The sequence below is a fragment of the Triturus cristatus genome, chromosome 4_1 (assembly GCF_964204655.1).
Source record: "Triturus cristatus chromosome 4_1, aTriCri1.1, whole genome shotgun sequence".
Classification (NCBI taxonomy): Eukaryota; Metazoa; Chordata; class Amphibia; order Caudata; family Salamandridae; genus Triturus; species Triturus cristatus.
Window position 1 is genome coordinate 155,819,798 of NC_140585.1, and position 72,089 is coordinate 155,891,886.

The window sequence follows — 72,089 nt, forward strand, 5'->3', positions numbered from 1 at the left end:
TTTCCGCCAACAGATGCTTCAGAATTTCTGACGCATTTTTCAACCCTTACGCCATAGTGCGCCGTATTGTAAATACGGCACATCTATGGTGGCGCAAGGGTTTCTAAGGGTGGCGCAGGGAGAGTGACGCATCTCTACAGATGCGTCACTTTCTTGTAAATCTGCCCTTCTGTTTTTAGTTTGAGACAGCTGTCCTTCATCCAGTTTGTGATCTTCCTCATGCCTCTTTGGAAATTGATTTTAGTGGTGGAGTGTCAGGGTCTCTATTATTAATTGACAGAATTGCACAGAAGCAGAATAACGTAGTTCCCAATGCCCTGCAAGGAACACCTCTGCTAGGTTGTGTTAATATCCCTTATACAGGTGTGTACCAAGGGGGGAAACGGGATCGGGAGAATAAAAAGACAGCCAATCAATAGTGGTTCCAGATCAAGAAGGTCCCTTCTTTCTTGTGCTATCTTCAGTTTTTAAACATATGTTCTTACCTTCCTTTTGGTGTGTTAGGACATACAAATACAACAACAGGTTTTTACTCTTAACATCCCACCCTCTATCAGTGTTAATACGAGTGAATGTTTACTCAACTTTGGCTAACTCATACCCAAACAAGTCTTGGCTAATGTTCCTCTTCTATTGTTCTTGTAGAGTGTGTGTATTCTCTCTTCACATTATAACTGTCATAATATTTTTCAAGCATTAACTCTTATGTTTTTCTTTTCAAAGGAAGTACTTGCGTGACTGGAAAAGATCAGATGACTGGATCGGCTATTTCTTCAAGAAGAGTCTGTTCAACTCACAAGTAAGTCGCTTATACTATTCTTTTGCAATTTTTTTTAAATTTCCTTCTTAGTACTGATGACTAATTTCAGATTTTAACAATGACTACTGATATTAATAATAACCTTTCGTATTAGAAGAATTCTCTCTTAAGAATTTATTGACATACATAGAAACTCGCACCAGCAAATATTATTCAATGACTAATTTGGTTTTAGAAATTGTTTAAAAACCTCTTAAAAACCGGCCCAAACATGAATACGCGTTCAGCTGGTAATAACCTTTCACACACCTCTTTTGCCTGTGAGTGTTATGCCCTAAGGAAATACTACAAGCATACACTGGTTCTTAACCTTGGGAATAGCTGACTTTCTCAGAGAGCGAGATGCTTTTCCTTTATGCCTGAAAAAATGCGCAGAGCAACTGATCTTAACAAGAATTCCTTCCCTAATCTGAAGGTAACTGAACAACAACACATGACGCCACTAACCTCTTCTAAACTACCACAACGGAGAACAGCAGATAAGCTTACGCCTCAGGATTTCTGTTAGATGAAGTGTGAGTTTGTGAGTCAGCTCTAATCGTGATTGGAATGAAAACAACTGGTATGCTGCAGAAGGAGGTGAGCTGGCAGACATCTTGAAATTCCAGTGCTGCCAGCTCAACCTCCAGTCATTTCTTTTGATAGAGTTCAAGCGTTTCCTGTAAGGTTTACTATTTAGAATGCTGGCTATTATTGGGTGATTGGTAGGAATCCTCCTAGGAATCCTGACAGTACCCCCTTTCAAGGAGGTTTCTTCCAATCATGGCTTGGTTTGAAATTTTGTATGAAAAGCCATGACCAGACATGGAGCATGAACATCAGTATGTTTCATCTAGTCCAAAACCCTTCCAGTCTATTAGGTAGTAAAGTTAACTCTTTTGGAATCCAGAATTCTTTTAACTTCGTATTCGATTCCGCCTTCCATTTCCAATGGCTCTGGGGGAGCAGCGAGTCTCAATCCTGACTGAACCTTCTTCAAAAAGGAAACATGAAAATCTGGCTGAATTTTAGTGTTCTCAGGCAGTGTAAAATTATATGTTACTGGATTTATTTATTTATTTATTTATTTATTTTCTGACATTTGTTGAGCGCGAACTAATACCCGTAGGCGTCTCGGCGCTAGACTAGGCGGCTGACTCTCTCCAGCAGTGGAGGGGTCAAAGGACTTTACTGGTTGAACAGCCAGGTTTTCAGATTTTTACGAAACTGGAAGAGAGAAGGGATAGTCCTAATTTGTTGTGACAGCGTGTTCCAGATCTTGGGTGCCGCAACTGAGAAGCGGCGATCACCCCAGGAGACTGTTTTAGAGCGTGGGACCACCAGGTGGTTGAGGGCCATAGATCTAAGCTGTCTGGTTGGTCGGTATTGTACAAGCTGGTCCTTAAGGGGGCGTGGACCTTGATCATGGAGTGCCTTATAAACTAAGCAGAGGGATTTGAACTTAATCCTGTTTTTGATCGTAAGCCAATGATATGTCCTAATGGTATCAGAAATGGGAGCAAACTTAGGTGTTCTGGACAGAAGACGGGCTGCCGCATTCTGCATTGTTTGTAATTTTGTTGTGACTCTGGTTTGGGCGTTTAAGAAGAGTGCATTACAATAATCTAATGATGAGAGGACCAGGGAGCTGACCAGTGTTTTGGCAGCAGCCTCTGGGAGGAATGGGATAATTTTCCTTATCATTTTCAGTTTGTAATGTGCTGTGGCTGCTACTTTATTGGCGTGTGCCATAAAGTTAAGGTGGTCATCGAAAATGACTCCCAGATTCCTGACCTTGGGGGTTGGGCTAGGTGGAGTGCCGAAAGCTGGGGGCCATCAAGGAGTTGGCCAAGTTGGAGAGAGGGATCCAAAGATGACCACCTCCGTTTTGTCGGAGTTAAGCTTCAGGCAGTTACCTGCCATCCACTCTCCGATCATGCACATAGCATTTTGAAAGCGCTCTGCCACTTCCATCCCTTCACCCTTGATGGCCAGCACCAGTTGCGTGTCATCTGCATATGAGGTTAGGCTCATCCCGAATGCTTTGATTATACCTGCAAGGTCCGACACATAGATGTTAAATAGTGTCGGACTCAGGGATGAGCCTTGAGGAACCCCACATGGGAGTGACAGCTTGGCTGATTGATATGACCCCAGTGTGACCACCTGTGTTCTATCGGCCAGGAAGGAAGAGAGCAGCTCTCTCGCCGTATGATGAATACCCATCCTCCCGACACGGTCAACTAAGATCTTATGGTCGACCGTGTCGAATGCGGCCGAGAGGTCCAGCAATACAAGTAATGCTGTCCCGCCCTGGTCACGGATGATTCTGATGTCATCAGCTGCCTTGATGAGGGCGGTTTCCGTACCATGGTATTTACGGAAGCCGTATTGTGTATCATCCAAGAGCTTATGTTGCCCTAAATGCTCTGAAAGCTGCTGGTTCATCACTTTTTCTGCCACTTTAGCTAGGAAAGGGAGGCTAGCTATGGGCCTATAGTTCTTGAGCTCCTCCTTGTCTAAGCCAGGTTTCTTTAGCAGGGGTTTTACCAGCGTGTTTTTGAGACAATTAGGGTAGCTCCCGGAGGTCAATATAGTATTGCAGACATGTGTAATGACCGGAGCAATGGTGTCTATGGCCACGGAGAAAACTTAGGAAGGGCAAGGGTCCAGGGCCGACCCCGATTTAATAATGATTGTTGTTTGATCATTGGAGAGAGAGCTGAAACTGGTAAAGATATTACTTGCGGGGGTGTGAGCGAAGGAGGCTTTACTGATTTTGATTTTGGAGGTGAAGGCTTTGTATATATCGTTGACCTTAGAGAAGAAGAATTCAGATAGCGCGTCACAGAGTGGTTGTGACGGAGGAGGATTTAAGTCTGGTGCATTACCGGTCAGGATTTTAGTTATGTGGTATAGTTGTCTGCTGGAATTTTGAGCATTTTCGATTTGTTCTGAAAAAAATATTTTTTTGGCTGCAAGAATCATTGATTTATAGATGGCCAATGATTCTTTGTATATGGTTTTACTTTTGGCGTCATAACTTCTGCGCCATTGCCTTTCCCTATTCCTGCTTATTTGTTTTTGAGCTCTGAATTCTTCGCTGTACCATGGAGCGGTCGGTGTACTTCTATTCGTAGAATAGCGCTTGGTGGGTACCAAGAGGTTTGTGGCATCGCCAAGCCAATCGTGAAATTGACAGGTGGCAATAGTGGGATCGTCAGATAGAATTGGGCAAGTTTTGTCCAATAGTGTTTTAAGTTCATTTTGATCTAGACTCTTCCATACTTTGAAGGGGCATGGCTTAATGGGAGTAGCCTTCTTCCTGAGTGGTTCCTTAATTGTCAGACCGGTAAATATGGCAAAATGATCCGTCCAGGGCATAGGCAAGATGTTTAATATGTGCAGGCCTTCTACGTTGGAAAAAATACCATCCAGCGTGTGTCCTGCCTTATGGGTGGTAGCGGTGACCAGTTGTCTAAGGCCCATTATTTCTAGGTTTGAGATGAGGGCAGCGGTGTCCTTGTCATCCTCTTGTTCTAGGTGAAAGTTCACGTCACCCATCAGTGTGGTAGACTCTTCGGTGGCTATTGATTCAGTAATTACACTGAGGTTGGAAAGAAAGGCAGCTTTAGTCCCAGGGGGACGATATAAAAGCACTCCCTTAAAGTTAAAGAGGGCTGTGAACTTTATATTAAAGTGCATAGCTTCACATGAGATGGAAGGGACGGGTGCTGTTCGGACCTCGAACCGATCTCTGATTATAATTGCTAAACCTCCTCCCTTTTTGCCCACCCTATCCTGTCGATATGCTTTGTAGCCGGGAGGAACAGCCACTACAAGATCGGGGGACGAAGAATCATCCGTCCACGTTTCCGTAATGTACAGGACATCTAAGTTATTGTCAGTTATGAGGTCTGCTATTTCCTGGCTATATTTGCCCAAAGAGCACGCATTAATGAGGGCCATAAGGATGACCACTTCGTTAGTTTCACATCGCAAAGTAAAAAGCGCCTTAGAGTTGTTGATATGAATCAAGGTGTTGCAATGGGGGCAAATCAGGTTAGCAGCCATCGTTGTCTGTAGACAATCGTGTTTGGTACATTGAGCGGAGTGGGTTGGTCGGAGCCTCATCAGGGCCGAGCGAGAATATACTCGATTGGGATGTAAAGAGGCCGGACCAGGGGGCATGGCCCAGGGCACGGGCCAGGCGCGGACGGGCGCAGACGTGCTTGACTTTGGCGCGCCGCCGGCACGCCCGCTGCGCGGACGGATGTCCATACCCTTTTATCCGTATGAGGAGGGTGTGAGGCGTTGAGCAGCTGCAGCGCTACCCTTCCCTCACCCAAGATGGCCGAACCCTTTCTCCACAGCGCGAGGATACAACAGTACGCGCTGGGCTGAGTTCGAGAATGAATACAGGTAGGATTAATGCAGGACTGCAGCGACCGTGTAGTTTTAAAAATAGACAAAGTGATTTAAAATAGCATACAACAGAAAGCCCCCAGCTTCCGCCTCAGGGGAGAGACAAATGCGAAGTCAGCGCGCAGCGCTACTCGCCTGATTAGGTACTCTGGGAGGGCGGGAGGCGTCGAGCAGCTGCAGCGCTACCCCTCCCTCACCCAAGATGGCTGAACCCTTTCTCCACAGCGCGAGGATACAACAGTACGCGCTGGGCTGAGGTCGAGAATGAATACAGGTAGGATTAATGCAGGACTGCAGCGACCGTGTAGTTTTAAAAATAGACAAAGTGATTTAAAATAGCATACAACAGAAAGCCCCCGGCTTCCGCCTCAGTGGAGAGACAAATGCGAAGTCAGCGCGCAGAGCTACTCGCCTGATTAAGTACTCTGGGAGGGCGGGAGGCGTCGAGCAGCTGCAGCGCTACCCCTCCCTCACCCAAGATGGCCGAACCCTTTCTCCACAGCGCGAGGATACAACAGTATGCGCTGGGCTGAGGTCGAGAATGAATACAGATAGGATTAATGCAGGACTGCAGCGACCGTGTAGTTTTAAAAATATACAAAGTGATTTAAAATAGCATACAACAGAAAGCCCCCGGCTTCCGCCTCAGGGGAGAGACAAATGCGAAGGCAGCGCGCAGCGCTACTCGCCTGATTAAGTACTCTGGGAGGGTGGGAGGCGTCGAGCAGCTGCAGCGCTACCCCTCCCTCACCCAAGTTGGCCGAACCCTTTCTCCACAGCGCGAGGATACAACAGTACGCAACAAATCGTTGTTGAAATTTGTGACCACCTTTTAATCTTAAATTTGTTTTTTGAGCTGAGACAAACTTTGGGGGTGGACTTCAGTCTGTCTGTCATCATTTCGTGTTTTGGACCGCCCGCCTTCAGGCCGGCAGTCCCACAGTATGCATTGCCTATGTTTTGTATTGTGGCGGGTGCTGTGGTCTGCAGCACCCGCCACAGTATAAAACAAAGACATGTCACATATCTTGTTATATGGTGCTGGGTTATCTAGGGAGACACCATAGGTGCCCTCAGGGCACTTGTCCCAGCCCCAGGGGTAAAGGGGGGCCAGCTATGGACCCCAAATCTGCTTCTGCAAACTGTTTCATGGTGGGTTCACCGCCCCGGAACAACAGACGGAAAGGGATATCATAATCCCTACGGCGGTGCCGCAATGAAGGGACTAGCTGTCATTTGTTCTTCAAAGGTCTCCTTGGAGATTGATCCCACAATCTTTTCTTGAGGAATTATTATCTGATCTTCAATTGTCCTTTTCTGATTGTCAGTATTTAGTCTTGACAAAGCATCTGCATTTCCATTTTTTGTTTACGGCCTTTAAGTGATGATGAAACCATAATCGGTGATGTACAAGAACAATCTGAGCTGTCGGGGTGTCAGGGTTAGGGTCGATCTTCGAAATTTTAAATTCCTATGATCTGCGAACATCATCACGGTATGTCTAGCACCCATTGAGTAATGCCTCCACCCCTTAAAAGCATACTTTATGGCCTAGAGATCTTTTTCGGTAATGGTATAGTTTACCTCCGCCGGATTTAATTTTAGGGAACGACAAGCCACTGGCTGCATTTGTCCGGTCTCAATGTGTTCTTTGCAAGAGGATGCCTCCGATGGCCAAATCTGAAGCATCCGTTTTAAGATAGAAAGGCTTAGTGGGATCTTTGTGAAGTAGAGCCGGATCCATAATGAAACTTTTCTTCAGGGAGTTAAAGGCTTTTTCTGCTTCTTTCAACCATTTGAAAGGTATTCCTTTTTTTTAACAGCTGATTCAGGTGCACGATTGTTTTTAGAAAACTCATGTATAAATCTCCTATAGAAATTAGCAAATCCGATGAAACTCTGGACATCTTTTACTGTTGTTGGCGATTTCAATTCTGTGACAGCCTTTACCCTTTGCTCATCCATTGTTATGCCAGAAGGAGAAAATACGAATCCAAGGAATTCCACAGTTGTGACATTGAATAAGCATTTCTACAATTTTGCATATAATGTGTTCTGTCACAATCATTTTCGAACTGCCCTGACTTGCTTCTGATTTTCCTCCTCGGTGTCTGAATAAATCAAAATATCATTAATGTACACAATCGCACATCTCTCTATAAAATCACTCAGCACAACATTTATGAAATGCTGGAACGCATGGGCATTGCATAATACATATGGAATTAGTTGGTATTCAAACAAACCATACTTTGTCCTAAATGCCGTTTTTCATTTGTCTCTTTCCCACAGTCTAATCAAATGGTAGGCACCCCTAAGATCCAGTTTGGTGTAGCAGTGTTTGAAGGTGATTCTATTGATTGCTCCATAATCAGTACAATATCTCAACTCCCCTCCATTCTTTGGTATGAAGAAAAGTGATGAAGTGATGGGGGAGTGAGATGGCCTGATAAAACCGTTATCCAAGTATTTCTTGAAGTAGACTTTCAAATGTTGGTTCTCCTTTCCGTCAATGTGTAGATTCGTTTGCAGGGTAACTTTGCTCCTTGCTTAAGTTCGATCTTGCAGTCGTATGGTCTATGAGGGGTAGGTTTCTCCTCTTCAACTTCATTAAATAGATCGGGCGTAGTCCTTATATTCCTCTGAAATTTAATTTTTTTGTATCACAAGAACTGAGACTCCATTTTTGCATAGCTGGGTTGCTGCATTTAGGTCTCGATGTGATTCTCCTTCCCCAAAACAATTTCCCCTGCAATACTCTGAATTAATTTTGATAGTTGTTGCACTCCAATTTATTGAAGGATTGTGTTCTGTTAACCAGAGAAGTCCTAAAAATGAGCTGGAATTCTGGGGCATAAATTAGATTAAATTGCAAGACTTACCAATGCCCTTCCGAGGTTATTATTTGCAATGGTTCTGTATGACTTATTATTGGCCCGATGAAAGATTATTTTCATCCATAGCTCTGACAGCTTCACTTTTTAAATTTCTAGTGGCAATTAATCCAATGAGATTTGCAAACTACAAATCGCAAAAGTTTCCAGTGGCCTCAGAGTCAATCTTCACCAAAATTTCCTTAAGAACAATATTTTGAAATTTGAAGGTCATTGACAGGATCACATGGGGTGTAGATACCAATAGAGTGTTAGCCACTAGATGATTTGTAGGAGTTGTTTCCTTATTCACACTCACCAGTCCAACTCCAATTACTGGTGGTGCTGCATGTTTTCTTTTACTTGCATTTTGTTTTTTTTGGTAATACCGCAACAAATTGTCCCCAATATAGAAACAATGTGGTCTGCCGTCTTTTCTTCTTTGGATAATGGACTAATGGTGCCTGTTTGCATTGGCTATACACCAGACAGAACTTCTGTGGGTCTTGCAACTTTTGATTTTATTCTATCAAATCGAAGCACATCTGATCGAAATTCTTTTTTCTGCTCTCCTCTCCTTTCGCTCTGATGGAAATCTATTTCTAAGACTAAGTCTACTAACGCTGAAATTTCTGTTGGTCGATTAGGAATTTGTGCCAATGCATCCTTCAATTCCTCCTTTAGACCCTGATAAAAGACTGCTGCTCTTTTATTCTCTGGCCATTCTGTTTCCACCACCAGTTTGGTAAACTAGGCCAGATAAGTAACTAGCTCTCCATTTCCTTGTTTCAACTCTGACAATTTGTTATCTGTTGCTTGCAATGCCTTCCTTCTGTCTAATATTCAAAGGAATTCCTTCTTGAATTCCTCAAAGTTTTATAATATTGGACCGTACTTTGTCACTAGAGACATGGACCATGATGTCTCATCTCCACTGAGATAGGACAGATGAAGGCAACACAAGAATGTGCATCGAGGAAAATTATTGGATGGCACATAAAATGAAGGAAACATTGGGTAAAGAAAATTTGGATATTCTGAAGATCTCCACTAAAATGCTCTGGATGGGCTAAGGGAATTACTGGAGATAATGTGAGAAAGACTTGAGTAGGAGCAAAGGACATTGAGCTAGTAGTGGATCTATGGTTTTGTGATGTTGGAATTTTTAAACTAGCTCCTGAAACAATGTCACCTATTCTATTGGCTAAACCTGAAGTTTCTCTTCTAGAGGTGATTATCTCTAATCTAAAGGTTTTATTTTCTCCTCTTACTGCCTCTAGATCCTCCTGAATACTCCCCAAAATGACTCCTACATTTATTTAATCTATTCCTTCGGCCACTCTGCTTGGGTGCATTTAACCAAGTGGGCACTTCACTCTGTCAGGGTCTCTAATATTAATTGACAGAATTTCACAGACGCAGAATAACGTAGTACCCAATGCCCCTCAAAGAACACCTCTGCTAGGTTGTGTTAATGTTCCTTATACAGGTGTGTACCAAGGGAGGAATAGGGGATTGAGATAAAAATTATAGACAGCCAATCAAAAGTTTTTTCAGTTCAAGAAGGTCCCTTCTTTCTTCTGCTGTTTTCAGTTTTTAAATATATGTTCTGACCTTTCGTTTGGCGTGTTAGGAAGTGCAAATACAACAACCGGTTTTTACTCTTAACATCCTACCCTTTATTAATGTTAATGCGAGTGTATGTTTACTCAACATTCCTTTTGCTAACTCTTACCCAAACAATTCTTGGCTAATGCTCCTCTTCTATTGTTCTTGTAGCGTGTGTGTATTCTCTCTTCTAATTATAAATGTCATGTTATTCTTCATGCATTAACTCTTATGCTTTTCCTTCCAAAGGAAGTACTTGCGTGACTGGAAACGATCAGATGACTGGATCGACTATTTCTTCAAGAAGAGTCCGTTCCGTTCATAGGTAAGTCACTTATACTATTCTTTTTGATTCTTTTATCATTTCTTTCTTAGTATTGATGACTAATTTCAGGTTTTAACAATGACTACGTATATTAATAATAGCCTTTGCTATTAGAAGAATTCTCTCTTAATAATTTATTGAATTAGGTAGAAACTTGCACTAGTGAATATTATTCAATGACTAATTTCATTTTTGAAATTGTTTAAAAATCTTGACCTCTCAAATATCAGTCCGAACATGACTACGCATTCGGCTGGTAATAATCATTTACAGATCCCTTTTGCTTGTGAGTGTCAAGCCCCGAGGAGACACTGCAAGCATACGCTGGCTCTTAACCTTGGGAATAGTCGGCTTGCTCAGAGAGCGTGCCACTTTTCCTGTATTTCTGAAAACATGCGCAGAGCAACTGACCTTAACAGGAATTGCTTCCTTAGACAAATGACTGAAGGAAACTAAACAATGACGCCCAACACCACTATCCTCTTCTAAACTAGTGCGATGGAGAACAGGATATAAGCTCCCGCCTCAGGATTTCTGTCAGATGAAGTGCATGTTTGTGAGTCATTGCACTCTTCATAGTCCAATCATGATTGGAATGAAAACAACTACTAGGCTGCAGTAGGTGGTGAGCTGGCAGACATCTTGAAATTCCAGTGCTGCCAGCTTGACCCCCAGTCTTTTAAGTGTTTCCTGTAAGGTTTACTAATTAGGATGCTGGCTATTATTGGGTGAGTGGTAGTAATTATCCTAGTGATCCTGACATGGAGGGATCTTCTGAGAGTGAGAGGATGACTTGGGTGTTGTCGGCATAGGAGATGATGTGGATTCAGTTTGTTCCAACGGTGCCAGTGAGGGGGTCATGTAGGCAGTGAAGAGGATAGGGCTGAGGGACGATTCTTGGGGTACTCCACAAATGGTCTTCTTGGGCCCTGAAGTCAATGGTGGGAGGCAGATCCTCTGGGTTCTGCTCGTGAGGTACAAGGCTATCCATCTGAGGGCATCTCTCCGGATGCCTATATAGTGAACTCTGTTGATCAGAATGTGATGGGCGAAGGTGTTGAAAGTGGCAAACAGGTCTAGGAGGATGAGGGCTGCCGTCTTTCCGCGATCCAGGAGGGCTCTGATGTCGTCGGTTCCTGTGATCAGGGCTGTCTCAGTGCTGTGGTTGGCATATAATCCGGATTGGGATGGTTCCAGGAGGTTGTGGTATTCTAGGTGTTTGGTGAGTTGTTGGTTGGTCGCTTTCTCAAGGACTTTTTCTGGGTAGGGGAGCACAGAGATGGGGTCGTAGTTCTTAGCTTCAGCTGATGGAGGGGTCTCACTTTGGCATGTTTCTAGGTTTCTGGGCAGGTTGCCATTGTGATTGGTATGTTCAGGACTTTCCTGAGCTGGTCACAGATTATCTTGCTTCCAAGGTTGAAAACGTGGTGGGGGCAGGGGTCCGTGGGTGCTCCCAAGTGTACGGTTTCATGATGGAAATGATGTCTTGCATGATGAGGGGGTTCCAGTGCGTGAGCAGTTGTTCGGGGATTGAGTTTAAGTTTGTAAACTGGCTGAGGCTGTCAGCAGGGGAGGGTTTGGGGTAAAAACATTCATAGATGGTGGAGATCTTGTTGTGGAAAAAGTCTGCAAGGTTGTCACATAGTTCTTGGGAGAGAGTAATGCCATTCCCGGTGGATGTGGGGTCTGAGTTCTCCTTCATGAGGGTGAAGAGTTCCTTGCTGTGGTTTGTGCTAGCTTCAATGCGGGCTGCCAGTGTGTTCTGTTTTGTTGCCTTCAGAAGATATTGGTATTGGTTAGGAGCAGTCTTGAAGGTTGTGTGCTATTTCATTCGCTTCTTGAAGCACCACTATTTTTCTGGTTGCCTCCAGTTGCATTTGGTGAAGTGTAGTTTATTGGTGTACCAGCTTTCTCTTTTTGTTGGCCCTTTGGCTGTTTTGGCTGGTGCGATGGTGTCATTTTTTGCTGCTTGTTCTGGGTCATGTGTAGAGTCTGGAAGATGAGCATGGAAAGCTTGTTCCAGAGGTCTTCTGATACCATTTTCTGGTCTCTGAGTGCAGATCTGGGGGTGCGGAGTCGAGTCGTTGGGGCCAGGTGAGAAGAGTAGCGTGGCTGTATCTGATTAGGTAAAGATGAGGTTGAGAGTGTCCTGCAATGTGGGTGGTATTTGAGACAATCTGCATGAGGCTGATGTTGTTCATGCTCTCCTGGGGCATGGTCGGTGGTGTTGGCATCGCTGGGGTCGTCAGGTGGAAATTGAGGTCCGCAAAGAAGATATAGTGGTCTAAGTTGACTGAGAGTGGGATGTCATTGCAGAAGCTGGGGTTCTGGTGGTCTGTAGGCAAGGGTGCCTCTGATGTCGGATGAGGCTTTATCCATCTGGGTGGAGTTGGAAGTTGAGCTATTCCATTATCGGGTTTGGGTCATCCGGGGATGTTGTGCAGTGGATGGAGTCTTTATAGATAATTGCCATTCCACCATCATGTTTATTGGTTCTATCTCGGTGTGTTATCATGTAGCCTGTGGAGATGGCTGTGGCAATATCTGGTGCAGAGGCGGGGTTTAGCCAAGTTTATGTGAGGAAGATGATGTCTGGGGTGAGGGATGCAATTGTGTCCCATATCTCTGTGGAGTGTTTCCCGAGTGACCTTGTGTTTAGTGGGATGTATTGGATCGAGGTGGTCTTGGTTGATGTGACAGATGGGGCCGTATTTGCAGTGCCTCTGGTGTTGTAAACAGCTTCATAGTTGAAGGTGAAGCAGCAGTGTTGGCAGGAGAATGGTCATTTGGTGGTGATTAAAAGCAGTCTCATAATATAGCAAGTCAAAGAAGACTTCAATATCTAAAAAATAAAAAAAGACCCCACAATTCACAAAGTTCTCATGGCATAGTAAAGAACAACATGTCCTATGCATAAAATAATACAAGCAGAAAATATAAATTGCAAAATAGCATTAGCAGGTGATCATCACAAGACCAAAGAATGGTTGTTCCAGTATATATGGCCTGCATGTTGGAAAGCAAAAATGATGGTGAACAATCTCTGCTTTACCCCTAGTTAAAAGGTTCTGTTCATATACCCCTGTAACCAAAGTAGAACTATGGTACTAGCCTTGGCAGATACGTTTTTATTGCACAATTGCTTAAAATCATTGCAATTGGTTACATAAAGGAAAAGTTGAAAATCACGTATGTGTCATTTTATAAAAACATATATCACTGTATAATCCTATTTCTCATAAAATCAACAGTATTAAAATCAAAGACTGAGCTTAAATGAAGGCGTCTGTTCTTATGTTTAAGGTATTTAAGATTCTCAGGAGTTATTAAAAGTCATCATAGTTGTAGCCGCTGTCATAAATTTCATAAACCGATTGGCCAATTGTACTGAGTCACCTCTCATGCACTCTCCTAATGCCTCTTGGTATGTCCCTACATTTAAAATGCGCCAGATGGGGCGGAGCCAAAAGTTTCTTAAAGCGATCAATTCCTTACAGATGCACAAGACATGGATTAATGTTTCCTCACCTTTTCCGCAGAGGCAGCACCGTTTATCCTTTTCTTCCTTATACCTCTGTCCATACTTATATGCCACTGATGGAACTAATACAAAACATAGCCTCATTAACTGGCACTTCATTATTGGCTTTAGGGGGGACGAGAGGTATTGTGGCAGACCCCCACAGTCATTGAGTTTTGATGCCCAAATGCCATGACTTACATTTTTCACTGCTAATGCATCGCGTTCCGCCAATATTAGTTTTGCTTGATTAGTTAATAATTTCGCTGTCACTGCAGTTGGAAGAGAGCCTGGAGAGGGGCAGGGTGGGGTGGGACTGGGTATGGTTCTGGGTGGGTTGGTTTGTGGGGGTTAAAATAAAAATGTCAAAAGGAGTAAATAATGGAGTAAATAGTGAAATAATGTTTGATTTGAGTTTCAGTGCTTATAAAAATAATATTGCTATCATTTATAGTTTGGGGCTCTATCAAAGTATGCTAGAAACAACTATATGTTTGTTTAAGGCAATACCTGCACTGCTAGTATTGCTGCCAAATGTAGCTTTAAGGTTTATAAACCTATGCCCGCAAAAATTCCTCGTTTGCTTCAATGCCAAAGACAATTTGCAGAGTAGCTCTATGTGGGCCTCAGTATTCTCTACGACTTATAGATGGGGCTAATTAAAATAATATGTTGGAATGTGGCTGGACTGAACTCAGCGAACAAACGCCAGATGGTACGGGCAGAACTACAGAATTATAGACCCCATATTATTGCTCTTACTGAAACACATCTGGCACATAAGGATAGACACCTGTTAAAGCAACTAGGCTATGAGACAGTGGTTTGTACATTGCAGATGGTGTCCATTAGAGGAGTTGCTTTGCTAGTCGATAATAAGCTTGATTATACTCTGCTTAGAACTTCTTATGATATTAGAGGCAGATGGATAATTGCACAGTTGCTCATCCAGGGTCGTAAGTTCGTTGTATGTGTAGTCTATGGTCCAAACCTGGATGATCCATCTATTTTTGATTCACTATCTTTGGATCTTTTTGAGTGGCAGGGGGATTTAATGATTATGGGAGATTTTAATTGTACTATGAACTCACACATAGATTCGACTAATCAAGTAGCCTCAACTAGAAGGAGGAAGGTTAGGGCTGCTATTAAGGAAATGGTTTGATTGCATGATTTGAAAGATATATGGCGCCTATTGCATCCTTTAATACCTGGGAATACCTACTATAGCATGCCTCACCGACAATATTCAAGAATTGATATGATCTTTGTTAGTAACTCTATCCTCAATATAGCCAAATGTGAAATCTGCCCCAAGATAGTCTCAGATCATAATCCCCTGACAATGACACTCACATTCAGCCTATGTAATAAACAAATACGTCAATTTACTTTCCATCGCTATCTGTTGATGGATATAGAATATCAATCCTTCATTAAGGAGAGTATTAAAAACATTGTTAACTTATTATGAAGGTTCTGCTTCCCTTTTCTCTATCTGGGATTCACTTAAAGCTTTTATAAGAGGAACTACACAACAGTATGTCTGGAGACAAAATCTCATTAAACATCAGACAATTGAGGACACTAGAGCGGAAGTCCGACAATTAGAAATAGCACACTCAGATGAAATCAGACGAGGGAATACTCAAAAGACTTTAGCTCCTACATATTCTCAAACGTATCTATCCCTAATTGAGAAACTTGCTGTATTAGGACGGTCTTTTAAAGATAAAACTGCGGCCTACTATAATAAAAACAAAGCTCTCCAATATGAGTATGGCGAGCAAGTAGGTAAAGTGCTTGCACACCAACTTTCTGATAAAAGGGCGGGGTGAGGAATAAAAAGTATAAGAGCAGCTGGTGGATTACTTTATACATATCCAGAAGAGATATTAGAGCAATTCTCATATTTTTATCAGGCACTCTATAGCAACCCTAATATGTTCGACATAAGGAAATTTACCAACTATATTGATAAATGTAATTTCCATGAAACTATCCAAAAACTAGAAATAGACCAGGTACAAGATCTTAACCTAGATCTTACAGTCGAGGAAATAAATATGAAGTTCCATCGGGTAAAGCAGCAGGAGAAGATAAAATTCCGCTGGAATTCTATAAAATATTTAAGACCAGCTTAGCTCTAATTATGTCCCAGCTTATGAATCATGTTGGTGTAAAGGGGATGGTGCCGCACTCGTGGGATATGACAAATATTGTCTTCTTTTTTAAAAAGAGTAAGCCGAGGCAAGAATGTGGGTCATATCGACCGATTTCATGAATTAACGCAGATGCAAATATTTTCACAAAAACACTGGCTATGCGTCTTGCACCTAATATGGCACAATTAGTCTCTGATCAACAACATGAATTCATACCGGGTAGGGACACAACCTCACATGTGAATATAGCTCTAATTGTCTTCGATGCTGCCTCCAAATTTAATAAGGACTTAGGAATGATTATGCTTGACGCTGAGAAAGCATTCGATTGTGTAACCTGGGATTGTCTTTGGGCTACATTCTCAGCATACAGCATTCACGGTCGCTTTTATGATTGGATTTGTGCTCTGTACAAAAGCCCAGCAGCTAAACTAATCTATTTAAATTTTCAGTCTGCCCCTTTTTCCATACAAAGGGGTACTCGGCAAGGATGCCCTCTATCCCCTTTATTATTTGCCCTATACATAGAGCCATTTATCAGATCTTTAATTAATAACTTGCAAATTCTTCCAGCTTTATTAGGTTCTGAGGAATTAAGAGTAACGGCTTATGCTGACGACATTGCCGTTTTCTCTGCGGATCCAGCTAGGGCTATAGAGGCTATCCAAATTGAAGCTAGTACATTTGGGTATTTCTCTGGGTATGAATTAAATGTTAATAAGTCCCAGATTTTTTTCTAATTTTCAGGCAAACAGGGTAATCACTGGTATTGTTACAACAGCAACTTATTTAGGAGTACACATTTCCGCAGACCTGGGACAGGTCATAAAACTAAATTATGAGTCTTTATTTAAAGATATGCAGACACATGCATCAAAGGAAAAACCGGTGGCAAACGGGCAGATTCTCACAATCTGCCCCTTTGCGACCGGTATTTTTGCATTTGGGATGCATCATCCCAAATGCAAAAATCGCAATTTAAGGAATCTTTAAATTGCGATTACTTAAATTGCGATTGTATTTAAGGAAACCCAAATTGAGATTCTTTAAATGCACTGCATTAAAGTAAAAAAATTAGCAATTTTGCTAATAGGGGGAGCAAATTACCATGAAGGTGAACTGCATGGTAATTTGCAAAAACTTTGAAAAATGCACTTTTTTGCATTTTTCTAAGTTTCATGTTGCGCACACACATGCCCTTAGGGCATGTGTGTGTGCAACATATGTGCACAGATCAATTTCAGGGGTGCAAAAGGGTGTCATTTTGACACCCTTGCACCCTTGAAATTGCATGAGCAATTTGCGAGTACCTAGTGGTACTCGCAAATTGCTCATGCAATCTCCAAATCATTCCTATGGACCTAATAAATGGGACGGCATTTCTTAATTGCGACTCGCAATTTGCGAGTCGCAATTAAGGAATGTGTAGGAATCGCTATTTTTATAGCGATTCCTACATGCATAGGCTTTTGCAATTCCTTAATTGCGATTCCTTAAAAATCGCAATTAAGGAATAGCAAAAGCCTACGTTGATGTATGTGCCAGATGGTTACTAAAATGAAGGAATGACATAAACATCCTATTAGTATAATAGGACGTTGCAATATTGTTAAGATAATTATTTTACCTAAATTTCTTTGGCGGGATATGGCGGCTAGATGCAGTCTACCTTTGACGCATTCTTGCATGCCATTATGGAGCAACCCCTTGTTCCCGGAAATCTTTCATGACATGCAAGCTAAATCTTGGAACATACATGGTGTTAACCAACTCAAACATCTATATAACGTTACTGGCTTCCTCACGTTCTCTGACCTTCAGAAGTCATATAGCATTCCCAAAAATATGTTTTATAAATATTTACAGTTTAGAGACTGCTTATGGGGGAGCAGAGATATTAGACATCCTATAGATTCGGATATACTGAACTATTTACACTCAAAGGGAAAATTGACAATCAGTAAGGCATACCAATTACTTTCTCAAATATGGGAAAATGATAGCCTTAAAATAGCGACTAAATGGAGTAAGATACTGAGACAAGAAATAGTTCCTGTGGATATTCAAGAATCATTAGAATGCAATATGTTCCATTAATCTAAAGCAGCAACAATTTAAAACTGTATATATGCTCTATTACACTCCAGAACGTATAGCTAAATGGACCGATCCTATCAGTATCAGCTCAGATGACAAATGCAAGTGCGTCAAGTGTGGATTGGCCGCTGCTAATATCCTACATATGTTTGTAACCTGTCCTGGTCTGACTGATTTTTGGAAAGATGTCTTTTGTATAATAACCTCCCATTTAAAAATGTATGTACACTTAACAGACAAAGATCTGATACTTGGCTATAAGCCAGATGTAGCTATGGGATTAAGATCCTTTATTTCAATTATTATAGCAACAGCAAGCTTATGAATGGTGGGCAATGTTAAGGGAGCTTTTCGAAAGGGAGTTGGCTATAGCAAAAAGTAGAGGCATACGCTCTAGAAATAAGTTTCATCAAATTTGGGGCCCTATGTTAAATTGATTAATTGTCCCATGTTAAAACATTGTACTTCTTTTTTTTCATCTTTGCCTTTCCCCCTCCGTTTTTAGGTCTCGCTTCAGCCAGCGCTTTAGCGCTGCTCTGGCGAGAGCTATAGAAAACGGGGATTAGGAAGTGCAAATGAGTGCTTTTCAGGCCCCCAACTTCAGTGCATGTGCGCCGGGTGCGCGCACCATTTGGCAGCCTGCGTGTACATTTCGCGAGCGCTTTGATGTTCTCAGTGAGCCGCGCAGCCACTGAGAACATCAAGGCGCCCGCGAAATGATTACTTTCACTTTGCCCCCAACTTCAGTGCATGTGCGCCGGGCGCGCGCACCATTTGGCAGCCTGCGTGTACATTTCGCGGGCGCTTTGATGTTCTCAGTGAGCCGCGCAGCCACTGAGAACATCAAAGCGCCTGCAAAATGATTACTTTCACTTTGCGTGCGTTCTTTCATTGTTCTGCCGTGGCTGCCTGGTGAGCACTTGTTTCTTTCTCTTATTCTGTCAGCGTCATGCAAATTTTCTCCATATTCCTGACTCTTGTCCTCCTTCTCTCTTTCTCATGCTCTTTCCTCTTCTTGGTACGTCTAATATTCTTGCCCAACCCCAGCGCACGCTTCCTTCTCACACAGCGCGCGCTGGCCTCTCCTCCAGTCCGGGCATTGCAGCCTGAAACGTCGAGCGGTAATGTGCCGGTAATGCGCCGTTTCTTCTTTAATTAATGTACTCGTGCGCCGCGCTGCCTACCACGGCGCCCGGTTTCATGTTTATTTTAATGTTTCCGATGCTTTGTTTTTGTTTATTTAATAAATGTGCTCGGACGCCATGCTGCCAACACGGCACCCAGTTTTATTATTTTGATGTTAACGTAACCTCAGACTCTCCCCGCACCTTTACATCTCCACGGAAACCACATGACACACTCTGTTCTTTTGCAAGCCCCCTCTCCGGATGGCGATATAGCCCTCCTTCGCAAAACATAAATCTACAGACGGCATTTGAACTATGGAACACATCGCATTGTATGGAGTAGAAGCGTCATGAATCGCACGCGTGCTTTCCATTTTAGAACAGGAATGCTACTCGTACAATACAATGAGAGGAGCACAACCAGATGTAGACGTGGCGGACTCTCTTACCCGTGCAATCTGCATACATAGGAACGCCCACCTGGTGACGTCATTCCTACTAGTTGTCATCTCGCCGTATTTACATTTTGTTTTTGGATGATGCCCAAAGCGGGCGACGTGTTAATGAAATACATCTGCGGGCGCTATTGTTCCCCCTACCTCCACAACCCCACCTCTATTAATTCCCTTTGTGTGCCTTGTTTTTTTCCACGGGACGCAGCGTCCGCTTTATAGTGTACGCGTTTTAAAAAAAATTATTCTAAAATGGGGAAGCCCTCTCATTCTCGGCCTCTGCAGCACACACGGCGCTAGGTGAACATCGGCTGCAGCCAGTGCTCCTGCCCACACCCCACCTTCGTCACTTTCAGGCTTGCAGCTGGCCATGGACAAGGGGGAGGCAGAAGGATCTGTAAACTTCCTCGGAGGAAAAAGTGTGTCTTTGTTTAATTAGCAGTAGTTTGTAATATAGAACAGCTCTTCCTTTATGCTCCTCTTCATTAGCGTGCCGACTGACTTCTGCATGTCCTAACTCTATATTTTAATTACTCCACGACACTTGGGCAGTGTTTCAGTGCCTTTCTTTTGATCTCCGCGAGCCGTGGCTGCTGAGAGTTCATCATGCACGTTCTTGTTTATCTATTCCCCTAGCCGCCTAAACTACACCCGGAATGTCGTAGGCAGGCGCGCAACACCCATTGGGCTCACCGGGCTTCAGTCCCCCCCCCCCGTCATGTGTGTCAGCCCGGCTGAGACAGCCTCGCGGGCTGGCGTATGTTTAATTGCAGCCGGACCCGAGTACTTCAGAGGTCTTTAAAAGACCATTTACTCGTTAATGAGGCTTTTGGTATGTTTTCACCCCTTCTTACAGCCACTCTGCCTATAGCTGAAAGACTTAACCCCCGAAATCTTTTTCAGCCCCCCCCGAAATTTGGCTCTAGTTGCCCGCCTGGTCGCAGGTACACATTTTCAACAATACCCGGCAATGTGCACTACACCCAGCGAGAGACTTAAAAGGACCCAACCAACCTCGGCTGCAGGGGAAATCAACTTCTTTCGAGCAATGCTGTTTCTTTTTGTTCAACTTATGTGATTAAAAACAGCATCTCATTAGAAATTCCAGTGCAATCGGCAGGTTTACTCTTGCATCTTTTCCAATTAAGCTCCACATGAGAACTGATTTAGAACAAGCATTTGCAATGCAATAGGTCTCGCATTAACGCGAGTTTGAGCTATTGACATTGCAAATAACAATGCCTTTTATTTTTGTTTTCTTTTTAAAAACATAAATAAAAGGCATTGTTATTTACAATGTCAATAGCTCAAACTCGTGTAACTGCGAGACCTATTGCATTGCAAATGCTTGTTCTTTGCTTACTTCTTATTTGTTGATTTGTGTAATGTTTATTTATGCTTTCTTCTATGTAACTTGCTCCTTCTGACGAAATTAAAAAAAAATTGAAGAGAGCCTCACCAAATTTCTTGTGTATCAAATACCTCTACACAGTGCATTAAAACTGTACGCCAATTTGACCCAGGGTTGTTTATTAGTGACCAGATTAGACTCTTTAAAGTGTGCTTGTTTGTTTTGCAAACAATGGGCTACAAACCTGGCTTTTAGAATCCATTGTTGTGATGGCAACTTAAATTCCATACAGATTTGGGCATGGATGTTGGCAGCAAAAACACTGTGGAATAGCAAGCTGACTGTGCTCTATCCACCATGTTGCCATTTTATCTTTAAAATCATTGCACCATAGGCCACTGTTGGTAAAAATGTTGTGCGCATTACCTTGAGGAGGGGGGATAAATCCGGTATACTTGTGGATTTTATTACCCTGCAAAAGGCCCCCTCTAGGGAGTGCGCTTCCGCCTGCTGGGCGGTAATGTGTGCAGCTAGTCGTCCCCTATAGTCGACCCAGACCCCAGATACTTGTATGCGGTCACTACCTCAATGTGTCAAAATACTTTCTTGGATTTTTTACTAGAAACTTAATATTTTTACTGTGTTTATTTTCAGGCAGTTTACCTTACAGTAATGCTCTGGGAGGTCTGCCAAGTACAAGTTGAAAAGTATCATGACAAAAATCTATCCTAGTTTTAGCTCATTGTTGGTTTTGATTTTGTAGGTAGTAGCCCATCCATAAGTGCTTCTTATTTTCACCCAAGTTTCTGAGTATAACGTTATAAGAGAGGTGTGGCTCACTGGTTAGAGGCGGCAGATCCGCAAGCAGAGAATCGGCCAGGGACCAGGGTTCAATTCCCGACGCGGCAGGGTCGTGGACCAGGGTCAAAACGGACTCGATAATTCTCTCCTCGGTACCTACTCTAACCAGGAACACACTCGGCAACTCTGGGCATTAGCTTGCCTCATCTCCACAACGGCCCCCCACATTCGCCGGGGATGCCTGGTTTCACCTTGGAGATACCCAGGAGGGACCATCTCACAGGGATAGCCAGGACGGGTTCCCCAGCGGTCTACAGCGCCACGACGCCTCAGGGCAGCAGTGCGCTTTACAAGACACATACATTTACATTTACATAAGTGCTTTCAATAAAGTTTGGGGTATGCACCAGTGGTTACATTTTTCCCACAATCTAAGGCGGAATACATTATCGAATGCGGTTTGAAAGTCAATGTATCCTAAATATAGGGCCCTCCCTTTTTAGGTCGAGCCTACAGTGCTTGCGCTGCCAGGCGATCTGTTGTATGTACTTGTGGGGTGTGACTCCTCCCACAATTTTGGATTTTTTTTTCGGTGTGCCATACCCCCCCTCTGGCCTCTGTCCTACACGTCACATTTCTCCCTCGTTGCTCTATGAGAGAAAGTGAAAGCAGGTGATGGCATGTTGGTTAAACAAAGTGCTGCTCCCCATGGTAATATGGTCAGCCACCGGCTGACCCAGAGCGTGCCGGAAAATACAGGTATTTTTATGTATGGTGTGTGTAGCTCCCCTGCCCTCATTTCCCCTAACACTCCCTCCCCCAGTGCTCGTTAAGTATCCAACATGGCATCAGACAGTGAAACAAAGAGGAAACAGCTGATCAAGTTATTCTGCACCAGCCTTCATCATAAAACTGGAAAAGTTTGCTGGCTGGCCTTTGTTCATGCAGTTTTTGCAGAGTTTTTGGCTATCCTGATATTGTTTTTTTAGGGGTGGGTTCTGCTCTGAATGGTCGGCAGCGCTGCAGACTATCTTGCACATTTCACTGGCCTTCCTTCGGTCTCGCCATTGGGACCTTGGATCAGTTGGTTGGGCACATTAGTGACGCATACGTCAAGTCAGGTTTTACAGTGGCCTTCTTGGTGGACTCTCACATCTCATTATTGCGGGCAATATTCTACATTGCTGCCCAGATGGTGGGAGCAGTCACTGGCGCTGCTTTCCACCATGCCATTGCTTCCACAGATTTCTGCAGAAACCTAGCTATCAAGCTGTGAGTAATACGCTCTGCTTATTTACCTTGGAGGCGGCATGTGTTAGGTAGTTAGTGCTGCTCGTATGCACAGAATGCTTTATTAATTCACATTTCTTTATTCCACTAAATTTGGTCATTCTGTTACACATTTTAATGGCTTATTCAATTTGCAACTGGGCAATTATGCGGACTGAAACTCCATGCTGTGCCCACTGACACTGGGGACGTACCGGAGATGCTTGCTTAACATCTCTCACGTATTTTGCCATGTGTTCCCACTCAGTAAGAGGCACTGAAACATTAGCAACAAGCCTTTACAGTTTAAAGGACACAGGCACATGATAAAGTTTTTATATTTGCTTCAAAAGTACACCATTTGCAATTTGAATAGTTCAGCATGTGTTGACTAATTACATAAGGTAATCTGAAATGCAGCAGTAAGGCGAGATGCCCTTTTTATTATCCGATAAATATTGACCCTCAGCAGACCCCCACTGATGAGAAGATTATATCGTGGAAATTAGCTAAGAAGCATCTAGAAAAATAAGGCAGGATACAATTGCTTCACTTTATCAGTCCAGGTTATTGTAAAATAATCTTTAAGGATGGCATCCACAGCACTTATGTGATACTTTTTTTGTGTTCCCTGTGTTGCTTTGAGTGCTGATGTGATAATCATTGGAGTGTTGGAGCTGTGTTTATTGTGGCAGGATTTGTATATGCGAGTGTTCTGGGTGGTTGGCAGTTAGGGCCTCATTTCAAATGCAAATGTTGATTCTGAGGCAAACTCTTGTTGATTTTCGCAAAAATAGCGCCAATTCATGGAAAATAGAAAGAAAAACATTTTTTATGATGAATGGCATAATCCACCATGGTTTATTAGAATTGGGGCCATTTGAGGCAGGTCAGATGTCTCTGAAATTACAGTTTGCCAAACAATTACAGTTGAAATCATTTCAGCTGGGACAAAGACGGCCTGGAAAACAAAACCAGCCCTGGCAGAGCCAACAACTACAAGTAAACATAGACGTTACTGCCTTACCCTCCGAGCACTCAAGAACTAAACAAGCTTCCTGGGTCCCAGTGGTAATTCCTACATTTTAAGTCCTCTAGGTAGTACTGCAGCTAAATTTCTGTTCCAAGTGTTAATACCTCATTCTTAGTCCTCTTAGGTAGTGCTGCTAGGTGCTCCTCTGGTTCCCTTGGTAATTCCTCATTGTAAGTCTTCTAGACAGTGCTGCAGCTGCTTCTCTGGTCTCATTGATATTTCCTCATTCTAAGTCTTCTAGACAGTGAATCATCTGCTTTTTTTGGACCTGTAGGAAATTCCCACATTTTAAGTCCTCTAGGCAGTGCTGCTACTCTGTGTCTGTACTTAGTGGTAATTCCTCATTCTAAGTCCTCTAACAACTGCTGGTAGCTGCTACTATGGTCCCATCAGTAACTCCCACATTTTAAGTCCTATAGGCACTGCTGCACTTGTGACTCTGGTCATAGTGCTAAGTCCACATTCTTAGTCCTAAAGATGGTGCTGTAGCTCCTCCTCTAGTCCCATTGGTAATTCCTCATTCTAAGGCTTCTAGGTAGTGCTGGTACTTTCTTCACTGGAGTTATCGGTAATTCCCAATGCATTTCATCGTAATAGCCTTCGTCTGGGGATATTCTGTAAATGAGGGTATTATAAATAGGGTGAATGCACTTTGACATGACGAGAATGGTTCGTTAGAAAACAATGGTGATTGGTGATCGTCAAACTGAACGTGAATGGGGGCAGTATGTTCAATAAACAGTGTTACGGGTCTGCTAAGGTGATGGCGTGAACAATTAAAAGGTGAACAGTGGGCTTACAAAAAACGGTGAATATAATGAATATCAAAATAGTTAGTAGCGTTATGTACCGAAAATCGGTGATGAACGGTTACCGAGTATCAATGGAGACTCGTGCGCGTGTGATCGGAGTCTTTTAATGCGTAACCTTAAAGCGGACACCTTAAAACAGTGATAAGCGTAAAAGAAACTTGCTAGTGTGTTAAATGTGCCTCGCACGCATACAAGTACAAGTGGATGGTAACATTAACGCTTACCGGTGACAACCGTTGGAGGAACGCAAGTGTCCTACTCGGTGAAGCGAGTTCTCGTGATACTGCTGTGGGTTCTGGATGTTACGTACAAAAGGGGGTGGGGTTATATGGAGTGTAAGCGGTTGCAAAGAACATGGAGATAAAAGAGGGGTGCCGGTGAAAAAGTGTCGGAGTTACTGAATAAAGTTATGAGAACCAATCTGTGATCGGTGAAAGTATAACAGTCACACTATTGAACAAAAATCACTCCTAAGCAAAAACACTTGACATAGGTCGAAGAGAAGTGTGAAACATGAAATGAAATGAAATGAAACGTAGATTTATAAAGCGCGAATTGCTGCCCTGAGGCGTCCAAGCGCTACCTAGAGAGTATGGTCGTATTATCAGAGGCGGTCAGCTGGGGGTTAATCATGGGCGTTGAAAAGAAATGTCTTTCATGTACATGAACAGTCATATAAAGATAAATGAAAGATGAATGAAAAAATGCATGTAATGGAGAAAACCATGTTAATAACAAATAGATATGAAGAGGACATGATCAAAGATAACATAAGTATTCTATGCGTTCATTCATGCCTGACGGTTTCATAGAGTTCAAAAGGAAAATCCAATGGTTTTCTCGTTGTATTAAACAATTATCGGTAATTCCTCATTCAAAGAGGACTTAGTGCTGCAGCTGTGTCTCTAATCATACATCCATTACACTCCAAATCAAAACACATAAATAAAAGATATTTACATTAACAATGCCAATAGTTCTAATGCTAAAAAATGCGAGACCCATTGCATTACAAATGCTTGTTTTGCTAGCGTGTCCTCTGTTATATGGGATTTGCAGTCCAGGTTGTCTTCAATATGGCTGTTCTTTTGAAAGCCTGTTTGTATGTACGGGTTCAGTTTTCGCTCTTCCACCCAGACCATCAGTTCTTGATGTAAGATACTGGCATCGCACTTCCCCTCTACGTCCAGTAGAGCGATTAACCGATAATTTTCGGGGCTTGATTCGGACCCTTTTTTATGAACCGGGACTAAAAGTGAGCCTCTCCATGTCTCCGGGATGCTTCCTTCCGGCATTCCCAGAACAAAGGTGCCATGATTGTGACCCATTTTTGCACTGCCCCTTTGTACACCATTACAACAAACAAATGATGGACGGAATGCTGACAATGCATACATTCTCCCCCAGTCAAAAGATCTGGGTTAAATCCATCGTTCTTTTGCCCACTACCTGCTATCCTGGCTGATGACGGCTGATAGCCAGAAACCGGTCCTAGGATGCTTGATTCCGGTCCAGGGAAGACATGGCTTGGCAGTTCGGGCTGGACTGTTCCCATGAGGCACAGGGTCAAGACTGATTTGCATATGGCCATGTCTAAACTGGGGTGGTGTAGTGGGCAAAAGAACGATGGATTTAACCCAGATCTCTTGACTGGGGGAGAATGTCTGCATTGTCAGCATTCCGTCCATCATTTGTTTGTTGTAACGCTTTTCGCCCTAAGTGGGATGGGTATTCCCAGACGTGGGACCCGTGCTCACTACGCCACTGGAGTCAAGCTATCCTGGCTGATGACGGCTGATAGCCAGAAACCGGTCCTAGGATGCTTGATTCCGGTCCAGGGAAGACATGGCTTGGCAGTTCGGGCTGGACTGTTCCCATGAGGCACAGGGTCAAGACTGATTTGCATATGGCCATGTCTAAACTGGGGTGGTGTAGTGGGCAAAAGAACGATGGATTTAACCCAGATCTCTTGACTGGGGGAGAATGTCTGCATTGTCAGCATTCCGTCCATCATTTGTTTGTTGTAACGCTTTTTGCACTAAGTGGGATGGGTATTCCCAGACGTGGGACCCGTGCTCACTACGCCACTGGAGTCAAGCTATCCTGGCTGATGACGGCTGATAGCCAGAAACCGGTCCTAGGATGCTTGATTCCGGTCCAGGGAAGACATGGCTTGGCAGTTCGGGCTGGACTGTTCCCATGAGGCACAGGGTCAAGACTGATTTGCATATGGCCATGTCTAAACTGGGGTGGTGTAGTGGGCAAAAGAACGATGGATTTAACCCAGATCTCTTGACTGGGGGAGAATGTCTGCATTGTCAGCATTCCGTCCATCATTTGTTTGTTGTAACGCCCTTTGTACACCATAGCAGGGATGTCATTTGGGCCTGGCGCCCCACCTACTTGCATTTTTTTAATGATGTATGTAACTTGGGCTGATGTAATTTTGGCAGTTACACTGTCTTCCTTATGGTGGTTCACGCTCTTTGGTTTGTTGTTTTTTTTCCTTATATTATATCTTGCACCTTCATCACTGGTGGGCTCCACATGAAGTGCTTGAATATAGGTTTACCGGACTTTGGGTGCAATGTTTGCTACCATTGGCAGTTGGTTTGGCTTGAAGCATTTGTTCATCCAGATCCAAACTTTTCCCAGTGCTGATCTTCCATCTTTCGCTTATAGGTGTATCTATCTTTTCTGTTTGCCTGGCGGGTTGCTGTAACCTTCACATGGATATTGTATTTTCACTTTTGTCATTGGTGATCCTACTCATTATACTGTATAAGTTGGGTTTTTTATATTCACTATTATTTGTTTATATTTAGTAAGATGTTGGTCTTTCAATGGTGATTTATTTATTTCTGGCTTTACCACGATGATTAGGTTTTCCCTCAGTTGTTCCAGTATAGGTTTCCATGAATTTGCAGTCATTGGATCGCTTTATTCGTGGTTTGATTTATTGCGGAACTGCTCAACTTTTTCATCAAGCTTCCCTTGGTATTCCATAGTCCACCTTACTTTTTTTTACTGGTTCTAATTGGTCTACCTAGCCAATCAGGTTGTTTTTTGAATGAGGGTACTGCATGGCCGGAATTTCACAAGTAAGCATTGCGTGGTCACTAGCCATGGATGATATCACTGCAAAGCTTTGAATTTTGTGAAAATGTGTGATCGACACCCAGATGTAATCCAGTGTGGCCATTCTAAAGCTTGAACTATGAGTCTAGGCTGCTGGTGAAATGGTTTGGGATATTCCATTTAAAATGTGTAATCCCAATTCATTCAAATGTGTGCTGCTTTTACTCTATGGCCATCTTTCCTTTGATACTGACTTCTAATGTCAGGTATTGCCCAAGACTGATCCTCAAGGGTTACAAAAGTTGTATTTAAATCTGACTTCATAAGGTTTGCTTTGAAATCTCCATTATTATTCCCAAGTCACCCAGAAACTGAGCTGAAAGATCCCTCATAGCTGGTAGCATACTACTTGATGCTGCTTCTCCTTTTACCTGGGTCGGATTGAGATAAATGCATCCTAAGATCACTATTTTTGATTCCAGACTGCTCTTGCCTCGCTTTAGGATCAAGGCTGTAAGGAATACGTAAACTCTGTGACCTTTGCTCAATAGTGTGACTTGTGCTGCCAAATTATTTTAGTTGAGTGTCAGGAGCATCTTGATAGATTTTGAGGTCACTGTTTCTGAGTGTGTCTCTGTGTGTTCCTGTGTGCAAATAGAAGATGGAGTGGAAGTTGGCATGGTTGGAGATGAGTTACTGTAGGACTGTCAGAGAAGGCCATTTTTTTATTCCAGCATGAATCAGTGCTTAACAGTCGATTATGCCAAAGTCTGCACTTAGTTTATTCAAGTTAAGGAAGCATAGCTTCTTTCTCTCATTGATGAGGACAACCTTGACTAATTCAAGAGCAGATCTTTCTGTGCTGCACTGTAATATGAAACTAGAGTGGTAGTCTTTTACATGAGTGATGACTGACTTTATAATTTTACCTATGAAGGATACGTGGTTCATGGTATGGAGGGTGACAAGGTCTTCTAGATCATGTCTTAAGAGATGGAGGAATTATCCTCTTTAGATGTATTTTGAGAAATATGCTTAGATGAGTGTGGAATTGACTATGTTGAGGGGTAGTCAGAGAACATTTCTTTGAAGATGTTTGCCAATGAATGTTAGTGAAATGTCATATACATACAAGGGTGCTTTGTGTGAATTAATGATGTTGGTGGTTTTATTGTGTGAGACAAACAAGAAGGATGTCCACCTGGGTATGAAGTGATTAGAGATGGCTGTAATACACGTGCCTGTAGTGTGTTGTCAAGTGGAGTGTGATTTTGTGGATCTTGTTGGTGATAGTGTTGATGCTTTAAATGAAAAAATTAAAAGGGTTGTGACTTAGGATATGAACTATAAGTGTCTTTGTAAGACCTTGGAAGTTTTTTTCAGACTGAGTCCAAAGCCAAAAATGAAAATGTTCACAAAACAATATTCAAAGTTGAAACCATTAAGGTTTATTTTAAATTTAGATTATTAGAGAAAGCAAAAATTAGTTAGTAATCAAATTATCAATACATCTCTCAATAGAAAATCCAAATAATGCAAGAGGATCAACATAAGATCTAGCTCCAAGGCAAGTACTAGCTTAGCCAAATGCAGTTAAGCATGACGAGTAACATAAAGTCTGCCTCCAGAGAGTGTGTCAAAAGCTCTGGCCCATCATAGGATTGTACTAGCAATGTACCACATGAACAGAGTAACCACTATTCTAATACATTAGCTACATTCAATAAGACACATCTAGAAACACCTACTTTACTGCATTTTAATGATGAAGGTGTTCAGACAAAATGAAGGAAATTACATAACATTTATAGAATGCAGAAATACAATAGGACGTTCAGCTACTTAACATTCCCGAGAGAATAATAAAGCAAAGGACCTCGATAGTTGCAAAAACAGGACTATCACAACACATTAACACAATTTATTCATACATAGACCATGACTTTGGCATCTATTTCACTTATTTTCTAAAATAAAAAGCACACAGAGATATGTATGTGGACATGTTAGTTCACTTAAAATATAAGTGCACATTTTTGTGTGCACTTATGAATCGATATTAATGCAAGCTGCTAGAATCCAAGTCTTGCTACCCAAGCCATGTCTAAATTAGGCATTAATTTTATAATGAGTAAAAATGCTCCTACAATAGTGATGTTGATGCACTATTTGATTGAGTGAGGGATGTGAGGGTTTTGCGAGCAGATCAATGCAATGCTTGAATTCCTGTTTGCTTTATTATTGATAGCAGTTCTGTTGAAGCTTTGCCTGGGGGTGATTAGGGGTCAGCCAAGCGGATTCCATTGAGGTGGGTTGAGGTCATTAGATAAATCCGCGTGTTTACACTGTGTTTCCTGTCTACATATGTAACATTTGTTGTCAGAGAGTTCTTGGATATACCAAGGTGATGATGGTTTGGAACTGACAGGTCATATTTTACATTTACAGTGATGCCTTGTAGATGTCTCCAGTGCTGGAAATATTCCATAAAAACCATTGCCAGAGCCCACACATCTGGAGCCTTTAAAGAATAGGTGAACGCTTCAATTTCTCGCACACAACTGGATCAAGCAGGGAAACAGTGCCCTTTGTGAAGGCATGCAAAGCAACATGACACCACCCAAGTGAAAAGCAAACACACCCACTGATCACATGTAGTGACTATTTCTTGCCATGTGATGTCACAATCACACCATGTAAAGGTGCCAGAGCTGGCGAGGGGGGGTGGTTTCAGACTGAAAGCCTTGCCACAAAGAGGCGCACCAATCTAGCGGTGCACACTTGCTCCATGGAATAGTCTTTGTCAGGGGAGGCAACACAGACATAGGACAGTGGACGGCGTGAAAGTCGGAGTTATGAGGAGAGCATGGTGAAAACCAATTTACCTGATGCTGTTAATGGTGATAAAAGGCAGAGGAAATGTATTTCACAATTGCAAAGGGCATTAAAGCTAGGCCTGGGCGGTAAATTTCGTTCCGCCCGCAGAATTTGCGATATTTTGACAATTTCGCGTTCCGCGGAGAGCGCGAAAATGTCAAAACTTTCGCAACCTGCCACGAAACGGAAGTATTTTTCTGGTTCACCCTTTAAAAATGCATTCTCGCAACTTACCGGGTCCCTGCTTTTGCCGATGAGTTTACCTATCAGTTCGCGAGTGCCACAAGATGTTGGATTGTTGGTAGCCGGTCGCGCTATCCTGCGAGAGTTTGCGATCGTGAACACGTCATTGCGACCGCGAACAGGAAATAAGCAACGCGAGCAAGATGGCCGCATTCATTAGCGACCGCATGGGCAAGTTGGAGATATATTTCCTTGTGAGCACGCAAAAACACATCGCGAACGGGTGGGAAAAGCAATCTCTGCATCTTCGCGAAAATTTCGCATGCTCGCGGAGATTTTGCATATTTTCACGATTATTTGCGAAAGTCAATTTCGCAAAATCCGCCCACCCTTAATTAAAGCTGTTACGTTGCAACTTTGTTACCCCTTGCTAACATAAGCAAGTTAGGAAGAAGATACTCTTACCCTTTCCATGGCAATTATTGATGAAGGTAATGCAATATATATGTTTCCATCAGCCATGCTATTTTTTTTAATTATTCAATGATTATCTAAGTACAAAAAATACAGTGTCATTACAATTCCATCTTCCACTAATCTTATAGTCAGAATACCAGAAAGAAAAAACAGAGCAAGAAACGTATTGCATCATATATAAGCCAAGAACAGATTGTAGATATCTACAAATATACAATGTAGGTATGATAAGTAAAGGAAAAAAATAAAGAAAGAAGAGAAAGAAAGGCATTCTCTGAATGAAATCATGAAAAAAATAAGGGTTTGAGGGCCCACAGCGCCCTGCCTTCTAATTGTCATCTCACATTTCTTTCGTGGTGTATCCCACCATTCCTTTTGTTGCCGCAAGTTCGACAATGGTTTGTATATATGCACAAAGAAGGCATATACAAGCTAATAAATGGTAAATGTTTGCTAAGGAAAGCAGAAACCAACTGAATTCATCTAAAAATCTGTGTGCTGCACTACATGTGCCCGCCACTGTGAATTCCATTATGCGTCGTTTTCATCCTACAGGAAATTGCCCTGTGTCTCCATGAACGAATCTAACTGGTCAGGGATTTGTATATACCTCGGTAAATTGTTGTTTCAATCTCCGCCTATTAATGTTTTGTCATGCCGGCAATGGTAGTGGTAGATGGATAGTGATAAAAATCTTGGAAGAAGACACTGGGGCATAAACAGAAGAGATCCTGCTTTCACTGTCGGTGAATGTGAAGTTTAAGAAAAAGAAAAATGGCCTTCAGGATCAGTCTAGGATCGTGAGATAGGTGTTGGGCGTCAGGGCCGGCTTTAGAGCTGATGGCGCCCGGTGCGACAATGTTTGTTGGCGCCCCCCAATGACCACCTCCACCATGGATTCCCTCAGCACCACCCTTTAACAGTGCCAAAGTCTCCATAACCACTGTCTCTCAGATGCATATATAGCACACTCTCTCAGATACATATATAGTGCCACTCATACCAGTGTAAGTGTCAGAGCACTTTGCATCACACACACACATACAACAAAGACAATCAATCATACGTGTGTAACTCAGCGTATAGGAAATGTCACATAAGACGGAGGACTACGAGGTGTAGAAGCCACATGTCATCCATACTGGTAGGCAGTATAGTTTAATAGTGCTTGGTCTGGAGAAGCAAAAACTCAGAATTTAAAAAGGAACACTATAGTTGGGGGTTCTCTTTAAGAATGAGAATAGATTTCTGCCTCAATTAATTCTTTTTTCATCATAAATTTTTGCTCAGATCCATACTTTGCAGGGTGCATGCAGTTCTTTGATAAAAGTTGATAGTTGAGTACAATTACAAAGTGCTTAGAATATAAATAGGTCAATGGATTCCTGCTTTCAAAATAGAAATCATTTTGTTTCTTGCAATTTATAAACTCAAATCCTATATTAGGATGTTAACCTATAAATTGCAAGTAACAAAATGATGCCTCTTTTAAAACGAGTAACCCACTGACCTATTTACATTGTAAGCACTTTGTAATCTGCTCGGTACTTGTACAACAGGCATATTAACCATCTGCACTATTTTATAGTGGGTCAAAACCCAAATTAAACTTTTTGTTGGCTGGAAATTGCTGGAGGAAACGAGCGCGGCAGCAGCAGGTGCTTTAAAATAACAAAAAACTTGCATGCAAATGCGGTGCCCCCTGGAAGCCAGCATCCGGTGCGGTCGCACCGGTCCCACCGCCCGAGAGCCGGCCCTGTTGGGCGTCCCTTTCGCACGAGTATGGCTACTACACCTTTCCTGTGAGGCTTCGAATCAGTGTATAGTGGGGCAGATAATGAGGTTTTGGTGCAGGGCAGCGCCACAAGCAATCTCAAAACTAAAGGGCAGGAATGCAACGTATTAATGAGATACCGCACATTCCTGTCCTTTTCCCCTGGGCTGGTGCACAATGGTTTCCATGCTCCAAAGCAGGCACCCTTGCACCAATAATGCAAGCCTGTGTTTCAGGGCTGATTGATTTTGCACAGGAAGGGATACCTTCCTGCACAAAATCCATACATGCAGGTGAATTCCTCTTTCTATGTGTGCTGAATGCAGCAGACATGGAAAAAGGAAAAAACGAGGAGAAATGAAAACATATCTTTTCGTTGTGCCACCCTAACGCCACCCCTGGTGTGGCGTTAGATTCTGAGGCATACCCAGGTTTATGGTTTCTCGTAAATCTGGGAATGCTTCAGATTCCATGGGTGTTGCAAGGGAACACCCACACCAACACCCATGGAACGCCCCTTTCACACAGTGTTCTGTGTGAAAGGAGCACATAATTCTAATGCCATGATAAGCCATGCAAAGTAGCTTTAAGTGGGCTTGTAAATATGCTGTGGCACGGGAAAGTCAAAAAAGTGATGTTCCGGTAGCGCAAAAGAAATAGAGCAATCTTCATGTATCACTATTATAGTTGAAGGTTCTAACAGACAATGACATATCTCCATCTTTTTAAGCCTTGAGGTATCATTTTAATGGGATAGCGCCACCAGAACTTCGCTTTTAGCGACGTTCTGGTGGCGCGATGCCCATTTCCACATTCACAAAGCAGCGTTAAGCCACGTTTTGTGGCTTTATGTCACCTTCTAAATATGGCCCCTTTACAGCATTACTGAAAGGGGTGTGCAATGGGTTTTGCTGTGGGCATTCCCCCACAACACCCGTTGCTTTTTGATGCTGTTGCAGATTTACAGGGATCTGTAAAGATCTGTAAATAACGCATTGCAAGACCAGGCAAAAGATTTTTGAAACGAGGAAAAATAATTTCATTTCTCCTCATTTTTTCTTTTTGTAAGTGTGCTGCATTCTGCAGCACATACAGAATGAGCAAAACGCCTTACATGATTGTCTATCTTACACCGTCACTGCCAGTTTGCCCACGTTGAGGGACTCCAAGCCCCAAGCCCCAAGATCATTAGCCCCTGGAGGTGCTCAAGCAAGCATCTGTGCCCGAAGGCGCATAAAAGTGCTTGAGGGCTCTCGTGGCGCAGGAGCCCATCTTACACTGTCGCCGCCAGTTTGCCCACGTCGGGGGACTCCAAGCCCCAAGGTCATTAGCGCCTAGAGGTGCTAAAGCAAGCATCATCACCTGGAGGCGCATATAAGTGCTCAAGAGCTCCCGCAGTGCGAGACCCTGTCTTACACCATCGCCGCCAGTTTGCCCACGTTGTGGGACTCCAAGTCCCAAGTTCATTAGCACCTGGAGGCGCTAAAGCAAGCATCTGTGCCCGGAGGCACATAAAAGTGCTCGAGGGCACCAGCGGCGCGTGAGCCCATCCTCCACTGTCACGGACAGTTTGCCTATGTCAGGGGACTCTAGCGCCTGGAGGCGCTAAAGCAAGCATTCATGCCCGGAAACGCATAAAAGTGCTTGAGGGCTCCTGTAGCACTGGAGCCCGTCTTACACCATCGCCGCCAGTCTGCCCACGTTGTGGGACTCCAAGCCCCAAGATCATTAGCGCCTGGGGGTGCTAAAGCAAGCATCCGCTCCCGGAGGTGCACAAAAGTGCTTGAGGTCTACAGTGGTGCAGGAGCTCATCTTACACCGTAGCGGACAGTTTGCCTACGTCGGGGGTCTCTAAGCCCAAAGATCATTAACGCCTGGTGGCGGTAATGCAAGCATTTGTGCCTGGAGATGCATAAAAGTGCTCGGGGGCTCCCGCGGCCTAGGAGCCCGTCTTACACCGTCGCTGCCACTTTGCCCACGTCAAGGGACTCCAAGCCTCAAGATCATTAGCACCTGGAGGCAGTAAAACAAGCATCCGGGCCCGGAGGTGCATAAAAGTGCTCGAGGGCTCCCGCGGTGTGGTATGCGCACGGGTGGGCCCATCTGGGCCTGTCAGAGCCCGGAAGAGGCTGGGCTGAGCCACCTAATTTTCATCCCTGCATTGGACATTAATATGGGAAGAGCAAGCAACCTTGTAGTCCTGAGCCAGGAAAAGTAAAAGAAAACGTACCTAGGACCTCATCTTCTATTATTTCTTACTTAACCTCTGCAGTTAGGGCGTTAACTCGAGAGATTCAAAATGCCGAGGAACAGCTGGGTCGAAGAACTGAGAATTTGGGACAAAGTGTTTCCCTAGTTATACCCACACAGTCTGTATCCCCATATTACCCCGTAGTTAAACCTGGTATTCAAGAAGTCACTCAGGAGGGACTTTTTAATTTGGGGTTGGTGACAGCCCATAGGGCATTATTCTAGAGGATTGGTGTCTTCCCCGCAGAAGGACCTGTCCATCCCTCTACCCCCACCAAATAAAAAGCAGAAAGGAGAGCCACTAAATCTACCTCAGTCACAATTGGATCAGTTGCAAGCCCTGATAAAGCTCTGGAACGTTGTCTTGAACCACTCATTCATTTCAAGCAATGGAGGACATATGGAATGCTCGTATGGAACAAGTCCTTTCCTCTGCATTTAAAGATATTTCTGATCTCTGTAAATCTCTGATAAATGGGGTAATGGGGGAAGTTAGAGCTTAGAGAGCCAAATCTTGGAATTAAATAGCAACAATAGGCTGAACGAGAGATGTGTTACAGTGGCTCCACAAACTCAGAACGCCACAAAAAGGGACCGGGGTCTTCATTAGGGGGGGTCCCTCACAGACTAGACAGGGAACACTATCTGGGGCAACGTCTACCCAGACCATGGGGAGATGTGCCCCGGGTAACCACCCTGAACATGTCCCGGATGTTAATAAACACTCTGTGGACTTGGGTGAGTTCTCTGGGACTAGGGGGGACTGCAAGAGAAGAAATAGCTGCAGACTCAATCTACCACCAGAGGCCACCACCTAGTTGCAGTTCTCACAGGAATGCCACCACTTAAAAAGAATGGACTGGAAACAACTGAGGACCTTTTATGCAAAACTAAGTTTTGGTGTAAACAACATTAAACTAATGGGGTGCAGGACTCTGGCCACACAATAATGGCTAGATGAGTTGGTTGGGTAGGACAGAGGTCTAAAGAAGTGGAAGGTGATTGCATTGTCATTAATTTTGAGCAGGCAGGGATAGTGGGAAAGCTTTTTCAGGGCGGCTTTAACGTGGGTTCGGGGGGCATAAGGGCCGTGCCATTGGGCTTTTTTTATCCACCTTCAAGCACCAGCCAATATACAGGCCCAATTCCCCCCATAACATCACTTAAACCCCCTGGGGAGGAGGCAATGGAGAGTGGTTTAGTGTGTTCTAACAGATTTCTTCCACTAAGCCGACTAGATGAAAATGATTGACTGAAGTCCCACACATTTTTGGGAAAGGAGAGGGGTGTAGGGGTGCCTGGGTTGACTGAGGATGTGAACTTGAATTGTAAGATCTTAAGCTGGAACATGGCAGGTCTTAGATCGAAAAATGCGGACCCGAGGTAGCTCGACTTTCTTAAAACCCATGATATAGTGGGCCTACAAGAGACATGGAATAGAGAAAATAATTTTTGGCTGGATGGATATAAGTCATACCATGAGCCAGCACGGCCCTCGGTCTTGGGTAGAGCAAAGGGGGGACTTCTGATTTTAATATCGTTTAAGCTGATAGTAACGCATTATGTGGATACAGGTTCCAGTAATTGTTTAGTTGTAGAAATTACCAATGTTAACTCAATGAAATTATTAGTTGTAAATTTCTATAATTCACTTATGTATGAAGGATTGTCATGTAGTAGACTATCTAGGTCCAGATAATTCTTTTAATTGTCACTTTGAGCACACTTTGCAAGGAGGAGGTCTGGAGGATCTTCTGGCCGTAGCTGATCTAATACAAATAGTGGGGAAGTGAGGATCCCTACCTTTAAGGCAAGAGGGCAGGATTTTATAATTGATTATATATTTATCTCTCCCGTATTGCTTCCTGAAGTGATTTATTACAGTGCCCAATGGTCCTATTATAGTGACCATAACCCTGATATACTTGAGTTAGGTGGGGTAATTGGTCTTAAAGGCAATCAAGAGCAACCCTCCGCCCATATATGTGTTAAGACCTCAGATCAGGGACGTAGGCTAAAATGGACCAAAGTAATTCCAGGGCTTTTCCTTCGAGACCTAATGCAAAATGCCGAAAAGAGTTTCAACATTTGTCTTAACCCTATAAATGAGTGGTCTGAGGTTCTACTGCCATTTGTAGAGATCTGTACACAGGTGTCATCTGGCCTAACACTGCCCATTAGAAGTTATACTGAAATGGGTGAGAAATGGTTTGATAATGACTGCTCAAAAGCACACCAAAAGCTTATCTTTGCCCTGAAACAGGTGCCTAGAGACCACCCTCATTTAGTCCAGCTGAGGCAGTCTTATAGATGTGCAATGAGCCCCCTTTTTATTTTTTTTAAATGCATGGAATGATCTGCTATCTGCTCAGATCCTTAGGGATTGCTCTAGATTCTGTGCTATAGTTAATAAACCTTTTTCTCCAGGACTTAATAATATGCCTTTACAATATAATATCACAGAGGATCAGTGGTATTCGCATTTTAATTGTATTTATGGGGTATCTCAGACCGGGAGGGGATCTCCAGTTATTCTTGATCAGGATCGGTGTAGCACATCAGTCATTTTTACAGAAAAGGAAGTGAAGAAGGCAATTATTCAAATGACTAGTAATAAGGCCCCCGGCCCAGACTGTGTTCCGGCCGACCTAAATAAACAGACTCCCCACCTTTGGGTTAAAGTTACAAATAAACTTTTAAATGTGGCTAGTAAGCATGGATTTCCGCCATCCTGTTCTCTATCATAATTCCAGTTTTTTTAAAAAGGGTCTGAGAGGTGACCCAGGCTGCTATAGACCCATTTCTCTGATTGACTCAGTGGTCAAAGAGGAATTTTAAGTAAAATTTTGGATTGACTTGATGAGACTGGAATTTTAACAGACTGTCAATATGGGTTTAGAAAAGGAAGAAGCACACTAGATCAGTGTTTAAACATGCACTTTTTGGTTGAGAAATATACAGGGGCGAAACTAGGTATGTTAAAGTTGGCCTTCATGGATCTATCCTCTGCTTTTGATCTAGTAAATAGATCGCAGCTATGGGCAAAATTGATAGGTATGGGGATGGATCGTTGCCTAGTTTACTTTTTAGCTGATCTTCATATGGATCTTTATGCCAGGGTCAGTGTTAGTCAAGATGGCAAATGCACAAAGAACTTTAAAATTGACAGAGCTGTACGTCAGGATTGTATTCTAGCTCCCTTGCCCTTTACCCTCTATATAAATAACTTAAATATCTTTCTTAGTACTGCTAGTTTAGAAATTCCACGTGTAGGAGACATGGTTATCCCTCCACTCCTATATGCTAATGATGCACTCTTACTGGCCCAAACATCGGTAGGTTTGTGGAGGCTCCTGGATTCTTTGGGGTCCATTATGCAATCTCTGGACCTTATTCTTAATAAAAACCAAATCTCACACGATGACAATAGGTCAGAAGCCGAAAAAACTCAAATCTTTATATTGTGATGGTGCTGAGTTGACAAGGGTTTCCTCCTTCTCTTACTTGGGAGACTTGTTTGATGAGAGGGGCTCGTGGGTTCCTCAGATAACGGCTAAAAAACATGCTATGTCAAGGTCTATAGCTGCCATCCAAGGATTTGCATCCTGACTTGGAGCGAAGCCCCTCGAAGCCTTGCTCAATATCTATAGATCTAAAAGTATTGCCATAGCAAGGTATAGGTCTGCGATTTGGGTATATAAATCTGCAGCAGGGCTCCAGATAGTTGAAAATACATTTCTGAGCTACCTTTTGGTGGTTCCCCAATCTACCCCTTCCTATGTTATACACCAAGAGCTGGGCAGTGGCTTAGTTGAGGACCTGATAGGTCTGGGCCCTGTGGTATGATAGATAACGATTTGGACCAATCCAGAATTGGCACTGAATAGAGAAATTGCCAAGGACTGTGTTGCACTGAAAAATGCAAGTAAAATCCAATGGGTACAATATGTTAAGTCAATCTTAGATAAACTGGGACGACCTGAACTTTTTGCGACTCCAGGAAAAGATAGTGAAAGAGGACATGGCATGGGTTTAAGCGCAATTTTTAAATGTGTTGTCTGCAGAGAGAGAGGCGATAGAGATTATGAAACCTTCTGTGAAAGCTTATTTTTTGTTAAAAACTGTTCCGCAGATAGATACGTGTTTAATATTTGTTACAAAACCTTTCCATCCCTTTCTCTTAACCAGATTTCGCCTCAATCTCATCCATTACCTTTTAGCAGATGTACAGGGATGGAGAAGGGTGAATGATCTAGGTCCCTGTACATGTGACAATTTCTCGACACAGGATACCATGCATTTTATAATGTTTTGTGATAATTTTAACTCCATGCGGAGAACATTTTCAAGTCCTATTTTAAGAGGGAGGGGCTTTATGCAAGTTAGACCTGCCTTACCATATTTGCAGATTTTAAATGACCCTTAGGAGATTTTGAATATTGCAAATTTTTTAGTGTTGTCTGTTAGACGTATGAAAAAAGGGTGCTAGATATTTTACATTTTGTACTGATTATATACTCTGATATACACTTGTTTTTACCTAATATTTTTGCATTTGCGAAAAAGTAATAGAGGAGGATGTTTTATTGATGTATTTGTCGTTTGACCTATGAATTATAAGCAAATGATTTTTACTTGTGCTTTATATTGTTTGTAATTGGAATACTTAATCTATCCCAAAATGTATTAAGACAATTTTTAATTGTATTGATTGTATGATAATTGTTTGCTGTGTACTTTTATGGCTTTCATTAGCCGAATAAAGTGGTTTCGATTGATTGATTGATTATGTTAGTAAGGCGTGGTGAAATTCTAGAGGGTCGCACGATAATCTTGAGAGTTCTGGGAGGAAGTCTATCATGTCGTCCTTCTCCATCGTTTGTGGCACTCCAGAGGAGCAGTGGTTCTTATTCTCTCTCTGTCTTCTAGCAACATTAGTTTCACTTGCATTTGCCAATGTTCCAGCCCCCAGTCCACTGCTGTGGAGATCGTATGTTCGACCTTTGCTTGTGTTGCTATCATGTGGTAAATGCTATTATATCAGCTTCAATGAGGCTTTCATTGTGTTCTCCTCAATGGTAGATATTGACATTTTGAGCTGGGGGGAGCTGGGGATAGCTCCTTGAGGATCAGTCTAGAGCTGAGTCCTCAGCTGTTTCTTGCGGTGGTGCATTGCATTTCATGCTTTTTCCTGTAAATGCCTGGCTAGTTTCAACATTGTGGCAGTGTATCTATTATGCTAGTCCTCGATTGATTAAACTTAAGGTGTACTCAAGGTGTGGCTTTCTATACCTCTTTAATACCCATTACTTCTTTAGGAGAGAGGCGTTCTTACTGTGAAGTTCGTCTGTAACCCGGGTGCTAGTGTCAGTGCATCTGTACTTGCCAGGAGTGCCATGTTACAGTCCATTTTATTTGTTTCACGGGCTGCATATTGGTTTGACGTTCTGGATGTTGTTGGTTTATAGCCCTTCCGTGGTTGGTGCAGTGTGATCTATTTACCTGTAAACTGAGAAGGGGTATTGGCCACTAAAATCACATTTCTCTCCTCTGTAATGGTGTTCCTTATCAGTCTTGCAATAGTGTTGCCTTTATGGTCTAGGGTTACTTGTACTGCTCTCTATGTGGCCCCAGTAGGTGTATTTTGGCATGATCTCAAGAACAAGAGCTCACTGTGTGAACAGGGCCCCACTCTCACCATGGGAGCTTCCTGTGCAGACCTCTTTCTATGGAAATGCATCTGCCAGTGAGTGGTGTAACAGGGCGCCAGAGTGGCAGCTATCTTATAGAGGGCTGAGGTCTCGTTCCTGCAGTCTGCAGGCAGGCTCAATTGAAGAGGATGCACAGTTGCATTCTCGTCTTGCGGGTCGTTATGAGGTTGTTAGATAGAAATGCCCTCATCTGCTCCCATTCAGCTCTCCTCTATCACCTTTTTGCCCATGGGGTTGCCCACCAGTTATATGTGTGAGACCACATATGTGCAAGAAAATGCAGTGTTAAGAAGATCTATGCCATCTTCTGTGGGCCCCAGGCTCTGCACCATATTCATCCTCTTTAGATGAGGTGTCTGATCCAGCAACATTTATGGTGGAAATACCTCTGAACCTTGACAGAGCTGGTGTATTTGCCACCTGTGAGATGTCTACCATTTAAGAAAAGCAGGGCAGCGAGATCGCTCTAGGTAGAGAAAGAGAATTTACTGTTTTTGTGCACATTTCCAATTTCTACCCTCATTTAAATCAGGACATATATAATGAAATGTCCTGTTTCTAAATCCTACTCTTCCCTTCCTTTTGATGTCTTGTCAAAAGGTGAGAATCAAGAATACAAAATAATGTGCATGTCCTGGAGAAAAACACACATTAATGAGAAAGCACATGACCTTTTGAAAAAATGTGTCCTAGGTTGAGTGTGGACACCATATTGTGGTGAAGTGGTTGAAAGACAAATTAAATGGTATTCATCCAGAGCTCTGCTGTTTATTTGTATGAATCACAAAGGCAAGAGAACCTCATTTATATAAGTGTCACCCAGTTGAAATACATCTGAGGTACTTTGTACGTCTTGTCCGTATAATGTTATAATCATTTTCTAGTGCCACTTAAAAAGAAGTGTTCTGGTTAAGTGAACATTAGATCTTCAATTACACGTTGTTAGTAACTTCAAGAGAATGTATGTGAGATAATGCTGTGTTGCCTGTAAACTCAGATAGAACAATCCGGCTATTCAGAAGATTATGAATGAAAGTTAAAGTCCAACAAAATATTTTATGCAGTCATTAGTTGGGAATAAACACTTGCCATTGTGTGCTTTAATCAAGGCTAGACTAAAGAACATTAACATGCATCATTTCTATAAGTATTTTTCCTTTTGATCCTCAGTGTTACTCCAACAAGCATATCTCCAAACCCAATGAAAGGAAGAAACAGCACCATGGTGACAGAATTCCTGCTACTAGGACTTACTGATGTACCAGAACTGGAATCTCTACTGTTCCTGATATTTCTCACTATTTACATCATCACGATTGCTGGAAATGCTGGAATAATCCTTCTAATCATAAGTGACTCTCACCTTCACACACCCATGTACTTCTTCATCAGTCACCTTGCCTTTATTGACCTGTCCTGCTCTTCCACTGTTACCCCCAAGATGTTGACTGACCTCCTGACAGTGAAGAAGTATATCTATGTTCCAGGATGCATTACCCAACTCTTCTCCTTCTCCTTCTTTGCTACATCAGAGTGCAACCTTCTGTCATTGATGGCTTTTGACCGCTACGTAGCAATTTGCACCCCGTTGCGTTACACACTCATAATGGCCAAGAATGTCTGCCTGTGGTCCGTGATGGGGGTGTATGCTGTCAGCCTTGTAAGCTGTGTGACTAACATTGGATACATGTCTGTACTCTCCTTCTGTGGGCCCAATTTGATCAGGCACTTCTATTGTGACATTCCTGCCCTCTATAAGCTGTCATGCACTGATACCTGGAGCAATGAGATGCTATTGTTCACCTTTGCTTCACTGTTCACATTGAGTGCCATCCTCATTATCCTGTTCTCCTACAGTTCCATTCTTGGTGCAGTTTTGAAAATCCATTCTGTGACAGGTAGAAGTAAGGTCATCTCCACCTGTGGATCCCACTTCCTGTGTGTTGTTTTCTTCTACGGAGCTCTCCTCTATATGTATCTCAGGCCAAGCTCCAGCCATTCCCAGGAGAAAGACTTTGTGAGCTCTGTGTTCTATGCTGTGATTATCCCCATGCTAAACCCCCTGATATACAGCCTCAGGAACAAGAGCATGAAGAATGCCATGAAAAAGATAGGATTGAAGAGCACCTTTGCATTCTGGTGAGAGGTTGGATTAGATGCTGCTCTTTGCTACTAGCAAACTAGAGCACTGGATTCCATCTTACTGGTGGAATACGTGTCCTTTTCTTAATGTCCTCTTTAAGCTGTTTTCATATGCAGTTATTATGCATATCAGGTGCACCAAACCAAAAATCTGAATGTTTCTGAGATCAATTGAGGGTCCATATGAAAATATTTGCTAAGACATCTCATGAATTAGGACCCAATTTGGAGCAAGAAATAACTGATATAAGTGAAGTGTTGCAAAATAAGTTCAGAATGTATGTTTTTAATGTATTTCATGTATTTTTTATTCTGCTAGTCCTCTTACATATAGACACATGCAGAGATTCAACGATCACCTGACCACCACTCTTCTGCATCCAAAGGAAGGAACTATCATCAAATTCAGTCCCTTATTATAAGGAAAGTGCTCTGTTTCATGACTGAACAACAATGTTCTATATGTTTTACCCAGTCCCAGGCAGTCTTGGGAGACAGATGTGCTGCTATTCACCTTCTTCACACCAGATGCTATGTACCTGTTAAGTTATCATTTCTCCAAGAAAAGTTGATTTAAACAGTATACCTTAACCCTAGCTTGTGGCCTGAAGTTTTTTCTGTAAGTGAGTATGCAAGCTTCCTGCTTTAAGTTTACACTGCACATTAGGTCATGTTTAAATTATGGGGAACAACCTTTACAACGCAACTTTTACAACGCACTACACTTACAACGCAATTTTTACAACGCAACATCCACTACAACGCATTCCATTACATCGCATGACACTACAACGCATTTTTAAAAACTACCTTTACAACGCATTCCATTACATCGCATACTACCTTTACAACGCATACCATTACGACGCATAATATTACACTACACTATCCAACACTTACCCTACTGTTGCACCCCCTGGAGTTAGAATAGTAATTTTTACCCCTATACTATCCAACACTTACCCTACTGTTGCACCCCCTGGAGTTAGAATAGTAATTTTTACCCCTATACTATCCAACACTTACCCTACTGTTGCACCCCCTGGAGTTAGAATAGTCATTTTTACCCCTATACTATCCAACACTTACCCTACTGTTGCACCTCCTGGAGTTAGAATAGTAATTTTTACCCCTATACTATCCAACACTTACCCTACTGTTGCACCCCCTGGAGTAAGAATAGTAATTTTTACCCCTGTACTATCCAACACTTACCCTACTGTTGCACCCCCTGGAGTTAGAATAGTAATTTTTTCCCCTATACTATCCAACACTTACCCTACTGTTGCACCCCCTGGAGTTAGAATAGTAATTTTTACCCCTATACTATCCAACACTTACTCTACTGTTGCACCCCCTGGAGTTAGAATAGTAATTGTTACCCCTATACTATCCAACACTTACCCTACTGTTGCACCCCCTGGAGTTAGAATAGTAATTTTTACCCCTATACTATCCAATACTTACCTTAAATGCAATGTAATATTATGCGTTGTAATGGTATGCGTTGTAAAGGTAGTATGCGATGTAATGGAATGCGTTGTAAAGGTAGTTTTTAAAAATGCGTTGTAGTGTCATGCGATGTAATGGAATGCGTTGTAGTGGATGTTGCGTTGTAAAAATTGCGTTGTAAGTGCATGCGTTGTAAAAGTATGCGTTGTAACATCATACAGCCTTAAATTATACTCTTTAGTGAATGCACATGAGGTGTCGCATTATTTACTCTGCTTCAATAATTCATTGATGGAGGTGGGACGGGAACATCAAGTGGTAAGGCATCTAGGTCTGATGATCATTGAATGCCCTTCAGTAGAAGCTCCCACCAAAAGAGCAGGAACGTGAGAGGAAGAGATGAATTGAATACAAGGTATACTGTACATAAATGGACCACACTTTACTATGAAGTGGTGAAGATATGTGAACACAAAAAATACTTGAGAGTAACACAGTTAAAATGCACTAGAATGTGATAACATTATGAAAACATTAAGATTTGTAAAATGAGAAACTACCAAGCCCTCCAGTGTGGTGCACAAGAGGCAATTGGCAGCACAATATACATTTAAAACCAGCAATTAATTTGTGTGATTGCAGGTGGGCATCACTGGCACTTAATTCATAGAACTGGCACTCTTTGTTACCTCCCGTGCTCTCTTGGCTGCAGGTGCTTTATTTCTATGACAGGACAGGGTGCTGCAGATTATGCATTTTCTCTCTCGCTTTAACAAAATAGCAATAACATATTTTCAAAACTTGTCTGCACACCGCCTTTGGCTCCTTGTCATGATCCTCTGATGTACCTTGGCCAAACCACCTCCTCCAGGCTTCATCTGTATCCTGGCTTAAAGAGGAACACTTCTGAAGCTAACCCCTTCAAGTATCTGGAAGACCAAATCCTATAAGGTGGTGTGCTGGGTGGCACACTTTTTCCCTTCTACTACATTCTATCCTATTGTGTTTGGATAGACTCCTGCCTCATATGAGAAGTTCATGAAGCAGCAGTAACTGATCGGATGCCCCCATCCAGAGAGTGAATTTGTCACTGGGCTGAGTATTGACTTTTATATGGTACCCTCCTTTTCACACTTGTTGGTTGGTAGTTGCACATTCCCATTATATATTGAGGTAGTAATAAAAGGAGTTTGATTTACACTACCAAAGGTTTTCCCTTTCAGTGATCATGTCACAAGTTTATTCTACTGTGCCATCTATTAATCTAACGTCAAAGGGTGCCTAAGAATTTGTACTGAGAAGGGATAGACCTGCGGTATATCACCCCATCCAAAGGCATATTCAGTAATCTATTTCTATGCCTTTTCTCACACTGACACAACACATTAAAATCTTCTTTTATTTGCTGCCAGAACCAGACCACCCAACCGCTCTGGCCTCTGCGCTTGAGGCCCCATGAGTCAGGAGGACCCCTCATCAAAACCTACAGATAGGCTGTCTAAGGCAGCCATTTTACATAATATCATGGCAGTCGATTTATAGCCCCTGTCCCAGGGTTTTCAATGGCTTAAAGATGGGATATATTCTGATGAGGTCCCTTAAGATCAGGACAGGAAAAATGCCAGGAAGATGAATGTCTCTAATGAGGATTCACACCTTTCATTCTTGACGGTCTTCGCCTAAATATCAGATGTAAGACCAGAATTCTTATAAAATCACTTTCAATCTATCTCTCCCTTCTGATCTCCTGAAAGACACATTTGATACAGAGGAGAAAGAACATCCACTCCTCCCACTTGGTTCCTTCAGCCAAAATCGTAGCCTATGTTTAGGCTTGATTGAGGAAACCTTTCCCTAATGAAGTACAGAACCACTTAGGAGTGTAAAGTCCTCTTCTTGTATTAGTCCAGGTAGCCAATACCCCAAAAACTGACCTTAAGTTTTCCAGCTTCTTAGGTAAATACGTCCATCATCCTAAGAAAAGCAGTGACATGTCTTGGCAGGCTTGTCAAGGTAAGTTGTTGGATCTTTCATGTCCCTATCCAAAATTTTAGGTTGAGCCTTTTCAGCTAAAGAACAAGGATCCCTTATCGATCCAGAGGTCTCAGTGGGATGGGCTCTAGGATTCACCTGGTTATAATACTGCTATCCCCTGGACGGAATTGTCTAACCTAAGACCCATCTCGCCTCTCCCCTTTTTGGGTAAAATAACTGAGAAATTTGTAAATCGGCACCTGTCGAATTACATCGAAAAGGCAGGTGGGCTGGATTCTTCCCAGTCAGGTTTTAGGCCAAGACACAGTACCGAGACCACCTTGTTGTCAGTCGCAGACGATCTACACATGTTCCAGGATAAAGGTCACTCTGTTATCCTGGTACTGTTGGATCTGTCTGCGGCGTTTGACACTGTGTCACACAACATCATGACCACCAGGCTAGTTAACATCGGCCTGGAAGACAAGGCTTTGGCTTGGTTGAGGAGCTTCCTAACAGACCGCACCCAAAGGGTCACCTTGGCTGCATATTGGTCAGAGGAGTTGGGGATCTCTAAGGGGGTGCCACAGGGCTCCTGTTTGAGCCCTACTCTTTTCAACATCTATGTGGCCCCCCTAGCTAACATCATGAGGTCCCATGGTTTCATCCCAGTGTCATATGCGGATTACACCCAACTCCTCTTTCCTTTTAAAATCCTCACTGTTGAGGTTAGGAACTCCTTTGCCCAGGGGATGAAAGCAGTGGCTCACTGGATGGCATCTAACTTCCTGCAATGTAATGTTGCCAAGACGGAAGTGATGCTGTTCGGTGAGGCCAAACTCATGTGGACTCCTGACTGGTGGCCTCAAGATCTTGGCCCAGTCCCTGAGCCCAAGCAGGTAGTGAAAAATCTAGGTGTCCGACTGGACCAGGAGCTTTCCCTAAAACATCATGGAAACCAAGTGGCGGGCTCTTGTTTCCATATCATCGGTTTGTTGCGGAGAGCGCCAGACTCTACTAGAAAAACCTTGGTGCAGGTTCTAGTATTGAGTCAATTGGAGTACTGTAATTGACTGTTACTGGCGGCAAATGAAGGAGTAATTTCCAGACTCCAGGTGGTCCAGGTGGTCCAGAATACCGCTGCTTGTCTTGTCTTAAACCGGCCCCCTCGCACTCCCTCCATACCCCTGCTGACCAAGCTTCATTGGCTATCCATCAAACAGAGGGTGAAGTTTAAAACCTGTTGTATTATACACAAATGTTTACATGGGAGAGGCCCTGCTTACCTGTCCAACAAATTCTCCCCCTATGTACCCACGCGCTCTCTGAGATAAAGTGAACAGGATTTGCTGTGTGTACCCAGAGCAAAAAAAGCAAGACAGGGAGCTAGAGCCCTTTCAGTTGCTGGCCCTATTCTATGGAATAGCCTCCCAATATCTCTGAGACTCTGTGATGATCACCTTCCTTTCAGGAAACAATTAAAAACGTATTTATTTCAAAATTAACATGATATACTGCTTGGACTCTTTTCTTGTATTATGGTTGGCCAAAGGCGCGGAGATACTCCTTCGGGAGTCGATTCCAGCGCGGTATAAACTCGTAAATAAATAAATAAGGAAATGCAAAATGTACCCTCTAAGCCATGGGCCAGAGGCACTCCACTGGCCACGCGTCCTTGCAGCCCAGATTCAGAGGTAAACAAGGTTCTGGAATGACTACCACTGTGGAGACGTGTTATTTCTTCCATAACTACCATTGTTTGGGATATCATGGTACTTCCCACAGAGGATCCTCCATCTCTTCCTTCACAGGTGATACTTCAATAGGAGGCCTGTTAGAAATTACACATGGAATTTGCAATATACAGCCAAAGTTGGGCTATCATCACTCATAATGCTTAGTGCTCAAACTGTAAGAGACTTCCGCTAAGATTTGTATGATATCCTTGACAAGCACTTCCTTCAACACCATTACAATTCTCAACACAGAAACAGGTGTTTATGGTCCAGGAGATATATTCTCTACTCCAAACAAAAGCAATTCTTTCCCCCATCTAGTAGCTTTATAAGTAGGATTCTCCTCTAGGACAAGTAAGGGAGTGGTTATCTATTAGTCATCATCCTCAGAAAATTGAGTGTTTAGTTTCTCTGCACACATTTCGAGATGAAATGCATTCACCTCCTTTGAGACATGGTGAAGAAAGAAGTCTTCATGGTGTGGCTGTAAGAGAAGGACATTTACCTCTCAATCCCAATTTTTATTCCTTTTCGCCGCCTCCTCCAGTTTCACTGCAAAGCTTTAACCTATGAGTTCTTGAACCTTCCATTTGGGATGTCCACAGCCCCTGATGTTTGCCCAATCTAATGAAGCCTGTGGTTGAGTTTCTAGGGTAGAGATGAATTCATCTGATCTTATATTTCACCAAATCTTTTTATGTTATGTTATGTTATAGGGGTATTTGTTAAGCGCACGGCTACTCCGAGGAGTGTCCCGGCGCTGTCCAAACCCCAGATCAGAGTAAATGGAGAAACAGCTGGCAGTAGCTAACTGATCTGCAACTACTGTTGAAAGAGCCAGGTCTTTACGCTTTGCCTAAAGCTGAGGAGATCACGTTCTTGTCTAAGGAAAAAGGGAGACTATTCCATAATTTTGCCGCTACTACTTGAAAGGAGCAACCTCCTTTGAAGAGCGGCAAAACTGGGGCACAATTGTCGGCAGCTGGGAAGAAGATCACAGCGTTCTGAGCGGTTTGTAGGGCTGTATTTTGTTCATAATATATGGAGCCCCAATTTCATTTAGGGCCTTAAAAGTTAGGACCAGGGCTTTAAAAAAGACCCTTTGTCTCACTGGTAACCAGTGCAAGGATCTAAGGTGGGGAGACATGCGTGACCTGGGTCCGGCCTTGAGCTCGGACCTAGCTGCCGCATTTTGAACTACCTGCAGGTGGTTCAGTACGTCATCCGGAAGGCCCAGGTGAAACACATTTACGTAGCCCAGTCTTGATATAATCAGGGCCTGGGCCACAGTTTTCCTGTGAATAATAGGCAGCAAAGGGAGAAAGTTCCTCATCATTTTTAAAAGCCTAAAGCAGGTGCCGGCAACCGATTGGACCTGGAACTTCATAGTCATGTCGGAGTCCAGCTTCACTCCTACATTATTTGCGGTGGAGACTGGTCTTTTCAGGGGGAGATAGATCTTTAGGCCACCATTGATGCCACTCGTCACTTGGCGTGTGTCCAAAATAGATTATTTCCGACTTGTCTGAGTTGCAGAGCAACTGATTTTGCCTGAACCAATCAAACACCTTAGATAAACAAACCTTGACTTCATTACTGTTAAGCACCTCATCCTTCTCACAGGTGAACAGCAATTGCGTGTCATCTGCATACGATATAATTTTTGCCCCGTATTGTTCAGCTAAAGAAGCGAGGTGGGCCATATATATATTGAACAGGGTTGTACTCAAGACGGAATCCTGTGGGACCCCTACATTCAGTGGCGGAATGAGGGCTGAGAAAGGGGGAGCCCAGACTGTTTGCTGGCGGTTATCCAAAAAGGAAGCAAACCATCTGAGCACCGTGCCCCCAATGCTGCTCTCCCATAGTCTATGAAGGAGGCGATCATGTAGCACGGTGTCAAAGGCCGCCGATAGATCTAATAGTATCAACACTGATCATATATTTCAACAAATCTTGATAATGACTTAGGACTCACCATTATTTAACACCGTCTGCAAGTAAGTTTTTTCTTTTCAACTGTTGGTTTTTTAAATCAACCAAAGCAAATCTCATTTATGCCTAGCCATGCAAATAGAATTCTTTGGGTTTGTCATGGACTCCGTGATGGTGACTCTCTCACTTTCAAAGCAGAAGAGGAAAGCTATAAAAAAATGTTTTATAGCATTCTAGCGAAGGACAAGATAACCCTTCGTTATTTGATTACTGGGCCTGTTAGTGGGCAACATCTAAGCAATTTATCCAGGCCCACTACTCTTCAGCATCTGAAGATAATAGAAATGTGCAAAGTTCACTCCTACGCCCAGGCAATTTGTCTCAAGAAGTAAGACAAAAGCTTTAATCCTGGGTAGCCCAGATGGAGACTGGGAATAGGCGCACAATTTTCAGCTTGACTCCAGACATCATGGTTGAATTAGACACTTGGGGGCATATTATCAAGAACGGCGTTAAAATTATCACCGCTTTAGTGGCAGGAAACTGCCGCTAAGACGGCGATAATGGGCTTGATAATATGCCCTTGAGAATTCCAATAGAAGCCCAGGTTCACACCAGAGCATGGGCTTCTATGGGAATTCTCAAGGGCATATTATCAAGTCCATTATCACTGCTTTAGTGGCAGTTTCCTGCCACTAAAGCAGCGATAATTTTAACGCCGTTCTTGATAATTTGCCTCTAGTTGTTTGGACCAGGTGACCGAGATACAGAGAGATCTCTAAGGGAGGCAGATGGTCTCATTAGGAACTGGATCTTCACATCAAATGCCTAAAACATTTGGCAGTGTCATTTGTGTACCGGTCTCTTACCCCAAAGAAATAGCACTGTTTCATTTTGCTCAGGATGGACAAAGTGTCAGCAGTCCAATATATCAACTGCCTAGGGTCTGGGGTGAGATTTCATATTCGAATTTTGACAGTTTTGCCTCAGCAACATTGTTGTACTAGTGGTTCAACCTCTCTGGAGATAACAGACATTATCATCCTCACTGAATCTTGGTTAAATCCCTCTTCCACTCTGATCTTAGATCTCCTATTACCTCCCACTGATGACATAATTAGCTAAAGTGGGTGGTGGCCTAGCCTGTATTCATAGAAACACACTCTCGATCTCTCTCTTGGAGTCCTCTAAGCCTTCCTCCTGTGAATACCTCTGTCTCAGCATCTGAGGTATGAACATACCGGTCTGTAAACTTCACACCACCCCCCGGGAGACATTCTCCCCTTCATCGAGCAACTAATGGAAATCATCTCTGTCAATGTTGATTCAACCGTGTCCCAAATTCTCCTTGGTGATATCAACCTTCACTGGTCTAACCCCAATGACCTCGCTGTATCTTGCCTTAAATTATTCCTAAATGATCAAGAACTGACTCAACACTGTGACCTGCCAACTCATATTTAATGAGAAACTCTAGACCTCATTATCTCGAAAGGGCAGACCATCTCCTTGGACTCCATCACCCAGTGTGACTGGTCCAACCACCACTGCATCCTCTTTTATATTAACAGGGAGCTGTCAATGAGGAAGGCTCAACCAACGAAATCAAAGATATGGAAAAGGGACCTCAGAATCAACAAACTCTGATGAACGAGCTGCCCACTGCAAATCTGCCCTCACCTCCCAAGCTGACTTGGTTGAGGTGCAGTCACTCACCGACTCTTACAATTCGACCATCTCCAACATCATGGATGACATTGCTCCAATCCAACAAAAAAATACCTCAACAAAAATATCCAAACCCTGGTATAATGACAACTTAAACATGGAACGCCACAACCTTAGGGCAGTTGAATGTTCCTGGCGATCCAATCCCTCCTCGGACCAACTAAAACTCCTCAGAGAGGTTAGGAGCCTCTACAAAAAGCAAATTAAGATCGCTATGGCAGACTACTTTAGACACCAACTGGATCAAGCGGCAAACCACCACAAGAAACCTTTCGAATTGGTCAAACAGCAATCAGTTGTAGGTCCAAACCACTCTGACCCAGGTGGCAGCCCACCCTCTTGCGACGAGATTGCTGCTTTCTTCACTGAGAAAGCAAGACTCATCTCCATTGACCTCACCTCTAACAAGGCCCTACTACCTTCCCCCAGGGCTGTATCACCCCTTGACCTCTTTGAAAAGCGCAGATCTACCAGCCTGAACACCAAGAACAATGCGTCATGGGGCACCTTTACCACATTCAGTGAAAAAGACATCAACAAGATCCTTCAGAATATCAACACCACTTCAGTGACCTATTGCCCCCAGCCATCTTAAAAAATACAAGAATGTACTCATCCCCTCCTGGACAAGGATAGTAAATGCGTCTCTTTCACGAGGCACAATCCCTGATTGCCTAAAAGCAGCCCAGGTATCACCTATACTAAAAAAAAGAACGCAGACAAAGCTCATCTCAATAACTTCTGCCCTATCTCCAACATCCCCACCCTAGCAAAACTCATAGCAAAATGCATACAATCTCAACTTTGTGCTCACATAGAGAATTACCAACTCCTTGACCAGCATCGATCCGGCTTTCGGAAGGGGCACAGCACCGAATCGGTGCTCACTCATGTTATGGTTGACATTTTAAAAATGCTTGACCAAAACGAATCCTGCCTCCTGATCCTCCTTGACCTTTCCTCCACATTTGACACGGTTAATCATGACAACCTCCTTGCCATTTTGAAAAACAGGGATGGGCTTTTCTGGTCAGGTGCTACAATGGTTCTCGTCCTTCCTTCACCACAGATCTCAAAAAGTCAAGGCAAATCACTCTCTCTCCCAGCCCTCTCCAGGTCTCATGGGGGTACCCCAAGGGTCTGCCCTATCTCCTATCCTCTTCAACCTATTCTTGTAACCTTTAGCTAACTCATTAAACTCCACTAACATTCTCTTCCATATGTATGTGGACGATACGCAGCTCTATTTGCAAATCTCTTCCCCGGAAAACATCATTTCACTCAACACTACCCTAACGTCTACTCAAAGCTAGTTAACTGAGAACCATCTCCTGCTCAATACCTCCAAAACGGAATTCCTGCTCATCTCCCCTCCCAACCACATCCCCAACTTAGACCTGTGGCTGAGTCACCTCACTGCCTTCAACTGCACTCCTCTCATCATAGACTCAGCAAATCGCTCTGACTCACCATGGACAAACACCTAAATATGAAAAATCATATCAGCAAAGTGTGTAAGGGAGCAACCACTTGATGAGGACATTCAAAAATATAAAACCTTTACTTCCACAAAATGATTTCAAGCAGGTGGTCCAAGCGCTTGTCTTGCCGAGGCTTCACTATGGCAGCGCTACCCTCTGTGGCCTTCCCAAATACACCCTGGCTCCACTAAGTGCATCATTGAAAATAGCGGTTAGACTGGTTACAGGCACCAAACGAAATGAGCACATGTCCCCAGTCCTAAAATCTCTTAAATGGTAGCCCTACGAAGCACGAATTCAGTAAAAGATTGCCGTTCTGGTACACAAAGCCCTTCACTTCAAAACTCCCAGGTATCTTGCACAAAAACTTGAGCTATCTTGTGGTGCAAGAGCCTCAAGAAGCGCCAATACTTTCCTCTTGAAACCACTCATCCTTAGCAAAAAGAGAACTTATCACAGAGCCTTCTCCGGTGCAGCCCCAAAGATATGGAAGCCAGAAGATTCCTTATGAATAAATTCTTACCCTAATTGGGCTAGGCTCATCTGCTCGAAGACACTGTTTCCTACGTCCATTGTGCCATCATTTGTTGCTGCTCCTCTTTACCGCATTCTGTGACCCCCTTCATTGCCCGCTTATACCTGTTTTATTGTATTACCCTCCATGGTGCAATTGTCCTGGAATCTGCGATTAATCCTGTTTTTTTTTCTTTTTTCTTTTTGCTCCTACTTGATGCCGATTTTGCATGTATGTCCTTCTTTCCATCCTAATGTAAAGCGCTCTGACATCCCTCGGGATCTTGTTCTTGCCAAATAAAATGTTTGAATAAATAAATAAATAAATGAAATAAATAAACAGTAAGCAGTGGATTGGAAATCCCAGTTTCTCCAAGATTCCCAGAGAATAGAAACTACATCCTTCTTAGTTCATGAAACTGATAGTGAAATGGGAATCCTGGAAGAAGGAATATATTTGCATCCATGTTAACTTTTCAGATACCATGCAGATACCTTTTCTTTACAGCAGGAGGCATGACCCACTGGAAGTGGCGCAGTGGCAACAGATTTCTTCCTCTGGAAATGGAAGGAATTCTGTATTCCTTTGTTTTTCTGTTATTCTCATAATCCAATTATGAAGATCTCAATGTTGGTTCCAAATTGTGCTGGAGTTGTCTTGCTAGCCCACTCTCATACTTCAATCATTTCTGCACCTACTTATCCTGACACAATTGCAAGAGCAAGGACTTTCAAGTAAGCCTCTATTTCTCACTGAGAAAACCTGGTCAGACTCTATCCAAAAATGATATCTGATAGCCTGGTGTCGATGGGCACGCTGGTGCTTGGAACTATATCTGACTCCCATGAGAGCGGATGCAACTTTCGGAATTATCTTCCTAGACATTCTGGTGACTGTAGATCTCTCTTATTGAACAGTAATTTCTTACTGATCAGCCATTTCGGAAGGTCACATTCTAATTACAGATAACCTGATAGCTGAACACCCACTAGTGTTCCAACTATTTCACCTTATCCCTTTTACTTCTTCTCCGCAACCCAAGGGGATGTTTATATTGTTTTGAAATGTATGCAGAACTGTTGTCAGAATGCTCCTTTGTCTCTGAAACAATTGTAAGCAAAACTGGCCACACTTTCTTGTTTGTAATCTTACCGGAGGTTATCCAAAGTCAGTGACTTGGATGTAGTATGTATTTTGCTTACACAGGAAGAAGTGAATTCATTTTGTCTGTTTTGTCCAAAAGAATGGAAAATGCCTAAAAGCAAATTTCCTAACTAATTCCAAACTTTCTTTGGTCAAATGACTATGTGCTTTGAAATCAAGACAATGGATCTCAGGTTGTCCCCTTCTGGTCAATTTCTTATCTTCATAGGCCACCCTTACTCTCTGGTTTCTGTCCTCAAGTTTGAAGAGCGGGTACAGTGGCTTAAATCATTTGCCATTGTACCTAGAGACCTTTAACCTTGCATAATCTGAAGCATCCGGTCCTGTCATGCAGTCAAAGTTTTATAGCATTTGTGAACAAGAACATTCAATTCTGTTAAGGACCGAGAGGCCAAAATTGTCCCATTCTTTATTATGCGTTGTCTTAAAGATGTTTATACTAATGTTTCAGGATCTCTATTTTATATTTTTGTTTGATTTTTATCCCTCTGATTGCTGACGGGAAGTCCTATTGATATCAGTTCTATTAATTATCCACTTTTGGATTCAGTACTTCTTGGAAGTAAGCAAGATGTCCGCCAGGTAGGAGATCAGATTTGGAGCTCCGGGGTTGGGGATCACCAAATCGGCAAATATCCCCGTTAATCCAGCCATCCACCCTTATTGCCATACGAAACTGTCAGACGGCTCACCACGACTATGCACTTTGTACTTCGGAGTCGCTCACCTGCAGTGGAGATCCCTTGGAAGGCTTGCCACTTTAGACTTGACACACTCGCCCGTTCTGCCTCAGCGCCCATGGATGGGTGCGATAGCAAAGTGGATGCAGGGTGCCCCAGCGAGGAATTGTCCTCTTCCGCCTCGACGACCACGGTGGATATGGGCGGTCAGTGCTTACGCCTGGGTCCTCAGTCTGGCTGGTCCAATGTGAGTTTTTAAGGCACCTCAAAGGCAATTGGCCAATCTTCGGCTGGGTCCAGCCTGTGCTTCCGGGATCTGATGTTGGGTGCCCCGGTCTTCTGACTTCTTTGTTGCCTTAGGGCATGTCATATCTCGCCCTGGCCGCCAACCTCATTGATGCCTTTGGGTGCTTCTACTTGTTCCTGCGGGCCTGTTTGCCGATCTCATCGCTGCCTTGGGTGCTTCCGCTTTTTACCGCAGCACGGAATGCCGACCTCTTCGCTATCCTTTTGGTTCCTCTGCTTGTACCGCAACCCGGATGTAGGTTTGAGTGTAGGGGAGGTAGTGACGACCTTCGTCTGTGCGGCCTAATGAGCGTGTATAACTCCGGCTTGCTGGCGCTCTGTTTTAGATGTTTAACTGTTTGATTCCCAATCTGCCTAGAGAGTTGTGCGCTTCCGTGATTGGAGGGCCTGACACGCTGACTTGATGCATTGTTGCAGCTACCATCGCAGAGAGAAGAGTGGTTGGCTTTCTGCTCTAGATTACCTGCAGCTTATGCCTTGACTATGACTGAGGAAAAGAGACGTTCTCTGCCTTTCTCCTTGCTAGCTGCCTTTTGTCTGGGTGTGGAGGAGTGACGCCTCCACTCGGTGTTCGCCCTGGACCGGGTAAGTGTTTTTACCTAAACCTTCTCTGCAACAATCGCGGCTCACTTTGAGCTGTGCGGTAACTGCCTCCTGTAGGCTGTGGTGGTTTCACTATGAACTTCAAAATGGAGCCTCTCATGTTTATCATCCATTCTCAGGCCCCTACTCAAAATGTCCACTACTCAAAATGGCTTTGAAGATTGCCTGAACCTTGACTTTCAACACTTGAGCTAGGTACTCTCTGGGTCCTTCTTAAAATGGCCTTGATGTTCACTCGGGCAGTTCATTCGTCTTATACCACATTGAACCTGCAAGCAGGGACTTGTCCTCCTAGTTCTCTGATTCTGTCTCTTCTCGCCGCTCCTGCATCGCCAAGGCTACTATACTCACTTTTGATAGACAATTTAATTAAATACCTGTAAGTCCTCAGTCAGCTTTATGGTCCTCCTCTTTTTGCGCCCATTTCCTCCTTCTTTTCTGCTTCTTTGTTGCCTAGGTTGCTAGGACACTCATTGGATGCCTCACTGAAAAACTAGGTATATATCTACTCTTCCTAGGTTACCCCCTACGCCCCCTTTTGGGGTTTTACCCTCCTCAGCTTTACTCCCCTATCGCTTAATGTGCTCCCCTTACCTAGTCTACCGCTCCTCCACTTACTGTGTCACCCCTGCAGTTGCGTTGTCGATACGCAATGCGAGCTGACTATCGCTCCCATTCCTTTTACAAGGGACCCCTCCTAATTAGGTCTACCTTTCCTCCCCCACTCTCATATATCTACATCATGAACCTTTTTGTTCCCTTAACCGCTTCCTCCTGCTCGCCACATTCATCATGGCACAAAATACTTATCATGCCTCTAACCCTTTTGTTCATTCAGGTGTGAACTTTTTTAAGAGTATCTACCCCCCAACCTATCAATAAATGAGAAGAAGACCTTTAAACACAATCTCCTCAAATGTTGGCCTGAAAGACTTATATCAGACACATATATCTCCAGAAAGGGCACTATAGTGACAGATCTCATCTTCTACACCAACAGAAGAGTGCAGTGGAGAAAGGCCCTCACTTCTATGCTTCGTTCAAAACAGCTGACCAAAACTCTGCATGGCTTTCGTTTAACCACACTTCCATCCCTGGCCCTTAAGGCTGAGCTTACTGTCTCCCTTTACAATAATGGTAATGTCCTTATTCAAGCTCGGATCTGACTTCAAGTGATTTGACTATGCCTTCTTGAGGATTAAGAACACACTAACTAACTCCATCCCTTCCACTCGCTGTCAGACCGGGCCACCAACATTTTCACCTCCGGAGGTGATAGACGACCTCTCATCTCTTTATCCCACGCTCCAATCTGTAAACACGCACCCCACAGATCTATCCAACTTAACGGAGGTTATTTTCACTCTTCACACCACAAGCTCGAACAACCCCTTTCTGCCTCGCGTAGGTGAGGGCTTAACTAACCTGAGTACCACCTACCTTGTGGCTGTCCCCACAACCGTTCCTCCTTTACCTTGCCATCCCTCTTATCCTAAGTCCCCTGAATCATCCGCTGCTCGCTCCAACAAAGGGGGTGATGGACACCCTACCAGCTCTAGCACCCAGGTAGGCTCGGATATTCTTCCCTTAGGCAATGAATCTTCCAACTACAGGGCCCAGAACCTAGTTGCTGTCTCCTGTCCACTGACCAATAACCGACACTCACCCCCACTCTCATTGCATTCTTCACCATCTACCTCTCCTAATTCCACTCTGCCTTTCCCTATTCCCATCCCAGGCTGTGATTCCTGTCTCGAGCATGATTTTATCTCCCTCCGAAACTGTGCCAATGGTCCTTTGTAACCCTCTATTACCCTTCTCACTGCTGAACCAGTCCTACCTTCGCTTGCTAGTCCTGCGAATAAGTGCATGAACCATCCCTGCCTTGAGTAGAAGATTGCGGACCTCAAGCATGATCTCTCAGTTGTCAAAGAGATGGTGCAAAGCATACTTCAGGTCTCCTTGAAGATGGAGAAGCGTTGGGTCTCACCCCCGCTCAGAGGAATGATATTTACAACTCACAGAATCTGTTCTACTCAGCTAATGACCATCCCGCTTTCTGCTTCTATCTTATTTCCAGCTGGAGCTCTAGGCCTTTACCTAATCATCACTCTAGGCCCCGCAGACCCTTACATCAGCTATCTAAAGAGGACATTCTCGCCCTTCTTTTGTCTTACACTGACTTGAGGATGATCTCCTCCTCCAATTGTACTTTCAACATCCCCTCCATCATTGCGGACCCTGACAGGGAACTGAGTCTTAAGTTCAGAAAGGTGAACAAAGAAAACCTACTTCACATAACCACCTCTCTTCAAGAAGTGGTCACTTCCAATCTGCACGTAAAATCGATGCGACTCATCTGTAGATCAGCTGTGAAACATGAGGCTGATGTTTCAGAACTCATCATTGCGCAAAACCTGGACCTTCTGATCATCACTGAAACCTGGCTCAGTAATACTTCATCCACAGTCCTTGACATCTTAATCCCCCTGACTACTCCATTCTCAGAAGTGATCGACTTGGTAAAACAGGGGGTGGGCATTGCTTGCATTCATCACTCCAACCTCACAGTAAAACAATCTCTGTGTGCTGTGTTATCCTCCTGTGAACAGCTGAAATCTGGAAGAAAGGCAAGAAGATCTGTGTGTTGCACTCGATCTATCACCCTCCTGGTGACAATCTGGTCTTCATGAAGCAAATCATGGAGGTGATTAGCTCGAGCTCAGGTCAGCTCTACCACATATTCCTTGGAGACTTTAACCTTCATTGGAATGCACAAATGATCTTATTGTATGTTCCTTTACGACTTTCCTCTCTGACCTTAACCTCTCACAGCTCTGTAAAGGTCCTACAAACAATAAAGGTGCCAAAGACAACATTATGCAAATAGGCGACATTTTACCCTGTGACTGGTCTGATCATTTTCAAATTCCCTTCCTCATCTTAGATAAGGGCTTGGGTAGGCAGGGTCAACCCCTTAAAGCGAAACAACTGACTCGCAATATGAGAGACCTCAACATCAATATGCTAACTTCAATCACCAAAAACATCCTACAGCCCCCCTAATATGACCAACCTTGACGATCTTTCTGATCATTACATTAAAACGTTGTCTAACATTCTTGACTCTATTGCACTGAAGCAGCTAAAAAGGATTTCAGTCAAAATTTACAAACCGTGGTTTAATGGTTCCCTAAATAATGAACGGCGCAATCTTAGACTTGCTGAGAGAGTCTGGAGAAACACGCCCTCCACCACAAATGCCACTCAACTTAGAAAAGTAAGAAGCTCCTACAACAAACACATCCGCCAGGCGAAAACTGACCAATTCAGAACTCAATTGGATGGAGCCAAATATAGACCCAAATAACTCTTTGAAATCATTAAGGAACAATCTAACTAGTCTTCCAACCAGATCTCTACTCCGATATCCCTTCTCCCTAGTGGTGATGATTTCACAGCTCCCTTCTCTAACAAAACAAGAAAAATAGAGTTGGAGCTATTACCTGTCACCCCAACTTGGTTACCTAAGAAACTTCCTGCAGGATCAGTGGAGCTGGCAGAATCCTGGACAATATCCTCGCCTTTGGGCTGCTCTCTTAAAAACAACACCTCTTGGAACTGTTTTCTCCTACCAGATTTCACGCAGCTCCTCACAACATGGCATCCCTTAATCCCTCCAACCATTACAGTGATCCTTTACCCACTAAGCTGAATAAAGATTTAAACTCATTCATTCTCCCTCTTTGGTTCAGGATCATTCATGAATCCCTCTTACAGGGAAAGATTCCGGACTACCTAAAGGTTGGGAATGTTACTCCCATTTCTAAGAAGCCCAGCGGACGTATCAGATCCAAACAACTTCCGACCTATAACCAGCAGTATGACTCTAGCTAAATTGCTTGAAAAATGCGTCCATTCACAGCTCTGCATCCACATTGAGAAATATCAACTCCTTGACCGTCATCAGTCAGGTTTCAGATCAGGGCACAGTACTGAAACGGCACTAACCACATTGTTTATGACGCATTGAGAGCCCTTGACCAAAATGTCCCTTGTCTGCTGATCCTTCTGGACCTGTCCTCAGCCTTCGATACCATCAAACATGAAAACCTTACAGCATTGTGTGTCATGGGATGACAGCGGGAGGGTACTTTCTTACATATACTATGGGAATGTCCAGAAATCGTAAGGTACTGGAAGAGAGTCACCGATACCATGTCTGAGGTGATGGGAGTGCCGATACCCATGGATGTTAAATGGCTTCTACTAATGATTAAGGGGGACTCTGACTGGACCAGATATGTGGGCTGTTGGTTGGCTCTTGCAGCGGGGATAGCTAAGAGAAATATAGCCAGGGGGTGGGGGGCGTCCTTACCTCCGACACTGAAAGAATGGAGGCGTGACCTTGACTGGTGCCAGCGGGCGGAAAAAAACTGGTACAAAAGTAGGGGGTGTGTTAAGAATTAGAAGAAAATATGGACGTCCTGGCCGAGGTACAAGGGAACGTGCATGAGAGATGACATACACCAGCCATAATGGGGTGGAGGGGCACAGTGTTGTGTGACCTGGGTAGTGCTACTAGCTACACATATTTGTTAGGGGGTGCAGGGGCACCAGGAGAAACACTCCAAAGGCTCTCATTGTTTTATGTTCCCTCAGGTCGATTCCTAGCATTGATGTAGTGTATTCACCTTAATATATGTCACTGCCAGCCATTTATGCGGTGTATGGCCTATTGAGCAATGTTAATAAAAAGAGTTTAACAAAAACCCCATGAAAACCTGATTGACCTTTTTTAACACAGGATCGGTCTCTCGGGCCCGATCCTAAATTGGTTTGCCTCCTTCCTGAACAACCGCACGCAAAGGATCAAGTTAAACATTCCCTTGCTTCCAGTACCACTGTCATGATTGGAGTCCCCCAAGGATCCGCGCTCTCGCCCACTCTCTTCTACATTTTTATGGAGCCACTTGCTGTCTTTCTGAACTGAGCGAACATTCAATACGACATGTATGTGGATGACACGCAACTGTACCTGAAGATCTCCTCTCAAGAGGACATAAAAACTTTAAATGCTGCACTTGCACAAACCCAACAATGGTTAGCTCAGAACCATCTCCTACTAAATACTCTCAAAATGGAATTTCTTTTAATCTCCCCACCAAATCACTCAGCTCCTACCCTTGACACTTACACATGCAAGCGCACATCAGTGCTACTACTAGGGGAGCCAATTTCCAACTTAACACACTTAAGAAAATCAAATCTTTCCTCCCCCCTGAAGACCTCAGGCCGGCGGTTCAATCCCTGATTATCCCTAGATTGGAATATGGGCTGGTGACTCTTGCTGGACTTCCCAAAGCTAGCTTGGCCCCACTCAGAGCTACCCTGAATCCATTGGCTAGACTTATAAAGGCCTCGAGAAAAAATTACCACATTTCCCCCGACCTTTTGCAACTAAATTGTCTATCTATTGAAGCCAGAATCCGACTCAAGATAGCTTGCCTGACTCAAACACCCTGAACTACCTAACAACTAAGCTTGAACTATCGGGTTCCAGCTGAAACCTCAGAAGTACTTCCACCCTTCTCTTGAAACCTCCAAGATTCAAAAAGAAAAGATCTTACAACCTTGCTTTCACTGGTCCTTCTCTGAGAATCTGGAACTCCTTGCCATTCGAGATCAGATCAAATCCTTCCACTACTTCCTCTAAAAAACTGATCAGACGACTACTCCTGAACGAACGTTAACACCCTCATCCTGTGATCATGCTCTTGTTTTTATTAATACCCTCACTCTTGTTGTACTACACTGATTCGTTTTATTGTATGCTTTTACATTATTTTGATCTAGTCCTTGATGGCTCCTTAATTGCATTAACTGTTAATCTCTCTCTTGTTTTTGTTAAAATTCACTGATTCGTATTGCACTTCTTTTGTGCATTTTATTTTATGATGTTTTACTCTTCGTGTTCTAGGGTACCGTTGATACCTCATATTCTTAACCTGTGAGTGGTCGCCCCACTCACTGCTGCCGCTCCTGCCTGCCTTTGCCGCCTCCTGCCTGCAGATTCCTTTGCTCGCTGCCCGCTGCTCCTGGGAATTTCCCGCTGCTCCTGGGAATTTCCCGCTGCCCGCTGCTTCTTGGAATTTCCCGCCGCTGCCTCCCTGCGGCCCCGCCCCCCTGTGATTCCATTTGCCGCCCCGCTCCCGCCACCCAGCTGCTCCTCCCTCCCGGCTCCTTACTTAAGGGGACCGTAGGGGACCACAGAGTGTGACCGCTCAGCCCTCCACAGGGCTTGGTCGCCCCACTCACTGCTGCCGCTCCTGCCTGCGTTTGCCGCCTCCTGCCTGCAGATTCCTTCGCTCGCTGCCCGCTGCTCCTGGGAATTTCCCGCTGCCCGCTGCTTCTTGGAATTTTCCGCCGCTGCCTCCCTGCGGCCACGCCCCCCTGTGATTCCATTCGCCGCCCCGCTCCCGCCACCCAGCTGCTCCTCCCTCCCGGCTCCTTACTTATGACGCCCCCAGAGCGACCGCGCAGCGGACGCGCGCAGCGGGAACGACGATTGAGCGCCGAAGGTGTGCCAAAGGTAAGCCCGCCTGCACCCGTCCGTGCCTGGACCGCGCCCAGCGCCAGACCCCCTGGTCCTCGCCAGCACACCCTGCACATCTACGACGCCAAAACCCTCCACGCACTCAACGACGGCCGAAACACCGGCTGCTACCGAGCCACCCTGAGACGCACCCACGGACCCTTCACCTGCCTGACCTGCCGCTTCACCGGCCTCCGACCCAACACCGCACCTGCTAAACCGAGCCCCAGCAACAAACACCTGATGTGCATCCTGCTCAACACCCGCTCCATTCACAGGCATGCCGTCGAACTCTGGAACCTCCTCGACTCGACAGCACCAGACATCGCCTTCCTGACGGAAACCTGGATGAACGCCTCCTCAGCGCCCGACGTCGCCATCGCCGTCCCGGAAGGCTACAAAATCACCAGGAAGGACCGCGTCAACCAGACAGGAGGAGGCATCGCCATCATCCACAAGAACACTATCCGCATCACAACCAACTCCGATGACACCTTCACCTCCGCCGAACACCTCCACTTCCAGATACACACCGACCCCAAGACCACGCTCAGAGGCACCCTCGTCTACAGACCACCGGGACCACGCACACAGTTCAGCGAAGACATCACAGACTTCGTCAGCCCACACGCCATCAATTCCACTGACTACATCCTCCTGGGGGACCTCAACTTCCACCTGGAGGACAACAAGGACCGCAACACCACTGCTCTGCTGGACAACCTGGCCAACCTCGGACTCAATCAACTGGTAACCACCCCCACCCACTACGCCAGCCACACGCTTGACCCAGTCTTCTCATCCAGCAAATACGTCACCTTCTGCCACTCCACCAATCTCCAGTGGACTGACCACAGCTGCGTCCACTTCAGCTTCAGTAAAACGACAACCCACCACCACCCTCAACAAGCCCCCTGCAGGAGCTGGAACAAGATCACCGGCAACCAGCTCACCACCTTCCTCAGCCAGAACCCCCCCACCAGCTCAACGGACCCCAACGAAGCCGCCAACAACCTCACACAATGGATCACCAACTGCGCAGATACCCTCGCACCACTGAAGAAGAACCCCCCCAGCAGACGCGGCAGCAAGAAAGCCTCCTGGTTCACCGACAAGCTCATCACCTCCAAGAAGAACTGCCGCTCCCTGGAGAACACCTGGCGCACCAACCAGACCACAGACAACATGACGGCCCTCAAACACGCCACCCGCAAACACCTCCAACTGATCCGCGCCACAAAGAAGACAGCCTTCAAGGAACGACTGGACAACAACACCCACAACAGCAAGGAACTCTTCAGCATCGTCAAAGAGCTTTCCAACCCGACGCCGGAAACAATGACATCACTCCCTCGCAAGACCTCCGCGACTCCCTCGCAGCCTTCTTCCACGACAAGATCGGCAACATTCACTACAGCTTCGGCCCACCAACCACGAACCCCACCACCGAACCGATGCCCCCCACCGCCACCCTCCGCACCTGGACCCCAGTCAGCACCGAAGACACAACACGCACAATGAACACCATCCACTCCGGATCCCCTACGGACCCCTGCCCACACCACATCTTCAACACGGCCAACCACATCATCGCACCCCACCTCCACGACATCATCAACGCCTCCTTCAACACCGCCACCTTCCCGGAGTGCTGGAAACACGCCGAGATCAGTGCCCTGCTGTAGAAACCAACTGCAGACCCCTCCGACCTCAAGAACTACCGCCCCATCTCGCTCCTCCCGTTTCCTGCCAAAGTCATCGAGAAGACCGTCAACAGACAGCTAGCCGCCTTCCTCGAGACCAACGGATCCCTCGACCACTCGCAATCCGGCTTCCGAGCCAACCACAGCACGGAGACCACCCTCATCGCAGCCACAGACGACATCAGATCCCAACGGGGAAACTGCGGCCCTCATCCTCCTGGACCTCTCCGCAGCATTCGACACTGCCTGCCACCGCACCCTGGTACAGCGCCTGAACAACACCGGCATCCAGGAGAAGGCCCTGGAGTGGATCACCTCATTCCTCGCCAGAAGAACCCAGAGAGTCCGCCTCCCCCCGTTCCGGTCAGCGGCCACCGAAGTCATCTGCGGCGTTCCACAAGGGTCATCGCTCAGCCCCACCCTCTTCAACGTCTACATGAGCCCCCTCGCAACCATCGCACGTCAACACAACCTCAAGATCATCACCTACGCCGACGACACCCAGCTGATCCTCTCCCTCACCAGCGACCCGGATGCCGCCAGAGCCAGCCTACACAAAGGGATGAAAGACGTCGCCGAATGGATGAAGAACAGCCGCCTGAAACTGAACTCAGACAAGACGGAGGTCCTCATCCTGGGATCATCACCCTCCACCTGGGACGACTCCTGGTGGCCCCCCGCCCTGGGAGCCACCCCCAAGCCAACGGACCACGCACGCAACCTAGGCTTCATCCTGGACTCCTCCCTCTCGATGACCAGACAAGTCAACGCCGTCTCGTCTTCATGCTTCAACACCCTGCGCATGCTTCGAAAGATCTTCCGGTGGATCCCCACTGAGACCAGGAAGACGGTCACCCAGGCCCTCGTCACCAGTCGGCTGGACTACGGGAACACCCTCTACGCCGGCACCGCAGCCAAACTCCAGAAGAAACTCCAACGGATCCAGAACGCCTCAGCACGACTCATCCTGGACATCCCCCGACACAGCCAAATCTCCAGACACCTGAGAGACCTGCACTGGCTCCCCGTCAACAACAGAATCACGTTCCGACTCCTCACCCACGCACACAAGGCCCTCCACGACCTGGGCCCCAAGTTCCTCAACAGCCGCCTGACCTTCCACAAGCCCACCCGCCAGCTCCGCTCCACCAGCCTCGCACTCGCCACCGTCCCCCGCATCCACAGAGCCACCGCCGAAGAAAGATCCTTCTCCTTCCTGGCAGCCAAGACATGGAACTCCCTCCCCATCCACCTCCGGACAACGCAAGACCATCTCGCCTTCAGGAAGCAACTCAAGACCTGACTGTTCGAGCAGTAGCATTCCCCCCCCCCCCCAGCGCCTTGAGACCATCCGGTGAGCAGTGCGCTATACAAATGCATATGATTGATTGATTGATTCCCCCTATGTTGTAATTTCAAATACTTTCAACCTAGCGCGGTGCTTCAGTCCCCAAAAATACAGCTGAAGGGGCTGATTCCCGACATCGGAAGACTGAGGGCTTCTGCCGCCGTGGTCGCCGTTCCACCTGGCTGCTGCATTGCCGTTATTTCGGCTTTATTCTATTGAAGCGATCGCGCATCAAGATGGCACTTGGTATTGATCGGACTCGCGCTTGATGGTAGCTGAGCGGGGGCCGTGGCATCGGGAGCAGGCCCCCGGGAGACTACTCCGGCCCGTGTGGCAGTCGACCATTTGCTGCCGCGACGAAGTGCCAACATCCTGGAATGAGGTTGCGAGGGATGTTATTCTATGCAGCCTGACCTTAAGATGACGGCCGTTCGACGGGATACGGTGAACGCCTCAACCTTCGCCTAGGTGAGTGACAGGGGCTTGGGCGCGCCATGGGGAGCAGCATCACTGTCCTAGATGAAAAGTGGCAAGGAGGTGGTGACATTAGCCAATAAAACATGGCACCTCTACCCCCTGCATGTCCCACAGAAAGAAACCCCACCCGAGCAGGTTGCCTGACTCCAACATGTCACCCATTTTGAACAATAATAACCGACAACTCCAACTACGTAATGCTCCGTGATGCCACTGTCCAGTTCCAATCTGCAATCCAACGCCCCCACCCCTCGGCCCTCAGTTCTTCATGCCGGCTGACCCCTCAGGGGTGATTTCGCTGCACTGCTCATTTATGGTGTGGCTGAGGCTGGAGAGGGTGAGACACTCGAGCATGACCTGCAACGTCCCCCGAGTTAAACAGCAGTCGCTCTTCAGAGGCGGTGGGAGGGGGAGCGGAAATCATCCACCAGCGATCCCAAGGGGGGGGTCTAAAGGATTGAATTAATTCAAGCCCAGGAAATCAACTAGCCCATTCTCCAAGGGGGAGACATCAGCCTCAGGTTTGCAGGAAAGAGGAGTAGTGATGGACGATGGCCATGCCACACAGAGGGTACAAATACAACAGCACGTGGAGTGGTCATCAACCAGACCTCGCGCATTTCCCCCACCCTCTTCCCCTATCCGGCTCAACTTTCTGGACCTTGAATCTGTGATCTTGCCACCGACAGCAGAGACCTAGCAATTTGACTGATGCCCGGTGGCGCTACCTTGATAGCTACAGAGGAGATGAGTTGTGGACTTCCCCCTCAGCCGTCACCGACCCAGCCGGACATTGGGCAAACATTTTCCTTTGTCCCCCCATCGCATCTCCCTCCTAGTTTCCTTTTTACCCTTACCATTCCTCTCGCCATTAATTCTCGTCTTATATGCTATTTAAATGTTTTGAGCAACCAATGTAACCTGTAACTGATGTAACCTAGAGACCTAGCTATCTGACCGATGCCCGATGGAGCTACCTTGAGAGCTATAGGGGAGACTGGCTGTGGATTCCCTCATCGGCCGTCACCTACCCAGTCGGTCATTGGGCAGACTTTCCCTTCGTCTCTCATACCGTCTACCCCCTCTTCCTCTCCCTTCTCACTCCCCATCTCCCACTATCCGCTCTATCTGTCTCCCCTTCTCGCTCTTCAATGTGTCGCATATATTTATCTATACCCCCATACCCTTGCAAGCTCCATTTATTTCGTCTTCTACTCTATGGAAATGTTTTTCTAGTAACTGATGTAATACGTAACTGATGTAATTTTGTAATTTCTGTGGAACCTTATGTAAAGCGCTCTGATACCTCTGGGTCTAGCCAGCGCTATATAAAACTCTCAAAAATAAAAAATTGATTAAAGCATTTTTCTAAGGGCGAGGCTGGGCGGTTAAGAGTCTTTTCTGAAGCCTTCTTCTGATCTAAAGGTCCCTCAATCAGGTATGGAAGCGGTCTGAAAAGGTATTTTTTTCCCTGAGGCACTCACCATGAGATTGTGGCTGCTTTTGTGAGACAAAGGCTCTCCATGATACACACTGGGGGCAGATTTATCATAGTGTTTTGTCACCTTTGTGCCATGCAACGTAAGGCAAGGGCAAACAAAAGTCTACAGTCAGATTTACCAAGCAATACAAAGCCCTGCAGTGCTTGGTAAATCTGGAGCAACACATGGCATTGCAAGCCATTGCCTTGCGTTACTCTGCACTAGGGAAATGTTACATGGTTGGAGAATGGGTGTTTCTACCCATCCACCCATGGATTTTGCTTAATTCGCAGATTTACCATGAGTAGTAGACCTGGAAATGCATCAAAATGCCATTAAAATTGTTTGTCCGACATCAGAGGGAAGCTACTGAATAGCTAAAGTAGTTGCAAGGAGTTCCCAAAATGATTCAACAGACTTGTGACAGACACTCCTGAAACGGTCCTCGTGGACCAAACTGTTTCAATTCCCTTATTTATCTGGACAAAAAATGTGCACTGCTTGGTACGACGTTCTGCTGTCACTGCAACACAGACTGCTTTGACAGTGAAGTCAGACAGACAATTTTAATGAACTTCACTACATTCTGAAATTATTATTGTAGCTCTCTAAGGATCATTCAACATTCAAATCTACCGTCCTGAAGATGGTCTAACTGATACCTTAACCACCTAGACCGAAATGTCGACAACTACACCTATTTTCTTTGTGAATTATTCACTTGAGGAATTGTTTTCTGTTTGATCAGTTACCATTTCCTTTTTGCATAGATTGGTTGAAATAGCTGTCCACAATAGTGATAATTAGATGCTTGTAACAACAAACCATTTGTAAATTTCAGTCATGTGTTGAATGATATTGATGTATATATTAGTTTTTTCTACCGTCTGAAAAGTTTTTCATTATAAATGTACATCTTGAAAAATCTACACCTTGTGTTAAATCTTCTGTGACAGATTTGTTCAAATTGGAATAATCTAGTTCAACTTTGAGTAACTCAATGTGAGCTACTGGATACAGCTTAAAACCGTTATCTGCCTATAAGAAAATGAATTGTGCAAAAGTAAGACAATACCTTTGTAGGCACATTTATCTATTAATTGACTGATCGCCCAAGCCTCCAAGGGTCTATTAGGTCTCCCACTCTTTCTTGTACTTGATACTGTATTGGCACACGCGAGAAGTAGTCAGCAGGGTTTTGATCTTTTCCTGGATGATACACAATCAGATAATCATACTCCTGCAGTGACAACCTTGACCTATTCATGCAAGGTCATATCTTGGCTAAGGGACTACCGAAAATGGGGAGCAATGCTTGGCGATCATTGATAACTGTGAAATACTTTCCATACAGGAACACTTGAAAATGTTCAGAAGCCCACACCACATTGAGACTTTCTTTTTCAGGATGTGAATAGTCACGTTCAGTCAATGGCAAACTTCGACTAGCATTAGCCACAATGTGTCTTGGGGCATTGGGATGTCCAGAGTGCTGGGCAAGGATGGCACCCAATGCCACTGAGCTTGCAACAACAACGTCCATTTGCAATTTCAGATAAAAGTATGCCATTTCAGTGGTATTCTCAATAGCATGCTTAATTTTTTCGAAGCTTTATTCACATTAACTATACCATTAAAATGGGACTGTCGTGTAGTTCCTATAAACCTATATAGGATCTGCACCTTTAGACAACATACATTGTAGGATTGGTGTCCAGACTGATTCTAGACACCCAGGTATGTTAGCCTGTTTACCAGTTAGCTCACAGCGCCACTAGAAACCTCTCTTTCCAAGGAGAGAATTGTTCATGGCAACTATCGAACATGACAACTCTGTCCCATCAGGGATCGTGGAAACAGTATGATACTTTTCTCTCTGTCACTCGTGCTCACTTTGTCTCAGAGAGATACACAGAATAAATGGTGGGGATGTTTTTTCAAGTAAGCATTTATTGAACTAGGGTCATTCTAGTGTCAAATAAGTGTGCTGAAACAAACATTAGACAGAAATAGATATAAATGATTATAAGCACCAACAAAGTAAAAGGATGGTAGATTTCAACCATAGTGCTAAAACAATGAATAAAGGCAGGTATAAAAATACATGACAATGGAATGTGTACTCCTATGATGCGACCCTAACTAGATGTACCTAAGTGTACCTAGCATGTATGTGGGTGTAAAGAAAAGAATCCCTCTAGGATAAAGTAAACCCCATTACCTGAAGTGAGAGACTGTGGGACCCCGTCTTGGTCTCCAGATGGACACGCCGCAAGGGATGTCAGACCACTGTGAGCTGGAGTGTCTGCGTGCAGGAACCTCTTGCGTCAGTGTGTCAGCATGGAAGTCCTTTTTGTCCCCTGCCTACCCCAGTAAGATATAGTGTTTATATACCCAAAGTGTTACCGTCAGGGAGTCTACCTTGCTGTGTCATGTCGGGCTTAAGATGAGGAAGGAACTACCCTTATAGCGAACTATTATGCAGGAGATGGCAGTCCTGCTGAGTTTCCAAGAATCCTCATGCAAATGAGGCTAGTTTTCAGGGAAAAACCCTATGTTCTGTAAGCAGTACCGTAACTAGGTAAAAGGTCAGTCCCAAGAGCCATTATGTAGTGTAATGGTAGGGGAGAATATAGGTGACATGTTAGGTGACTACCTGAGCCTATATTGGGGGTAACTATATGAAACATAACAGGACATTGCATTTACTTAGGTTTCTTAGTGGGGCACTTTATAGTGGAAGTCACATATATACTTTGAACAGTATCTGGCCATACCAATAAAGGATCTCAGCATAGTTATATCTTGTGTGGGAAAAAGTAGATGACAAGGCTTGTACTTTATCAGGATCCGGAGTCATTCCCCATCAGAAAAGACATGACCAAAGAACTTGAGATTGGTTTGATAAACTCACACTTTGCTTCATTTAAATTGAAACCTACATTGGCAAGCAGACAACACACTTGTGTAAGAGCTTTTTCATGCTCCTTTATTGTGGCCCCAAAAAATAGTATGCGATCATCTTGTAAAGATACCTCTGGTACCCAGCATATAGTTGAAATGGGTATTTATTTTAGATATCAATGATCGCAGTTGGTGCTCTCTCTCCAACCAACAGAGAACTGACTCCAGAGTGAACCTAACTGAGTCACAGTACATCAGAACACAACAACTCATATGAAAGAACATTCTAGGTTTATAGGTACATATGTTATTAACTAAACATACAGTCATTATGAAGACATTACAAAGATACATCACGGTAATTGAAAGCATTTGTGACCGCCTGTATTATGTGACAAATGACATCCTGAAAAACTTCTGCAGCTGATGACAGTCCAAAACATAGCCGACTGTATCTAAATAAACTAACGTGAGTTGAAAAGGTAGTAATGTACCTGCAATTAATTATCTTCCGTTTGAGGCTGTTCAAATCAAGCCGGGAAAAAAACATGGCTCCATTCTGCTGCTTAATCATGTCAGGCATATGCGGTCCTGGATGTCATTCTCAATCAGTCGCCTTGTTTGCTTGTTGCATATCCACGCAGATGCACATAGCTTCTCCACTTTCCTTTTCGGCAGCACCGCTATCGGTGAAACCCATGGAGTTGGACCAGTGAATCACTTAATAATGACGTGCTTTAATATTATCTCAAGTTCTGTCTCAATAGCTTCTTGTAAATGAAAAGCAATTGGAAGAAGTCTTTGAGCAACAGAATGGATGTCCTCCTTTATGTGAGGTTGCACGTTCATGGCCTTAAGT

At 44.3% G+C, this 72,089-nt stretch overlaps 1 protein-coding gene across 1 annotated transcript; it reads left to right on the plus strand.

The window, feature by feature from the left end:
• The first annotated feature begins 18,891 nt into the window (after positions 1-18,891).
• On the plus strand, positions 18,892-60,619 carry LOC146853752 (olfactory receptor 5AR1-like). The gene is made up of 5 exons (XM_085650864.1): positions 18,892-18,944; positions 42,178-43,146; positions 58,803-59,173; positions 59,335-59,512; positions 60,478-60,619. Exons 1-5 carry the CDS (start codon positions 18,937-18,939, stop codon positions 60,617-60,619), a joined length of 1,668 nt encoding a protein of 555 aa, XP_085506990.1. The 5' UTR covers positions 18,892-18,936.
• The last annotated feature ends 11,470 nt before the right edge of the window (positions 60,620-72,089 follow it).

Bases quoted from the DNA above. Each gene is read 5' to 3' on its own strand.
- LOC146853752 (XM_085650864.1), top strand. The intron at 59,174-59,334 runs GTAATACTTCAT...TCCTGTGAACAG, and splicing joins CATCACTGAAACCTGGCTCA to CTGAAATCTGGAAGAAAGGC. The intron at 59,513-60,477 runs GTATGTTCCTTT...TCTTTGGTTCAG, and splicing joins AATGCACAAATGATCTTATT to GATCATTCATGAATCCCTCT.